The 72089-nt window shown below is 37.5% G+C and overlaps 5 protein-coding genes across 5 annotated transcripts; all 5 read left to right on the top strand.

Annotated features, from left to right (window-relative positions):
- The first annotated feature begins 6923 nt into the window (after window positions 1-6923).
- Window positions 6924-8029, top strand: LOC135128780 (protein zerknuellt 2-like). The gene is made up of 4 exons (XM_064055860.1): window positions 6924-7040; window positions 7126-7210; window positions 7291-7817; window positions 7940-8029. The coding sequence occupies exons 1-4, from the start codon at window positions 6924-6926 to the stop codon at window positions 8027-8029; spliced, it is 819 nt and encodes a 272-aa protein (XP_063911930.1).
- Window positions 8030-27553: 19524 nt separating this feature from the next.
- On the top strand, window positions 27554-32776 carry LOC135128781 (homeobox protein Hox-A4a-like). The gene is made up of 6 exons (XM_064055861.1): window positions 27554-27623; window positions 29410-29619; window positions 29921-29948; window positions 32163-32304; window positions 32391-32475; window positions 32532-32776. The coding sequence occupies exons 1-6, from the start codon at window positions 27554-27556 to the stop codon at window positions 32774-32776; spliced, it is 780 nt and encodes a 259-aa protein (XP_063911931.1).
- A 40-nt stretch (window positions 32777-32816) lies between these two features.
- Window positions 32817-33405, top strand: LOC135128783 (homeobox protein Hox-B3-like). The gene is made up of 3 exons (XM_064055862.1): window positions 32817-32933; window positions 33020-33104; window positions 33161-33405. The coding sequence occupies exons 1-3, from the start codon at window positions 32817-32819 to the stop codon at window positions 33403-33405; spliced, it is 447 nt and encodes a 148-aa protein (XP_063911932.1).
- Window positions 33406-33445: 40 nt separating this feature from the next.
- On the top strand, window positions 33446-34024 carry LOC135128784 (homeobox protein Hox-D4a-like). Its single transcript, XM_064055863.1, has 3 exons — window positions 33446-33562; window positions 33663-33729; window positions 33786-34024. The coding sequence occupies exons 1-3, from the start codon at window positions 33446-33448 to the stop codon at window positions 34022-34024; spliced, it is 423 nt and encodes a 140-aa protein (XP_063911933.1).
- A 7404-nt stretch (window positions 34025-41428) lies between these two features.
- Window positions 41429-55993, top strand: LOC135128785 (uncharacterized). The gene is made up of 43 exons (XM_064055865.1): window positions 41429-41467; window positions 41575-41599; window positions 41656-41760; window positions 42027-42131; window positions 42403-42507; window positions 42709-42722; window positions 42779-42883; window positions 43068-43092; window positions 43149-43253; window positions 43519-43623; window positions 43904-44008; window positions 44280-44384; window positions 44665-44769; window positions 45041-45258; window positions 45330-45354; window positions 45411-45515; window positions 45796-45900; window positions 46172-46276; window positions 46919-47136; window positions 47208-47232; window positions 47289-47393; window positions 47699-47803; window positions 48451-48555; window positions 48836-49054; window positions 49212-49316; window positions 49597-49701; window positions 49973-50077; window positions 50349-50453; window positions 51096-51200; window positions 52224-52441; window positions 52513-52537; window positions 52594-52698; window positions 53004-53108; window positions 53380-53484; window positions 53765-53869; window positions 54141-54245; window positions 54517-54621; window positions 54807-54831; window positions 54888-54991; window positions 55263-55480; window positions 55552-55576; window positions 55633-55737; window positions 55923-55993. The coding sequence occupies exons 1-43, from the start codon at window positions 41429-41431 to the stop codon at window positions 55991-55993; spliced, it is 4329 nt and encodes a 1442-aa protein (XP_063911935.1).
- The last annotated feature ends 16096 nt before the right edge of the window (window positions 55994-72089 follow it).

Below are 72089 nucleotides of genomic sequence, written 5' to 3' on the forward strand. Positions count from 1 at the left end.
TACGACCCCCACGTTTAGCACTGTGGATCGTGCACTTGTTTTTACATTTTTCGTTTTTTAACATCTTATTGATTTTGACTAGCCTTTTGCTCCCTTAAAAATTCCAGCTCTTTTGTCAAAAATTCTGAAAATAGGTTTCAACTCAGTGGGTCAGTTGCGACAGAAATTGTAAACCATCGATAAGGTGTATTTCAGTAAAAGTTGATATAGATCATAATTTGAAGTCTGTTAATGAGACTTAGCGGACAAATAAAAACTTGGATGATATTTAGAAAAAAAAAAAAAAAAATGTGTATCAATTCCATCAAGAAACACTTTCGTGTTTTTTAGGATCGACAGGCACTGTCGAATAATGATTTTTTCAGTAATGAGTATCATTTTTTGCTTAAGGAATATCATTTAAAGTTTTTCTTACAGAACTTTAAATGATTTACCTGAAATAAACCATTCAAACAAATTCATCCAACATCTTGTCCACGGGGCCATCATTCGCTTGTTGTGTGCGTAAGTCTGATATCGGCTGTGTGAAATATGTAGTAAATATTGCGCAGAAATTTTTGTAAATCACTTGTGATAAAAACCAAGACGAGTTCATAAAACTAGAAAACAGGAAGATGTTATTTAATAAAATTTAATTATACAAAATTATGAAGTGGCATTATCAAATTGTTGATAGGAATGATTAAAAAATTACTTTTTTGTTAGCGTTGTAACGCTATTCCAAATATACTTACGAGTTTTGCTAAAATTGACAAGAACTAATTACTTTTTAATAAATTATTACATTTACAATTGTCATGAAGTTAATATAGAAACATGCTTTGGATCTAATGTGTGAATTTTGACAACAAAATATTCTCACTTTTTTCACAGTTGTACAAAAAAATCTGTATTGGTTTTCAACTATAAATACTTATAAACAAGTATTTTATTTTTTACAATCGTCTGTTTGGAATTTTATACACGTATCAAAATTATATTTATTTATGTTTGGAGAATTACTTATCAGTAGCTTTTGTTACGTTAACATTAATTATAACCAGAGCTCGGACTGCGCGGAGTAATCTATTAGCGTGCAGGCATTGGGCTGCGAATATTAAGGTCGCGAATTTACGTTGGCGAAGTCTGACCCTCGCAAGTATATGGAAACGAAAGAAGGCCTACAGTTTTTGAACTTTTGTTTCGGAAAAAATGAAGTGAAAACGCTGAAGCATTCTGTCAGACAACTAATGCGAATGACCTCGGTTAGTTACGTTGATTAAAAGGTGCGCCCTCCAAGAATTTACTCTCTTAGCCCTGATCGTTAATCAAATTTTGTTAATTTTCTTTGCCTTGATTATAAAAGAACGTAACAGTAGGTACTTCTGATTATCGAGAATATGAAATCAACGATTTAATTATAAATTTATTTTATAATTTCTGTGCATTTGATCTAGTAGACTCACAATTGGCAGATGCTTTATTTTAAATACATACGTAAAATGACCATACGAACAAATCAAATTTATTTTCTTAATTTTACTTAAAATAATATTTAGCTTAGTAGATCTGGTTTATTCCCCTTTATGAAAATATAGTCAGCTATAATCCAATATTTTAGAAAATTTTTGCAAACAGTTGCCCAAACTTATTAGTCACCTCGTTTTTGATTGCACATAAACGGTACACACAACAAGGATAAAAATTTATCTTGTCTTTAACATCCATATTTCCAGTTGAAACAAATTTCTAGAATTGTGACGTCATTACATTATTGATGGGGATGGTTAGCGTTTTACTATCTGAAGACAGACGGAAACGGGAGACTTATTTCTTCGTACTCTAGGGGTCATGAAAGGTCGAGAAAACGTAAAAGTCGGGCGACAGACTCGATTACAATACTTCCTTCGCTTACGCTCGGGAAATAAAAATTAGAAAACATTTTTCATCAGAGCAATGAATTAATGAAAATATTCAAAATTTCGTTGGATCGGATACCAGGAAGGTTGATTAGGATTGATAATTATCAATTATTTGATCAACAATTATAATTGCTGATCAAATAATCAAATAAATTCTAGGTGAAACGAAGTTCACCGGGTCAGCTAGTTAGTTAATAAAAATCTCACCAAATTGAAAGAGAGTTTAGTCCTCCAGAGTTGCTGGAATCTGCAGATAAATTATCAGCCGTCACACTGTATATGAATTTTACTTGCATTTGTCCTTTATTCTCATTGTAAGACAATTTAAAATACTGGTCAAATAGTAATAAATTATTATAAAAAAATCTTGTTGTTGGGACATAAATAAGAGATTTCTTCGGAGTTAATAAACAAAACTAAACAAAACTAACAAAATTGCTCCGCAATTTTTCTAATGCACGGAATATGTGTCGTTGTTCTTCGGCTGTTAAAATGAAAGCGCAGTATGTGTTGGTGTTTTGCATTATCGCGGCTAGCTTTAAAGACGGCCAGGAAAAGACGCAAGACAGATTGCCTAGTTTCGTCGAATAAGAGAAGAATTAAATCAGAGAATCGCAAGTGGAGAGGCTAATCTTCGTATCAAGTTTTTCAATGGTATTCCTAGTACTGCAAAGGTCAATAATTTAAACTAGTGTCTTCCTACGTTCCAAGTGTCTCAATATATTATCAAAATGTGCGCAGTATTCGGAATAAAGTAAATTATTTTTTAATGGTGCTAGTGACATGGGCTTTGACATCATTTGTATTTCTGAAACATGGCTAAATGATTCTGTGTCTAATTCAGAAATAATATCCCCTCACTGATATAATATGCATAGGTGTGATCGTAATTATAATCAGTTAAATACTTCAAGAGGTGGGGGTGTTCTTTTGGCATTAAAATGTTCTATCAATGTAGAAAATATTGATTTAACTAATCTACTTAATGAACTGATCAATGTTGAGACTGTAGGGTGTAAATGCTTTCTAAACAGACTACCATTCTATATATTTGTTGTCTATTTTCCAAGAACATCTTCTCATAATGATTTACTTATATTCTGTAATTATTTTGAAGATAACTTTAGTGGTGATGATAGGAGACTTTAATATTCCCCAATACACTACTGATATAAATAACACTCTTGTTCTTACACTTAACAACTTTAGTAGCTTTCTGAATCTATCTCAGTATAACACCATCAGAAATTCTAGTGATAGATTGCTGGATCTTGCTTTCTCAAACACCAATTGTAAGGTCATACGTGATTTAGTTTCTATCGTTGTAGAAGACTGTTACCATCCAGCTCTCTCAGTTTTAGTTGATTTGATAAGTGATAGCACAAACTCTTTTCCAAATAATAATGTAAGTCAACCAAAGTCTTTTAATTTTCGTAAAGCTAATTTTCCTTTACTTTATCAGGAACTTTGTAATGTGGATTGATCTTTTTTAAGTCATTTCAAGTACACTGATACCATGGTAGAACATTTTTACAGCTATTTATATAATATATTAAGCAAACATGTACCAACATATAGAGTTATTTCCAAAAAACTAGATTCCCACCAATCGTATTATCATAAGAAATATAAAAAATATAAAAATGCATTTTATTACGCAAAGTTCAAATTTTACTGCTAAAAAACCAAATAGCTGCTTCACATAAAAAATATCTTGCGGATATAGAAACTGAACTTAGGAACGACCCCAAAAAATTGTGGTCCTACGTACAATCCAAAAAAGGTCTGACAACAATTCCTGGTCGAATGATTTATAATGATGTAACGAAGTGAATTTTCGCGGGCCGGAAACCGTGACGCGTACCGCGAGACCCGGGGGTAAATTCGCGATCGCCGCGTCACCGCGGCGGAAGAGGAGAACTCTTGCCTGAAGTCTTCGGCCGTGAAGAAGTGCTGTGGCTATTGTGGGAATTTTTGAGAAGTGAGAAGCGAGCAGTTCGACCCTCCGACCACCGTAAGTACCTTTTTGGGTCGCCTGCCTGTTTTGTACCGGTTTTGGAATCGCCGCCCCACAGCGAAAAACCGTGTCACCGTCACCGCGTTTTTTTTGTCACCGTCGAAAGTCGAAACCGTCGTGCACGCGTCGTTCCCGTCACCGCGCTCCCCTCCCGAGTCGCCGCGCCGTCTTCGCGCGATTTCCAGGTCCAAGGTCGCCGCCCCCAGAGTCCGGAGGAGCCCGGCCTGAAGGAAGTCGCCGTCCAGAAGGAACGACCGTGCCGGACATTTAATTTAATTTTGTTTATAAATCGAATTGTTAGTTATTTAAGTTGTTTAGCCGTAAGATTTATTATTTTAGACCGTGTAGCTGGTGATAGGGAATAAACCCTATTTATTGGTATAACATTTCCTTGCCGTTTTATTTATTATTCTCGAGTTTTCGCGGCGGCTCACTACCTGAATTCCGTGCCTCCGGCTTTAGAGCACCCCGGCGCTCCCTCCCCCGGAGAGGGAGCTGGCGCCCGAGCGACCGCCGCTCCTGATCGAAGGCGCCACCCCCGGCAGCGTGAAGGTAGCCGCATAAGCTTGGTCGACCAGACGTGTTTCTGACATCAGCGATACTAGTCGACCCAAAGCTTGGCACCCAAGTACGCCGCCATCCCATACGTTATCGGCGAGATTCCGGACCGTCCGTCCCTCTCCGGAATTTCGTCGCAATGATAATTAAAATTAAATTAGTAAACAGTTACACAAACATATTAGTCACCTTATTTTTCAATGCGGATAAGCGGCACACACAAACAAGTATAGAAACTTAACTTTTCTTCAACATGCATATTCCTAGCGGAAACAAATTTCTAACATTTTTTTCCCACATTTTGATAAAAAATATTGGAAAATAAATTGCTTTCGCGATTACATATAGATTGACTATACTTTTAGTCAATTAGCTCTAAGGCAACTAATATTATTATGTGTTAATTAAATTTAAATTATAGCTTACATTAAAAATCGCGCATATAAACCCGGTTTGTAGAAGTTCGATTAAATATTAGATTATGATTAAATTTTTAACACGCCCTTAACGTAACCAGGTGACGACTCTACGCCAATCAGACGTCGCTAAATGCCTCGTTAAATGCCCAATTACGTTAATCTCAGTTAAATTACTAGGTATATATACTAGTCTTTGGATGTCGTATTTATAAACAAAAGCCATAATTTCATTTATAAATTGGAATTATTAGAATATTCACGCACAGTAAGCTTTTGCGAAAAGAGAATTCATACTATAAAAAAAAACTAATTCTTTTTGGCGGGTCAGACTATAGTCAATTGACACTACGAAATATGGGAAAATGAAATATACATTGTATTGGATTTGATATGAAAACAAAAAAAATGTTTTTTTATGTGTGGGAGAGGAAATGCCTTTACCAGACTACCGTGTTCGTTATCGGCGTCCTGGTGGATTACAATAAATTCCCTACCACCCTAAAACCCCTCCACCTTCTGCTCATGCATCAGATCTTTTCTCTTCAACTGGATCCTCACTTCTGAGTGGTCAAAAAACGGCTTTTGGCTCCACATTTTATTTTTATTTGTGCGTGCAAACAAACATTGTTATCTTAACCAATAGAGTTGAAGCGACCGATTACTAATCTTTGGAAGAGGGTGGGAAAACCTATATAATCCCTGCAATTTGCAGAGAAGCTCAGTTATCATCAGTCATCATCTACCTTCGTGTACCTTCTTCACCATGGCCATGTTAGGATCCTCGAACGGCGGAGACTTCGCCAACAATTCAATTATTCCAAATTTCAACGCTTTGAACAACCTGGGTGGTGCTACTCCTGGCGTCGGAAACTACAATTTTTACCCCCAGCAAACCAATCAAATGGTAAATACTAAATAGATATTGATTTTTAAATTAACCATTGCTAAACCATTCTTTCCATATTTACGTGTTTCTTTTAAAAGTTACAGGTACGTGCTCCTGACTGGAATTATCCAGTTCCATATTACAACATGTGGATCTACCAACAGCTGGGCAGCAGTCAACCCACCACAAGTAAGTTTACAATTAAGATTTCCCTAGATTGTTAATTTTAACACAAACTTGCTCAGGTGCTGTCCAACAGGAAACGCAACAACCCAATTTGACTCCGAAAAGGACTCGCACGGTATATACCTCTCAGCAACTTTCAGAACTCGAAGGAGAATTCAGTAGAGATAAATATCTCACGACGTCGCGGAGGACTCATCTGGCGGGGAGACTGAAATTGTCCGAACGACAAGTAAAAGTCTGCTTCCAAAAAAAGGGGTGGGAAAACGTATATAATCCCCGCAATTTGTAGAGAAGTTCAGTTATCATCAGTACCTTGGCGTATCTTCACCATGGCCATGTCAGGAGACTTCACCAGCAGTTCACTTATTCCAAATTTCAACGCTTTGGGTGCTGGTACTCCTGGCGTCGTAAACTATAATTTTGACTTCCAACAAACCAATCAAATGGTAAATAATAAACAGATATTGATTTCTAAATTAACCATTGCTAAACCATTTTTCCATATTTACGTGCTTGTTTCAAAAATTACAGGTACCCCCTCCTGCTTGGAATTATCCATCTCAATATTACAACCTGCCCATCTACCGACAACTGAGCAACAGTCAACCCACTACAAGTAAGTTTACAATTAAGATTTCCCTAGATTGTCAATTTTAACACAAACTTGCTCAGGTGCTGTCCAACAGGAAATCCAAGAAACCAACTTAACCACGAAAAGGACTCGCACGGCATATACCTCTCAGCAATTTTTGAACTCGAACGAGAATACAACAGACGAGAATTCAATAGAGATAAATGTCTCACGAGGTCGCTGAGGATTCATCTGGCGGGGAGACTGAAATTGTCCGAACAACAAGTAAAAGTCTGCTTCCAAAAAAAGGGGTGGGAAAACATATATAATCCCCGCAATTTGTAGAGTAGCTCAGTTATCATTAGCACCTTCGCGTATCTTCACCATGGCCATGTCAGGAGACTTCACCAGCAGTTCACTTATTCCAGATTTCAACGCTTTGGGTGCTGGTACTCCTGGCGTCGTAAACTATAATTTTGACTTCCAACAAACCAATCAAATGGTAAATAATAAACAGATATTGATTTCTAAATTAACCATTGCTAAACCATTTTTCCATATTTACGTGCTTATTTCAAAAATTACAGGTACCCTCTCCTGCTTGGAATTATCCATCTCAATATTACAACCTGCCCATCTACCGACAACTGAGCAACAGTCAACCCACTACAAGTAAGTTTACAATTAAGATTTCCCTAGATTGTCAATTTTAACACAAACTTGCTCAGGTGCTGTCCAATAGGAAATCCAAGAAACCAACTTAACCACGAAAAGGACTCGCACGGCATATACCTCTCAGCAACTTTTTGAACTCGAACGAGAATTCAATAGACGAGAATTCAATAGAGATAAATGTCTCACGAGGTCGCTGAGGATTCATCTGGCGGAGAGACTGAAATTGTCCGAACAACAAGTAAAAGTCTGGTTCCAAAATAGACGGATGAAATATAAAAAAGAATGTGGTCGAGCTGCGTCGCCTCAAATTGTGAACAATGATATGGCGGGAGAAACAACACAATCCGAGAACTTGAGGACCTTACCGGCACAGCTTAACCCCAATGATATTTCACCAGCTACTAATACCGTACAAGTGCTTCAAGTTCCTCGACATTTGATTCAACCTTCAGTGCAGTACTCACTTCCCAGTGCAAATGGTCAAAACACAATCAAACGAGAAGATCAACAGTACCAGTTTCCGATCACTCCAGAGCCGTCCCCAGAGCAAATTTCGTTCAATAACCTTAATGGCACTGGAGACCAGATTCTACCGACCAATGAAGTATACCCTTATAATAACCTAATGAACACCCAGTTAAATGATTTTTCATCTTATCCTTACACGCAATTGATTACGTCTACTGATGATGTGTAAACGGTCAATTGTATGAACGGTATAACCAGGTTCCGCAGATGCTGGAACAACACCAGAATCCAGTGTGGCATGGTCAGCAGGATATGGCCAATGGATCAGCATCGTTCACTAGTTTATGATTTATAATATTTTTATGTAACGACAGTGTATAGTACGGTATATAATTTGTAAATATTCAGCATGGATATGGTTCTTGAAATAAAAGTGTAAATTATAAAATTTGAGCTTTCGAGATTTATTTATTTTTCTTGTATCAACCCTTAAGTTAAAATAATATGCAGTTTGTTATTTATTAGCCACAGTAGTCATAAATATGCATAATAAATAATGACCATAATAGTTTAAGGCATTACCGCAGTAATGAAATGTGTCCTTATGGTAATTGTATGAACACTCAATTAAATGATTTTTCGTCTTATTCGGACACACAGTTGAGAACATCTACTGATGGTAGTGTAAACGTTCAACTAAACGAACAAATTAACCAAATTCTGCAGATGCTGGAACAACATCAGGATTCAGTGTGGCACAGTCAGCAGGATGTGGCCAGTGGATCAGCATCGTAAAATAGGTTATGATTTATATAGTATTTTATATGTGGCGATAGTGTACAGTACGGTCTAAATATGTAAATAATAAAATTGAACCCCCTGAATTTTATTTATTTTTCTTATACCAACCCTTAAGTTAAAATAATATGAGTTTGTTACTTATTAGCCACAGCAGTCATAAATATGCATAATAAGTAATGACCATAGTTGTTTAAGGGTCCCCAGTCGTCGCCCGCAAAATTGGTTTCAGTGAGAAGAATTATTTTTTGTGACTATGCAACCCGAAGTACCGATCCACGGCAGGTAGCGACCCAAGAGAGGAGAGATTATGGTCACTGTAGGGAGTCCGTCATAAAATGCAAATCGGTAAACAACACCAGATAAGCTTATTTATTTTCTAATGAAGGGTACAGGGAAATAAGCATGGAAATCCATTTGTATGTATTTTGAAAGAAATTGAGTTGAAAGTTTAAAATGCTGCGGAAAATAAATTGAGAAACCCACAAGGTTCACTCTAACACAACTTTTTATTTTCTTTATAATGTTTTAAAAATATATAAAATAAACTGTTTATGTTCAAATATAACAGCAAAAAAAAATTGGTGGAAAGTTGTTTCGACAGAACTTCCCTCGCACCTAAAATACAATGAAACATATCCAGCATTTTCGAGTTAAATTTTTACTTTAGGTACACAATTTTGTGATGAAATCATCAACATTTTCAAGGACACGTAAATCAATGTGGATTAGACTAAAAATAACAGTATTCGAAAAATTTCTGGGAGAATGGAGTGAGTCGAGACTGATTTAATCAATAGAATAAATTGACTCATTCATTAATTTTTTTGAGCCACCAAGGTATATAAGCAAATCTAAAAAAATATAAAAAAAATATAAATGCAATGATAAATTACAAGTAAACACTCATCATATTTTGCACAATTTTAGTAGAATTTATTCAGCAAAATTTTGAGATGACGTTATCAATTTTTTAGTAGCATAATCCTGCACTTGTGGTTTATAAATACATTATTGAGATTTTTCCATTCTTTAAATTTTCGATTTCACCATTTTTTTGTTTTTCGATTTCTCAATTGTCCGATGTTTCACTGATACGATTTCGCAATTTTTCAACTTTTCGATATTTATATTTTTCAATTTTTAAAATTCTAGATTTTTCGATTTCTCGAGTTTTCAGTTCTTCTATGCATATTTCAGTTTTTCAATTTTCGAAATTCATTAAATTTCTGATTTTTCATTTTTTTTTTATTTTTCGATTTTCCAGTTTTTCGATGTTTCGATTTTTCAATTATACGATTGTTCAATTTCTCGATTTCTAAATTTTAGATTATCCAATTTTAATTTTTTTTATTTTTTCATGTTTAAGTAAAAAATAACTACCAAAATTGTGACTAAAAATATGTAAAAATTAATAGAAAATAGAACACATTGCTGCTAAAACATAAAAATAACTGTATTTTCCCCAAAAATCTATTGCATGATTACTGTTCCACTAGTATTGCTAATTTAGAACGTTAGTATCAAACGCAATGAAAGTATTAATTCTTAGTTAAACAAAAAAATTGTTGAGTGTCAAAATCGAGTGAAACATGTGAGACGTGTGTAAACAAAAGCATCTAAATAATAACTATTTCCCGCAGAATTTCTGGAGGCTTATAGAGTCGACATTGACCTGAGCGCGCTTCAGTCTGTGGATCATACAAGTTCTCGGGCGACGATGTATCTAACGGGGCAGTTGAAATACCTGATATGCAACGCGCGGAATTGTGTTTCATACGCTAGATCCAGTGCTGTCGCGGCGATAGTTTGATTACAAATATATTTTTCTTTTGGACTATATCAACATAATATAACATTTCAAGATCACAAATCTGTGGTCCTGTGTATGAAAAATTAAAAAGGGCATCGAGTATTTTTATTTGAAGTAATATAGTAATATACAAGTAGTTTTTTAACAAGCCGTAAACACTCCTAGCGAACTCTTAGCGACGCACTGGCTACGACCTTGTGGACCAGATCAAAGCGTCCCCACTACTCGCCGTAAAACACACCTTGCTTCAACTGGGGAATTGCATCCGTAAGATACTTTTCCGCCCAATGCTGATATGTCACAGCGCAAAAAGTATTTCTCAAAAAATTTTCAAACGTTGATGTCTTTTTAATCGAACAAAACACAATTGGCGAACGCAACAATCCAGAATGGTGCGCAGAAAAATCCTTTAGACTAACCGAACGTTATTTTGGTAAAATTTGCAAAATAAGAGAACAAGTAACACGGCTAATCCTACTGTACTATGAAAAACATTTTGCATCCCTGCAAATCTAGTTCAGCATGTACTCTTCCAAAATCTTTGCATAGAAAATGAAGCAAGGGCAACTGAAGCATTTTGCAGTAACACCAAACTGACAATAAGACAATGCGGTTTGTACATTTTTAGCGGCATCACCAGACGGATTAATAAACAAAAACGCTATCGTAGAAATATATAAAATGTCCAATTTAAATAATGCTTAATTCACCGAGATGACAAATTTTGGGAAAATAATATGATAGAGCTCTAGAAAAATTTTATTTATATGCCTTACTTCCGGAGAGAGTAGATTCTCGTTATTAAACAAGTCATCCCATTAGACAAATTGTAAAGAAAAAATTGTACAATTAAAATTTTTTATTTGCATTCGCGTCACGTGTAGTTCATATAAATCTTTTGCCCTTCTAGTATAAATACACACAGGAATAAATAGTAATATAGGAATAGGTTTACTGGAGATATCACGTAAAAACATGCCTGTAATACTCTACCTCATAGGTGGTGCGGAAAAGAGTATAAAAAAATTAAATTTAAATAAATATGATTGTTCAGGTAAATAAGTGGTTAGTGAAGTGATGAAAATCTAAATCTTGTCAGTTTTGTGTATTGATTAATATATAATATGACAGATTAATAAAAAATATTTGAATAATTTTTTCAAAGAAAATATTTTAGTAAAATATATAAAATTATAAAAATTTGCATACTTTTAAATCAAATTATGTCAGCAATGAAAGAAGTCGACTTGTAAAAGAGTTTCAACAATGTTGGTCAGCTAAGAGTATTTATGAGTTTTATGACCTAAAGTACCTGGACTGATTACCTGAAAGGGTCGGTCGGCAAGGCTCCCTGCTGTGTAAAACTCAGCCATTTATTGAAACGGAAAACTTTGTAAATAGGGTTGCCCAGTTTCACTTTATTTTCATTAGTAAGTATTTTTTTTAAAATGCAAATAGTTTGATAAATATAAATTTTAAACAAAAATGACCGGGTCTTCCCCATAGAGCTCAATATTGTCTTTGCACTGATATAAAAGTTGAAGCGAAAAATGCTCTCTCCTCATCTAAAAACGCAATTTCCTTCGAAGAATGAACGATTAATTCAACACTAAACAATCACTTATTTTAAAAAATATTGTGTCTTCCCCAGAGATTTAGACATAATCTATCAATTGAAATGTCGATCTTTTTCTCAAAGTTGAAATTACGCCCGTAAAATGAAAATCTATTTAGCTCATTTTTCGGGCTGCTACTGGGCACCCTTAAAAGTTAGGTCTCTCACTTTTGCTTGCCTTGAGTATACCTAGTAAATCTTTGCAGCCTCGTTAACGAACGATAGCGAACAAGTGACTTTACTATACGGTCATATATTTCAAAGACAGAGGTCCAAGTAAGTAGACAGATTTACAACGATGGGTGGTTAAACGTCATTAAAATTAGTGAAAGTCAATAGACACTTGGTGCACACTGCGCCCTATATATCTGTTCAACTAATACCGTGTAAGAATTTTACCTACATTATCCTTTATGTCTGAGGTATTTAAAAGACCCTACTGTGTGGGCCATAAATAATAAATTTCTATGGGAACTAATAAGTATTTTGTGATGTTTACCTAGCAAAAATGCTCCCTTAATACTCCTTCTGATATTGTTGATGCATTTGCCTCTTATTTTCAGTCTTTTTATACTCAATTTTCTGACAATAACTCCAATATAGGTACTTACAATTTAAACACACCAACGCTCTATATTAAAGAAATTACTGAGCATGATATACTTACTGCCATAAATTATCTCAATAACTCATTTACAGCTGGTCTAGATGAATTACCTAGTTTCTTGGTACGTGACTGCAAATATTTGTTTATTGAGCCTTCATTAGCAATATATAATACCGCCCTCAAGAGTGGTGTCTTTGCATCGAAATGAAAGCTGTCTAAAGTCATACCTGTTTTTAAATCTGGAGACAAAGCTGATTTTTCAAAATATCGTCCTATCTGTATCTTATGCAATTTCTCCAAAGGTCTTGAATTTATTTTATACACTTACATATTTCCTCATGTGAGAAACTTTATTTCACCACAACAACATGGTTTTATTGACAAACGCTCAACTGTCACAAACCTGGCATGTATATCTCAATTTATTGCTGGAGCGATTGATAACCAATCGCAAGTGGATGTAATATATACAGACTTTTCAAAAGCTTTTGACCGTATTGATCACAAAATTTTAACATCTAGGATTTGGTATAACAGGTTTGGTTTTACATCTTTTAAAATCATATGTTTCTCATAGGTCTCAGTATGTCTTCTACAATGGTTTCTCTTCTTTTACACATGGAATACTTACATTATTATTTTCTTACTTAGGACTTGATTTATGTTTTTGTTTTTAATTAATATTTAAATCATCGGTTCAATCTTATTTTTTTTTTGCTTATTTTATAAATATTAATATTGCTCTGTAATAGGCTCTAAGAAATGTAGGGCAATAAAGGTTATTATTATTATTATTATTAAGACCCACCACTGACCCGGAAATGGCCGACATTCAGGCAAGACTTCTATCATTACGGGTACTAAGACCAAGTAATGATATGCATTGATTAACAAAACAACTTTCGAGATTCTAGAACTACAGCATACAAATTAGACTGCTATTATTCTCTAATCTCACCCCATCCCCAAAAGTCTAGCGTAACTACCGACCATTTATCCGCGCATCACTTGGAAAGTGACCTACACTACTCTGACCTACTGGTGCTAATATAATCTGACTGACATGATCAGACTGTTCGAGAAACTTACGAACAATATGACATGTTCCTAACAAAACAGCTTTTTGAATTTTGACAATTATTGAATCATTCAAATGCAAAGACTTTTAATTCTCAACTAAGTTATTTGGGACTACACCTACATTTGAGATAACTAAGGGTAGAATTGAAATTTTTTTAAGATTCAACATGGATTTCATTTCTATCGATAATTGTAGATATTTTGAAATCTTGGTGTGGTATGTTTGAATAATGTTGTTTGTGTTAGGAATAGAAATGTCAATCAGAATGGCTTCGTTCGTGTGTTTTTTGATAAGTATGATGTCTGGTCTGTTAGCTGTAATGTTTAAGTCTGTAAGTATTGTGCAATCCCCGTATAATTTGTATTTGTTATTTTCAAGGAATGGAGATGGAATGTAAGTGTAATAAATAAAGGTGTCGTATCATCGATTAAGTTCATAAGTGTTGCTAATTCTTTGTGAATGATTTTGGCTGCATTGTCGTGTCTAGCTTTGTAGTCAGTTTGTGCCAGGATGCTGCAGGAGGAGATTATGTGCTGGATCGTTTCAGGTTTTGCTTTTTTTTTTAATTATAAAACTCGAAGGCTCAAATTTTATAATTTACACTTTTATTTCAAGAACCATGTCCATGCTGAATATTTACAAATTATATACCGTACTATCGTTACATAAAAATTTTATAAATCATAAACTAGTGAACGATGCTGATAAATTGGCCATATCCTGCTGACCATGCCACACTGGATTCTGGTGTTGTTCCAGCATCTGCGGAATCTGGTTATACCGTCCATACAATTGACCGTTTACACTATCATCAGTAGACGTAATCAATTGCGTGTAAGGATAATATGAAAAATCATTTAACTGGGTGTTCATTAGGTTACCATGAGGGTACATTTCATTGGTCGGTAGAATCTGGTATCCAGTGCCATTAAAGTTATTGAACGAAATTTGCTCTGGGGACGGCTCTGGAGTTATTGGAAACTGGTACTGTTGATCTTCTTGTCTGATTAGGTTTTGACCATTTGCATTGGGAAGGGAGTACTGCACTGATGGTTGAATTAAATGTCGAGGAACTTGAAGCACTTGTACGGTATTATTAGCTGGTGAAAAATCATGGGGCTTCAGCTGTGCCGGTAAGGTCCCCAAATTCTCCGCCATATCATGCTCATAATTTAAGGCGACGCAGCTCGACCACATTCTTTCTTATATTTCATTCGTCTATTTTGGAACCAGACTTTTACTTGTTGTTCGGACAATTTCAGTCTTTCCGCCAGATGAATCCTCATCGACCTCGTGAGATATTTATCTCTATTGAATTCTCCTTTCGAGTTCTGAAAGTTGCTGAGAGGTATGTGTCGCGCGAGCCCTTCTCGGAGTCAACTTGGTTTCTTGGCTTTCCTGTTGGACAGCACCTGAGCAAGTTTGTGTTAAAATTAACAATCTAGGGAAATCTTAATTGCAAACTTACTTGCAGTAGCTTGACTGCTGCCCAGCTGTTGGTAGATCGACATGTTGGATTTATAATTCCAGTCAGGGGCGGGTATCTGTAACTTTTGAAAGAAGCACGTAAATATGGAAAAAATGGTTTAGCAATGGTTAATTTAAAAATCAATATCTATTTAGTATTTACCGCTTGACTGGTTTGTTGGGAGTCAAAATTATAGTTTCCTTCGCCAGAAGTACCAGCACGCAAAGCGTTGACATTTGGTATAACTGGGGAAGTCTCCGCCGTTCGAGAATCTTAACATGGCCATGGTGAACATACACGAAGGTACTGATGATAACTGAGCTTCTCTACAAATTGCGGGGATTATAAAGGTTTTCCCACCCCTTCCTAAAGATTAGTAATCGGTCGCTTCAACTCTATTGGTTAAGATAACAACGTTTCTTTGCACGCACAAATGTGGAGCTAAAAGCCGTTTTTTGACGTAGTCTGACCCGTCGAAAAAATTAAGTTTTTTTTGACTATGAACTCTCTTCTCGCAAAAACATGCGTGAATATTCTAAATAATTCTAATTTATAAATGAAATTATGGCTTTCGTTTATAAATACGACATTAAAGGACCAGTAGATATAGTATTTTAACTGAGATTAAATTAATTCCACATTTAACGAGGCATTTAGCGACGTCTGATTTGCGTAAAGTCGTCACGTGGTTACGTTAAAGGCGTGTTGAAAATTTAATCGCAATCCAATATTTAATCGAACTTCTACAAACCAGGTCTATATGTGCGATATTTGATGTAAACTAAAATTTAAATTTAATTAACACATAATAATATCAGTTGCTTTAGCGTTAATTGACTAAAATTATAGTTAATCTATACGTAATCGTGGAAGCAATTTATTTTCCCATATTTTTTATAAAAATGTAGTAAAAAAATGTTACAAATTTGTTTCCACTAGGAATATGCATGTTGAAGGAAAGCTAAGTTTGTTTACTTGTTTGTGCGTACCGTTTGTCCTCATTCAAAAACAAGGTGACTAATATGTTTGTGTAACGGTTTACAAATTTTTCTAAAATGTTGGACTACTGTTGATATTTTCATAATACCAGTTTTTTTAGACTAAATGTTTCAAGTATATTTTAAGAAAAAATATATTTTTTTGTCTATATGATCATGTTACGTACATACTTAAGATGACTAATTGCTTTGTGTATACACTTTATAACGTTTAGGGCCACCACGAATAACATTTTGTACAAACGATGTTCACTTATTTCTAATGTTCTTTATTTTATAATGCAACGTTACAATTACAGATTTATATGCCAACGTAGATTGTCTAGGTAAGCTTGACATTGAATTTATTTCTACAAAATTATTAATTTGGTTACAGCAAACATGTACGAAAAAGAAAAACTGTGATATCTATTGTATGTACTCCTTTTCCCCTTTATTCACGCATTAAAATTTAATTAATCTTTATCGAAATGTTTTGCGTTTTTCACCCATATTAAGTCTGAGGGAAAAATAGAAAAATAATCATTAATTTTCCCCAAACACACGTTAAACTAGAATATCAATTTTTTAATAACTAAAATAAATAATTAATAAAAAATAAAATTTATATTTCTACAAACTAACACCATGTCAAAAACTAAATATTTTGAAACTCAGACGTTCTTACAAATTTTTGAACAAAAACTTAAACCTTACGGAGACTCGCTAGACGAGGTATAACATTTGTTTGGTTTTTTGTATGAAAAAATGATATTAATATAGATCTATCATACATCAAACTGCAGCTTTTTTTATATTCTAGAGCGCAGAGACCAGTTCAATCAATTAAAAAAATATGGGTGAAAAATTTTGTAAAAAACGCACCATTGTATGTTTTCTTTTCAAGTTTTTTGAGTCAAAACCATCATAGAATCGCTTGAAAATTCGCACATGGATAGAACATCACTTTTTACAGGGCGCAGAGTCATTAAATGTTCGTTAGTGGTATAATTTGTTTAAATAATAATGTGTTTATAAAAATCAAAATATACCACAAATTAATGCAAAATACGTAGAATAATTTTAACAGGAATATCAGAGGAAAATTAATGATCTATTGGTTAGCAGAGTTTTTAACAAAAACTAACAATTATTGAAAAAAATGGGTATCAATTCGACAGATTTTGAGCCGTTAGTTCAGTACTTTGCCAATAGGAGCGCCGCTAAAATTTACGGAAGCGACTTTCTAGGTAAAACCCTTATCGCCTGCTCTACCATAAGCTGATTGTTAGCGTTCTCGACTGATTTTTCTAATTTATGGCAAGGAATTCAGTTTTATAACAAACCGCCAGGACCGGCCGTAGTAATCTATTGTTAAGGAAATTAACTTTTACGCAATGAGGTACTATCATAAAACCGAATTAAAACTGGGGAACTATAATACTTTTACTCCAATCAATATTCTGAATTCAATACACATGATTACTAAAAATTCATTGTAATATTATTGTTAATATATATTTTGCTTTGTTAACTAATAAAACTAATAAGCATATTTATAATAATAATAAAAAATATATAAAATACAGCTTTTGTTTAACACGTATAAGTAGCTAAGTGTATCTACTACTTATCCCAGAAAGGAGGTGTTTTAAAAAAGCCCTACGCCCAGTAACTTCTCCCTTCATTGTTTACTCGAAAAAAGTGCTCGTATGTTTTCATTTGCCGAGAGATCATTTTCAAAATATATTTATGATAAAAATATGCAAGTCTTGGTGATGAAAAATGTACTCCTAATAAATTATTAAAGTACATAAAAAAATAGAAACAAATTTAATTTATTTAAAAAAAATCTCTCGCAAAGGCAGGTTCCTCTTTCTTCTTAAATCAATTATTTCGGGCAATAGTGCGCCAAAGTAAGATCTGCCAAGTTTATCTGCCATCTTTTTGCATATTTCTTCGTTTTTTTCTATATTAATTCCTTTGAGACTCAACCATCCTGAAAAATTTTAGAATAAAAACTTCACGTATGATCGAACAAATAAGTATTAACATACTTATTTGTAGAAGAAGTCAGTAACATCACGGACATAATAGTAAGTACATTTCAAAACAGTGGTGCCAGTGGAGCATGTCACTGCGACTTGAGACTATACCTGGTGACAAATCCGTAAGTATTAAAAAAAACTTACTGTTATTGTTAATATTACACTGCAAAAGTATATACTCATACCATTTAGATTATTTTAGATAAGATGTATTGAGTTGCCGTTAATTTATGAGAAGAGCAAATGGATAAATGTTAAATGTAAAATGTTGATATATTTTTTTTTGACATTAATTTGTGAAATTTTTGTCAAAAATTTGGAGATCTGTGTCGAATAGTCAATTTGGATTGATAATAATCTACAGGTGTAGAAGTACAGTACTAGGCAGAATATTTATACATATATACAATATATTTCAGTAATAATTACTAAGCACAGTTTTGAGATAACGTCTCATACTTCAGCATTTTAGCACTTACATGATATTCTTGAGACACGTATAAAAGTTGACAACAATTATTTTTAAAATGGCAAAAAATGGATGATGGCAACTTTTGGTAATCCACATATTTGTTAAAATAATAATAATCATATTGAAAATTCTGTACTTTGAAGTGATCTTAGGACCCGCTTTACAGAAGCTCAATTAAATATTTGTTTTCGATTAAATTTTTAACACAACGCTAAAGTATTACGTGACCGACTCTACGCCAATCCGACGTCGCTGAATGCCTCGTTAGATACATGATTAACATAGTATTGTATAAACTGATCCTAAAGATATAAGTTTGTCACCATATTTATAAACGTTTGTAGGTCAAGTGGGTCATGCAAAAATTTTAAAAATTATCGTGCTCAAAATTTGCCGCAAAAAAATACAGGGAACGTTATTTCTAAAAACTGAATCACTGGTTGTCTCTCACCCAGGTGCTTCTTAATAAAATTGACAGGAATGACGAATTTTGTTTACGACTACCAAAACAAGTACCTACATACTTCTTATCATTCAAAATTTGTCGATGTTTACAAGAAACTTTGAAAAACAAATTTTATTATTATCCCAGTTTTGTTTTTCTGCAAGACAAGAGGTGCAGATGTTTTCAAAAGCAAATAACATTTTGCAGTGCAGTTTTTTCAGCTGTGTAAGAATTAATTATTAATTATCATTTGACTACTGCTGTTTAATGATATTTGCATATTTGATAGTTTTATTAATTAATTTTATTATTTTATTTTTTATATTCTTTGATAGATCTACCTATATAATGAAAATCCGAACATTTTACTTAAACGGTGCTTAATGTAGATATTTGTTTTCACCAAAAACATGTATGCTAAGCATTAATTTTCAGTTCCAGTGTTTTAAAATTTGACTACCGATGCCAGTAGATGTCCGGTCTCTGTAAACTTGGAAACAAGCCAACATCTGAAGAGTTGAAATTGTAAAAGGGAACGTTTATTTACTAAGATTTGCAGCAGATCGACAATGTATAGTCATTGTAGGCATAAAATATGAAAATCCGATTTGATCTTTCCGATTTTTCGAAAAAAGAAAATTAGCTTCCGGCAGGGTTTTTTGAACAAGTTTCTAGTTCCCTGTCGTACTAATAAATATTTAATACGTAATATTATTAACCCTCTAAATGCACAAAGAATCAAATCATTTTCGATGGTTTTTTATGTATCTCGTCAACTCTTCTGGCTTATGTACAAATTAAAACCAAGTGTTCAAAAAATATACATATATATCGTGTGCCTTTTCATCTAAATAACTGATGAAGCGTATTAATTTATTTTTAATAAATGCCTCCAATTACTAGATTTAGTTAAAATTACGTTTGTGTTAGAAGATATACTGATTATTATCAACTATGTTTTGAAGGTGATGGAGATTATTTATTTTTATTTATTTATTTATTAACGAAAAACTTCATTTTAATAACTTAAAATTATACCAAAAATTCACAGAAAATTATACATTAATTAGATAAAAATAAAAATAACTTAAATTCCTTGTTGGAAGTACTACAACATAACTTAATCTAATATAACTAAAAATTAAACTTATATATAAAAAGCAACTACAAACCAAAATAATTTCTAACATCCGATTTTAAACTTTAATCTTGCCGAATCAAAGATTGATATTTATTCATCATTCTAGTTAGAGGGTGGTTTTGAGCAAAATTTGGTATTCTTGTCGCAATTCTGAAAATGGTCTTGCTCTTTGTCACACGACTACTCACTGCAGGCACACAGAACGAAAGCTTAGTGAACAAATTCGGACAGTCTATAAGTCCGTTAATTATGCCATATTAAATCATTGTCCATATAATAATCGAAATTAATGTGTGACTTTGTATTAAAAAAAGATATTATATGGCACTTTTTAATATCTAAAGGAAGCCAGTTTTCATCACACCAACTATACAATTTATCCACATCCAGCTGCAGTTGTTTCGAATCTTGAACAGAACGTATCATTGCAAATAATTTCAAGTCATCCGCATACAACAAATAATTGCAATATTGAAAACACCATGTAAAATCATTAATAAATAGTGTAAAAAGAACTGGCCCACAATGTGTACATTGAGGAACACCAGACGAAGCCCAAAACGAATCTGAAATAAAATTATTAATACAAACCTGTTGCCATCTATCATAAAGAAATGAAGATAACCACTGCACTGTCAAATCTTTAAAACCCAGTTTTTGAAGTTTTATAATCAGTAACCGATGACACGATCAAATGCCTTCGCAAAGTCAGTATAAATAGTATCTACCTGAATGCGGTTAGATAATGCATCGTTTAGAAATGACTGTTATTCTACCAAATTAGACATTGCGGATCTCTTAGGATAAAAACCATGCTCCTGACAAGAAATGAGCTGCGACGCTGCCCATTGAAGTTGACTTGATACTAGTGAATTCAACAATTTAGAAATTGCGGACTGATTACATACAACCCTGTAGTTTTCAATTTTATCATGTTAGCCCGATTTAAAAATAGGAATGATGTAACTATTCTTCCATAGTTTAGGAAAAATACCTTTTTTGTATGGAATGCATTACTCAAAGCCAGCAAATATTATATCATAGAAAAGTGCAATCATTTCATCTAAATCCTTGCCCACCAAATAAGAATCCCAACATATGGAAGCATAAAAGTCATCTAAAAGAGTATAGTTTCCATTAGAATTATTAAAATCATAAAAACGACTATCCAAACGTACTGCAAGAGCAAGGAACATGATGAATACTTTCGGGAAAAATAGGAGCTAAGACAGAAGAAATTCCAATATTGATAATGTTGAAAAAATAAGGTCTAAAAATGCATTTCTACTATTAGGAATTGTATTTACTTCTTTTAGATTTAAAAATGGGCAAGTCGTGCTGACAACATTATGCAACTCCTGCGATGCAGATGATTGATAAGTTTCATTACCGTCCTTAACAAAATTCGGCAAATTGAAATCACCAGCGATAATAAATGAAGAATCGGGAAACCGTTTAAAAATTGTTTCTAAATCAGAGCAAAAGTCCTCATAAATATTTAAGGCAGAAGCAGGTGGAATATACACTCCCCCAACAATCAGGTCTAAGTCATTATATTTTAAGTGTACAAACCTACTTTCAACCGACTGACCCCGTAGAACAACGTAAGAATCCAAAACTTTTTTTACTGTTATTAACACTCCACCACCACGATATTTAGCTTAACTTCAACATCACGATCTGTACGAAAAATGTTATAATTATTTAAACACAATTCACCATTAGAAATACTACTGCACAACCATGATTCTGGAATAACAAGAACATCATAAACACAAGAACTGACGTTGAAAGAAAAATCTTTTAACTTAGTCCTAATACCGCCTACATTTTGATAATTAAAATTAATTAATTTTTTTGAAGATTGTTACTGGAAGTGCTCTTACTAGTAATATATGCCAGATTGTTTTTATACTTAACAGTTAGATCGGATTCACCTTTGGACAACCTATCTCTAAAATCGTTCAAAACAGATTAGTTAAAATCACGTTGAACCCTGGTCAGATCAGGACGAAAATGATTATTTCGATTGGAGTTGTTTTTATTAGAGCGAAGAATTTCTTTAGCCACCCCTTCATTATTACACACAATCTTCAAAGGACGAATGCTGTCAGGTTTGTAAGAGCCAATATGAATAACTTTTTTGGGTTTAGGGAATGACCCTAACGGAGACAATATATCCATAACTCGATTAATATCATCATCGATTTTTTACTGAGTTGACAATGCTGCAGATTCAGGTATATTATAAATTAATACATTAGAACTACAACGTTTCCGATCCTCCATTTCTGAGATAATAACATTTATGTCACCAGCAGCACCAGTGGTGTTTTGGACTGTATTTGGTAATGATTTTTTAAATACATTCCATTCCTCTTGAATTGTACAAACCTTATTTTCTACCGCTGTTAGTCTGTCATTGATATTCTTAAAATGATCATCTATAGTTGCTTGAATCTCTAGTTTCATAATAGTTAATTGTTTCTTGATAATATCTTCAATTAATTCAGCGGATATCACATTAGCAGAACTGGAAGCAGAACAACATTTAGAACATATCCATGGAGATCTTTTATTAATGATTTTGGCAATTTCGTCCTCACTAAGTTTTAAACATTTAACATGTGAATGTTTTTTGCATGTTCCACACTTAGTACAGCGTGTTGTAGGTGTAACAGGATCCTCACAGTTCATACAGATGACAGTCATTATAAAAAAAGAATAAAATAAACGGGATAAACAAGGATGCAATTCTTTGCACCTACGCGGTCCGTCGTGGTGACTAACAATAAGACATACAAACTGGACCACGGAAGGGAAAAATTAGAGGAAACACAGGAAACAATTTGTAAGCCACACTCTTATGGATGTGTGTACAAAACTAATTGAAATAGCAGCGATAATTTTTATCGTGTAGGTGAACTTACACAAAAAAGAAGAAGTCATCAAATATCCCCACTATCTCAAAACTCATTCAGTTTAACCGCATCAATCTTAGTTCATGAGATACACAATTCTAGTCATCAACCACCTTCCAAAATTCTCGGAAAATTTCCCACTTTTTACCACTTAGAACCTTGAAAAGACAAGAGCACAAACCTCGAAGTACATACCGGTAAAACTTCTAGTCTGCAATAACATTGGTTAAAAAAACTACTTTTTATGCATCTGAATGTGGTAAATTGAAATCAGTCAAGAGAATTCCTCTATCACATCCCATTTTTGAAATATACATAAATATAAAACAAGATTTTTTTCAAAATATTTAAAATGTTTTTATTTCTTGACATCCGATTGACATTGACAGGCCTTTTACTACTAAATTATATGCCCCTAAAAAAGTTGATCTGTTCGAGCTTTTTTTTTTTAAATTCTGGAAATAGATTTGAACGTAATGATTCAATTACTAGAAACTACATCATTTAATCCAGAACTCCTTTTTTTATAGAAAAGTGCAATCAATAAGGCGTACTTCAGTTAAAGTTGATGGTGATGATAATTTGAATTTTGTTAATGAGACTTAGCTGAATTAAAAGATTAGTCGAGGGGGCTAAAAACGTTCTGCAAACGACATTTAAAAATAAAATAATTTTTTCGGATCGATCTATGTCTGTTGACTAATGACTGCATTTCTTTAGTATCTCATATGGTTGTTCGCTTAAAAAAAATCGTCCAAAGTTATTTATACAGAACTTTCTTCGCAATTGAAGTTGAACATTTAAAATTGTTAAAATAAAAATAAAAATTGTCGCAGAGAAAAAATGAAGACGAGGATGGGAGTCGAATGCACGCGGATGGGAGTTTAAGTCCTTATCCACTGAGCAATCATGCGCTTGTTATGTGTGATAAGCAAATATCATGATATAAAAACTTCCCAATTATTGTATCATGGTCAGGTCAGGTCAGGTCAGGTCAGGTCAAATACGGGTTACGTGAAATTCGCGGCAAATATTGTACAAGAGTTTTTGTAAACTAATTGCGATATAAATCAAGATGAATTCATAAACAACAGAACGCCCTGAAATCTTGCAAACGTTTTAAAGTTATCGTAATCCTGGTAAATCGTTAATCAAAATTTATTCGTTTATCTTCTCCCAAAAAATTGATGGTCATTTCAAATTTTTTCAGAAAAAATAATATTTAAAATGTGCAAAATATTATGACTGTGTGCTTGTAGTTTACTAATGGACGCATAGTTTTTAGAATTACTTATACTGGATGATCCAAAAAAATTAATGAGTGAGACATTTTTATTGTATTGATTAAATTAAGGACGACTCACTCCATTTTCCCGAAAATTTGGCAATACAGTACTGTTGTTATTAGTATTACACTGCATCTATCCAAACTGATATTCGGTTCTTGCAAAAATGTTGATGACGTGATCACAAAATTTTGTATTGGAAAAACTCACTTTAAACAAGTGCGTAGCCTTTGCCTTTACTTTAACACTACATACACATTTTTATTTTCACTTATAAAGGTCAACATAAGAAAATTAAATTCTTAAAATCAAATGATTTTCGAAAAAGCTGGAGTTGTATCCAAGGGAGGAAAGTTCTGTCGAAATAACCTTCGACTTATTTTTTTTATGGTAACCCTTGGGTTAAAATAATACGTTGTTGATACGTATCATGTTAGCCACAACAATCATAAACATGTAATATAAATATCAACCAAAAATTCTTTAAGCTTTCTGCTGGCCATCGGTAAATGTATTTTTATTATTTTATTTTGAAAGTCGTTGAGCAATGTACGTTTCGACAAAAATGGAGCATTTTTGCTAGATTAAGCATCCCAAAATACTTTTTAGTTCCCATGGAAATTTATTATTCATGGCCCACACAGTAGGGTCTTTTAAATACCTCAGACATAAAGGATGATGTAGGTAAAATTCTTACACGGTATTAGTTGAACAGATATGTAGGGCGCAGTGTGCACTTTCACTAATTTCAATGACGTTTAACCACCCATCGTTGTAAATCTGTCTACTTACTTGGACCTCTGTCTTTGAAATATATGACCGTATAGTAAACTCAGTTGTTCGCTATTGTTCGTTAATGACGCTGCAAAGATTTACTAAGTATACTCAAGGCAAGCAAAAGTGACAGGCTTAACTTTTAAGGCACCTTAGGATCTCCCATACTCAGATACTGAGAATTTGTAATCAAATATCCCACCCAATTTTTTTTTACAAAGAAAAACAATATATTTGCCAACGATAAATGAACAAATGTAAAACTGGTTAATGTTCGCGGCACATAGGCCGTTATTTAGCATGATCAACAATTTTCTAAAACCTTTATTTTATTCCCTCGTGTTTTAAATACTGGCAATAGCATTTTCATTTTTGATTTTTCATGTAAGACCCTGCAGCTGTATCTATTTATAAAAATATTTATTAAAATTTTGAAAAATAAATATTAATTAGAAGTTATATAAAACGACGTACAGGGTGTCTTCCTTATACATAGTTTTAAGTCTACAGTGTATGATCAATAATTGCGAATTTACTGGTCCCTAAAATTTAATCCGTCAAATTTTGTCCTTTGGAGCGACCTTAAAGGGGCCGTGAAGTGGTTCAGACACATTAACTTAAAAAAATGTTCAAAAAATCTAGTTTTCCAAAATGCAAACCATTTGTTTATAGGTTTATAAATAACGTTGTAATAAAACATTGAACTGAAAAAGCGAACGAGGCGTGACGTCATTCGTGCTTGCATCTCGAGCGTTCTTATAGTGGGCCAGTTCCAACAGGAATTGCATTGTTTAAATTTTTTGTAGACCATCGATAAGGGAATAAGTGGACTAACTACCAATCATCACATAAGTGTAACATTTAGTTGAAATTAGTGTTATAGTCTATTTCAGAACTCCGTTCGCATAAGCCATAAACCAGGGTGATTGTAAATCAACAATTATCACCCAGTAAGTAGGCTTTTACCGAGCTTCTTTTGTTAAAGAACAAGCTATTCCCTTTTTTTCGCCGGTAAGCGTTGAACTTAAGGGTGTCTTTCAGTATAGGGCAAACGAGTTGGAACAAGAAAATCATAGTACACTTTCAGGATGGTTGTATGATGTAGCGATTTATTCAATGCTTAAAGCAGTGACGTTAAAACCTTCGAGACACTGCATTTACATGTAAAAGAGAAACTTAAATAGCATTTTTTTAAAGGTAACCTAATGCTTTATTAAGTATTTACAATTAATAAAACAAAACGAAACGTTTGCTCCTTTGTGGCAGTGATTTTTGAGAATTATCATCTGTCAAGCGACCGACGTTTGAGAAAGCCTGGAATCTGTCAATGTTTGGGGCAGTTTATGACTTAAGGTCGATTTATAAACTTGACGCTGACGTTGCTGTTCGCCGTTGACGTTGCCGTTGGAAGTTGGCACGCCGTTGGGATGACGTTCGAGATGACCAACTTTTATTTTTCGCCGTTACGTTGCCGTTGAGGTTGGGTTTTCAACTAATCAAATTGAGGTGGTGCAGTGTTGTCAACTTGAAAGAAAATTCCCTGGAGTAGGCGGAACATTTTTCTGGTTGACAGCACTAATTCCACGAAAATCAAATTTTGGTAGTGATAGTGAGGCCCACTAATGTTGAACCACCTAATCACCTCTTCATCGAAACCGTCATATTTTAAATACCTGCCATCATTGTAGCTTTCTGTCGGTGCTTGTGCATTGTTAAGGCTCCTCCACACAGTCATTAAAAGATGCCAAAATAAGCAAATCGCCAACCCATTTTGCGCCTTCATTTTAACAGTTGAAGAGTAGGGCGCTACATCTGCGTGCTTATGACAAAAATTTGTAAGGAAGAGTATTGTATTTTTTAAAAAACGTAGCAGTTTTTAAAATAAAAAAACCGAGCGGATTTTTTGCGAAAACTATAACTCGGTGTGCTTTTAAAAACTATCGAGGTGAGGGAGAATTTTTTTCTACTTTAGGCGCCATTTTCCTTTTTGTGTTAAAATTTTATTTTTTTTAGGGATTGTAAAAAAACTGCAAAGCCTTTGGGGCAAATTTTGGTAAGTTAGGCAACCCAAAATATTAGCTGAGGCGATAAGTTGTAATTTATGGCCCACACAATACAGCACCTTTTAAACACCTTAAGATTATTTGACCATCCTTTGAAGTACCTGACAATAGCATTAAGAAGGATAAAGGCGAATAAAATTTTTACAGAAATATGATGACATTTCTACGTTGTTGTTTTGATATGATTCCCCCTTTTAATTAAATGAATGATATTAATTAATTGGAATTTTATCATTGGAATACATTTATTCAAGCTATATTAGGGATGTAGGATGTGTCTATGACAATATGTGCAGTAAAGCAAATAAAATTGCAGCTATAAATTACTACAATTCCTAAGAGAGGAGTACTTATACTGCACAAATGGAAACGGGTACATATAAACTGGCTGACGCGGTTGGTTTTTTAATCCGGCGCCGAATATTGAGTATTGGTACGTTGGCTCCGACAGTACGAAAGGGAGAGATAGATTTTATGATACCAAAGAATTTTCAAGCAGAAATTTATAGATAGCAAAAAGGTGTAATCGTTTTGCGTTTTGTGACTTTTGTAAACAGAGTTCTGACATCCCTGCCTCTATACACTGCATTTAAATATTAAATATTCACAGGAAAATATCATCATCAATAAAATCATATTAATAAAATAAAAATAATAACAAAAAAGCAACCAAAAACCAAAAAAAAAACTTAACATTTGTGTATAAATCTTTTTTCGATATATTTCGGAGTTGCTGATTTCGACTCCACCACGAGTCAACAATTTCTGGTAGCATGGCATTTACATAAAAATTTTCTAATGGATTTACCATATGTTTATTCCAGAAATCATCATCTCTTTCAATCAAAAAATATTCTAAATCTACGTTAGTGTAGATGATAAAATAACACCATTTTCTTTTATTTATATGCAGTGGACCCTGTTATACCTGATACATATAGTTGTGGTTAGGGTTCAAACTAATTGTATTATCTGCATTTATTGAACAATAATTAATGATTTTATTTTTAATAGCTTCTTTAATATTTTTACTGCAAACCGCATATAAACATTTAATCTCTGCAACTGAATTAGAATTTATTAACCCATCTGGAGAAGCTCCTAAAAATTTCTTTCAAATTTGTTAGAGCTTCAAATTTTTCTTTGGCATTTTCTTCATTGTCAGTACCAAATTGTATAGACTTGGACAATTTTTTTATTAAAGTTTTATCGGAATGCACAATACTTTTAACGGTATTTGCGGTGTTAATTCCATCTCTCATTTTGTCCTTTCTTTACTCCATTCACTACACAGTCGCTGGCCACAAGTACCTTTTTCAATAGCGTTTACGTTACTCTGTGACAGCTTTATTAATAAATCCGATTTTTTTCTTTCATACAGTTCAGGTAATATATCTGCAGTTTTCGTTTGTTCATCGTCGACGCTATTGTTTTTGCCGGAATCCGCACTTCGGATACGCAATTTTTAATAGAGGTTTTAGTTTGATTAATCGTTTTTATTATTTCAATTTTTTTCCGCAAACGCCTTCATATACTTAACATTGGCCTCCCCAAAATTTTTTTTGAATAATGGGATTAGGAACGTACCCTTATTATTATCGTGCAGAAAAATTTCCTCCCACAAATTTATTAACGACAGAATTGTAGCATTCCACAGTATTGTTCTCAAAATCAAAAAGTAAACTAAACGACAAAGTTGCAACTCTATTTAAAACTTGTTTGTTAGATTCGTATAAAACACCATTTGCGAAAGTAGAAAATAAAATATCATTTGACTGTCCACTTTTATAACAAAAATAGCTTGCACATTGTTCGTGATTGCCAAATATATGCTGGAAAAAAAAAAGGAAGAGGCTCATTTTTGCTAAATTTGATAGCACTTATAATAGCTGTTCTAAATTTTAGAATACTATTTTTAAGGACATTTTTAATAGTGATATCTGCTTTCGCTGTTTTAACTATTTCTCTAATTTTGGAACATAATTACGAAGTACGTGATTTCTACATTCCATTTTTTCTATAAAATAATATGCACCATTTGGTTTTGCAGCCCGAACTTTTTTTAATACGCTACTATCCTCGTCGCCTACTTTTTTCCTATAAAGTATCTAAAGTAAATCCCTCTAAGATAATTGAAGCTTCTATGGACATACATAGATGTTTGCTCCCAGTTTTTAAAACAGTTATGTGTTGGAATTTCTTTTTTCTGTTTCATATAGATTTTACAGAAACTACAAAGTTTGTTTTTTACTCCAACATAAAGTATTTTTTTAGTTCTGGAACCAATTATGCGTCCTACCCCAGACAGTGCATTGTAATTGGATTTATAAGAGCGTTTGCTCCAAGCTCCATCGACAATAACGGTAATACATGTGACGCATATCCCTTGCCTCCACAGCTAATCGGTACTCTTCTTTACCTGCGTTTTGGTTTGTTCTTCAAAAAATGCTTCGATGCTCTTTAGAACTCTAGCCTCGGCTTTACGACATGTCGCCTGGGGTATTTGAAGGATATCTATGGCTCAGTACAAAAATTACCGAATATTCCGTACATATTACATTTGCAGTAGAAAACACTTTTTAAACCATAACAGTTTTCATGAGTTGTTTCAATATTATCTAAAGTGCAACCCAACATATTATGACTAACTGATTTCAGTGTTGTTAATAAGTGGTCTATGTCAACAATTCTACGTCCAGTACTAATTTCTTGACGTGTCATGACCTCTAGAGTACGAAAAAAGTGGTCTCCCGTTTCCGTATGTCCGTCTGTCTGTCTGGTGTCTGTATCCATTTTTTATTAGATAAGTGTTCTCCGAAACTACTGGATCGATTATTGCTATATTTTATATGTATATTAAAAATATCATGTAGATGGTTAAACGCTAACTAAAATTTGGCAAATCATCTCCACCATCAATGGGATGACGTCATCTCCAAAATTTATAATACAAAGTTTTTTTAAATTCTATAAAATAAGATACTCCTGCACTGTTCTCATAAAAAATAAAATTCGCATAATCAAATTTTATAATTTTTCGAAAAAGCTGGGTTTGTTTTATTGTATTTCAGAGGCGAGAGAAGTTCTGTCGAAATAACCTTCGACCAATTTGCTTCATTCAAAATACATTCCGAGAGGTAACTAGGTACCTTAATTTCTAAGATTTTGGGTTGAAAAATTCCAAGATTACTAAGAAATACTCACAGTAACGTATAATAAAATATTCTTGGAAATTTAATTTTACTTTCCTACCTACTTACAGAATATGCCCAACACGTACGAATTTGTATGGAAACAGGAATTTAAAAATGAGAGTAAGAATTATGGTCGGAATTATATATATATGATCAAGCATTTTTTTGTTATGTGTATTGCGAGTAAAGATCTCAACAGTCTCTGACAATGATTTTATTAATTTATTTTAAAACACACACTTGGTTTTGTTCATTTCTTATGACAGTAAATTAGGTTAAACCACATATCAAAAATTCTCTTTCAAGGGACTTTATGCTAAAAAAAAGTACTATTTAAAAAATTATCGATGACGTCATCCACCTGTCAAATATCGCTCAAAACTTTTGAAACTAATATTACAAAATGGCAATTTTTATATACCAATCGACGTGTTTTTGCATTTTTACTACCCGAGCGTAAGCTGAGAAATAGTGTTTTCTTTCGTAGTAGATACATATTTTAGTTCCTTGTCCCAGCTGACAATACCAGTAATAAAACTATTGTAAACGAAGCGAACGATTTTAATCCTCAGAGATGAGTGACAGCTGTCAAAACGAGGTAGCATGGGTTGTTTAACAAGTTGCATATCTTTTAAAATAGAAATTTTCTTAAGGTGTGGTGGAGCCTTAAAGATAATAATTCTCGACATTCAAACCAATGACATTCCACGAAAATCAAATTTAAAATTTAAATCCCCAACTTTAGTTTTTATATTCTTCAGTTAATTTAATTTTAATTGCTCCGTAAACACACAAAAGAACTGGTGCCCTTTATGAAAATATCGTCAACAGTATTCCAATGTTTTAGAAAAATTTGTAAATCGTTACACAAACATATTAGTCACCTTGTTTTTGAATGCGGATAAACAGCACACACAAACAAGTATAGAAACTTAACTTTTCTTCAACATGCATATTCCTAGTGGAACCAGATTTCTAACATTTTTTTCCTACATTTTTGTAAAAAAAATAGGAGAAAATAAATTGCTTTCATGATTACGTATAGACTGACTATAATTTTAGTCAATTAACACTAAAGCAACTGATATTATTATGTGTGTTAATTAATTTTAAATTATAGCTTAGATCAAAAATGGCAAATATACTTAGACCCGGTTTGTAGGAGTTTGATTAAATATTGGATTGAGATTAAATTTTTAATACGCGTTTAACGTAACCACGTGACCACTCTACGCCAATCAGACACAGCTAAACGCCTCGTTAAATGCGCAATTAAGTTAATCTCAGTTAAAATACTATATATACTGGTCCTTTAATGTTGTATTTATACACAAAAGCCATAATTTCTTTTATAAATTAGAATCATTAGAATATTCACGCATATTAACGCTATAGTAAGCTTTTGCGAGAATTGAATTGATACTTATAAAAAAACTAATTTTTTCGACGGGTCAGACTCTAGTCAATTAACACTCTGAAATATGGAAACATGAAATATACATTGTATTGGATTTGATATGAAAACAAGAAAAATGTTTTTTTATGTGTGGGAGGGGAAATGCCTTTGCCAGACCACCGTGTTGGTTATCGGCGTCGTGGTGGATTACAATAAATAAACCCCTCCACCTTCTGCTCATGCACCAGAACTTTGTTCTCTTCAACTGGACCCTCACTTCTGAGTGGTCAAACGTTGTTATCTTAACCAATAGAGTTGAAGCGACCGATTACTAATCTTTGGAAAGGGGTGGGTAAACGTATATAATCCCCGCAATTTGTAGAGAAGTTCAGTTAACATTAAAACCTTCGTGTAACGGCGGAGACTTCGCCAACAGTTCAGTTATTCCAAATTTCAACGCTTTGGGTGCTGGTACTCCTGGCGTCGTAAACTATAATTTTGACTTCCAACAAACTAATCAAATGGTAAATAATAAACAGATATTGATTTCTAAATTAACCATTGCTAAACCATTTTTTCCATATTTACGTGCTTGTTTCAAAAATTACAGGTACCCGCTCCTGCTTGGAATTATCCATCTCAATATTACAACCTGCTCATCTACCGACAACTGAGCAACAGTCAACCCACTACAAGTAAGTTTACAATTAAGATTTCCCTAGATTGTTAATTTTAACACAAACTGGCTCAGGTGCTGTCCAACAGGAAACCCAAGAAACCAACTTAACCACGAAAAGGACTCGCACGGCATATACCTCTCAGCAACTTGTTGAACTCGAACGAGAATACAACAGACGAGAATTCAGTAGAGATAAATGTCTCACGAGGTCGCTGAGGATTCATCTGGCGGGGAGACTGAAATTGTCCGAACAACAAGTAAAAGTCTGCTTCCAAAAAAAGGGGTGGGAAAACGTATATAATCCCCGCAATTTGTAGAGAAGCTCAGTTATCATTAGCACCTTCGCGTATCTTCACCATGGCCATGTCAGGAGACTTCACCAGCAGTTCACTTATTCCAAATTTCAACGCTTTGGGTGCTGGTACTCCTGGCGTCGTAAACTATAATTTTGACTTCCAACAAACCAATCAAATGGTAAATAATAAACAGATATTGATTTCTAAATTAACCATTGCTAAACCATTTTTTCCATATTTACGTGCTTGTTTCAAAAATTACAGGTACCCGCTCCTGCTTGGAATTATCCATCTCAATATTACAACCTGCTCATCCACCGACAACTGAGCAACAGTCAACCCACTACAAGTAAGTTTACAATTAAGATTTTCCTAGATTGTTAATTTTAACACAAACTTGCTCAGGTGCTGTCCAACAGGAAACCCAAGAAACCAACTTAACCACGAAAAGGACTCGCACGGCATATACCTCTCAGCAACTTTTTGAACTCGAACGAGAATTCAATAGACGAGAATTCAATAGAGATAAATGTCTCACGAGGTCGCTGAGGATTCATCTGGCGGGGAGACTGAAATTGTCCAAACAACAAGTAAAAGTCTGCTTCCAAAAAAAGGGGTGGGAAAACGTATATAATCCCCGCAATTTGTAGAGAAGCTCAGTTATCATTAGCACCTTCGCGTATCTTCACCATGGCCATGTCAGGAGACTTCACCTGCAGTTCACTTATTCCAAATTTCAACGCTTTGGGTGCTGGTACTCCTGGCGTCGTAAACTATAATTTTGACTTTCAACAAACCAATCAAATGGTAAATAATAAACAGATATTGATTTCTAAATTAACCATTGCTAAACCATTTTTTCCATATTTACGTGTTTCAAAAGTTACAGGTACCCGCACCTGACTAGAGTTATGCATCTCAGCAATACAATCTGCCCATTTACCAACAGCCGAGCACCAGCCAAGTCACTACAAGTAAGTTTACAATTAAGATTTGCATAGTTTATAAATTTTAACACAAACTTGTTCAGGTGCTGTCCAACAGGAAACTCAGCAACCTAAGTTTACTCCGAAAATGGCTCGCACGGCATATACGTCCCAACAACTTTTAGAACTCGACCGAGAATTCAGTAGAGGTAAATATCTTACGAGACCCCGAAGGATTCATCTGGCGGAGAGATTAAAATTATCTGAAAGACAAATAAAAATCTGGTTCCAAAATAGAAGGATGAAATATAAGAAAGAATCTGGTCGACCTGACCTGGCCTGAACTTTTTTTTTTTTATTTTTTTTATAAACGAGGAGAAATGCTTTACGCACGCCTCCAGGTACGGGGGTGGTGTGGGACTCCAATCTCTCTAGAGATTGTATACCCACTAAAACTCCTCTCTCCTCCTGGCGTTACTGTGGTGTCCCCGTCGTTTGGACCTTACACCAACAGGCGCCTTGTCTTTCATCCTACTTCTTTTTCTTTCCTAACTTCGTCTTCTTCCTTTTGCCGCATTATTGTCACTATTATGTTGTTAATATTTTTCCAAGTGTTCTCGTCTCCCAGCATGGCTTCAATCACTTTCTCCAACTCTAAATCACCTTCTACCCATCTTATAAGCTCCTCTCGCTGTTGTTGCCATCTTCTACAGTGTACTATTGTGTGTTTCGGATTATCTTCTTCCTCCTCGCAATACACGCATCTGCTGTTATCTTGTTTACTGATCCTTTTCCTGTATGTTGCAAACACCCCGTGGCCTGTTAGTATCTGAGTTAGATAAAAGGTAATTTCGCCGTGTTTTCTCTTCACCCAATTGCTGATGTTTGGAATTAGCTTGTAAGTCCACCTGCCTGCCCCTGATGCATCCCACTCTGCTTGCCACATACCGATTGTCCTATCTCTCTCCTCTTGCCTGTTTATTTCCTCCCCTTTTTGTTTCCTTTCATAAATCCTCTTACGTTCTTGTGCGAGAAGGTGTACGGGTACCAGGCTCGAGATCACCATAGCGGCGTCTGTTGAGACCGTCCTATATGCCGATGCTACTCTGAGTGCCATTATTCTTTGAGCTCTTAATATAATATTCCGATGTACAACTTTATTTGTGACTTCTGCCCATATAGGTGCACCATACAGCAGGACTGATTGCATCGAGAGAGCCAGTACCCTTCGTTTCGTACCCCTGGGACCTCGAATATTAGGAAGTATGGCAGAGACTGCGTTTGCCGTCCTACTCGCTTTGCCACAAACATGTCTGAGATGTGGACCAAAGGTAAGACCTCTGTCTAATATTACGCCCAAATATGTTACTTTTTTAACAGTTGTAATTGTCGTATCGTCTAACTCAAAATATATGTCTTTGTCATTTCTATTATTCAGGACTATTGCCATAACCTTATCCTTCGCTACTTCCAGTTTATTCGTAGTAGCCACAGTCTAATTGAATGCAACACTTCATCTCCTTTGATCATTAAGTTTTCTTTTGTGGTTGCAGTAACCAGAGCGGCTAAATCATCCGCATACCCTAGCATACTCGTTCCTTCTACCGTTGTGCATTCGAATATGTCGTCGTACAGGACGTTCCACATGGTCGGTCCGAGAACCGAACCCTGTGGAACGCCACCCCCTATGTGTTCTTTTTGTTTTGGGGAAATTTGAATTTTCCTTTCGGATAAATACGACGCTATCGTGTTGACCAAGTACTCGCTCACCCCGCGGTTCTCTAATTTAGTTGTTATCTTCTCCCAAGAGGCCTGATTAAATGCATTTTTGATATCGATTGTTATAAGGGCACACCACATGTTTTTATTTTTAGCTTCTCTGGCTGTTTGTACCACCTTAGTAATGGCATCTACTGTCGTCCTACCTTGTCGAAACCCAAATTGATATTCACTGAATCTTTGTATCTCCGTTATTAGTCGCGTATTTATTATATTTTCATAAACCTTCGCCAATGCGTATATCAAGCAAATAGGCCTGTACTTGGTTTGGTCCTGAGGATTCTTTTTCGGTTTTTCTAGCAGTATCAACTTCGTAATTTTCCAGATATCCGGAAAAATATTGTCGTTCAGCATCTGGTTAAAGATTCGAAGAAAATATTCTGAGTTTGCGTTAACTATATGTTTAATCACCTCTGGTGGAAGTCCATCTGGTCCGGGTGCTTTTCTTGATTTGATTTTCCTCGTTGCCGCTTGTAGTTCTTCCGCCGTTATTAATTGTTTATTTTCTTCAATTTCTTTTTGTTGTTTCGGAAATGTGTCGATATCGGTCACAAAGAGTTTGTTAAACTGAGTGACGCGTTCTTTGGGAGTTAGTGCAATTTTTGGTGCCGTATATCGTAATTGTGCCATCACTATTTTGTAGCCATCTCCGTATACATCTTCATCTAGCCGATCGCAGAGTTCTTTCCATCCCTTTTTCTTTTCAGCAGCTATTTCTTTGCACAGTTTCCTCTTTGCGATTTTATACATGTTTTTCTTTATTGTTCGTTGCTCTTCCGATCTTATCTCCTTTTGGAATTCTTTTCTTTTCTTGTGCACTTCAGGAATCAATCTTTGTATGGAGTCAGTCTACCAGTACGGCATGCCACCTCCTTTATCTACTCTTACGCGAGGAGTGCTCTGTTCATAAGCTTTAATTAGTTCTTCCCTGCATGTTCCCAATTCCGCGTAGTTTGATATATTATCTCGAAATATTCTCTCCATCTTTTCTAAGTTAGTATTGCCGTATCTATATGTATTTATTCGTGTTTGCGTTGTCGTAATGTCTAGTTTTATGGCTTGATGATCGCTCAGTGACAATTCATTTTTCAACACACACCATCTCGGGTTCTTATCCATTATATTGTTATCAACTATAGTCAGATCTACATATGAAATTCCATTAGGTCGTATGAGTGTTGGTTCTTTTCCATCATTGAGTATATTCAAGTCCAGAGTAAATGTCCATTCCAATACTGTTTCTCCCCTACGATCTGTTACTTTGCCTCCCCAGTACATATGTTTAGCATTGAAGTCTCCGGCCACTATCAATTTCTTATCTAACTTCTTCGTTACCAACACCGCATTTTGTAATTCTTTCAAATTTTCCAAAAAGGTTTCAAAAGAGCTATTAGGACTTATGTATACACTAAACATCACATACTCTCTGGTTTCTACACATACGTAACAGTTCCCCATCTGGATATTGATGACTTGCTGATTTAAGCTAATCTTGATTATGGCCGTGGTTTTTTCTCTATTCATATAGATATTAGTTTTCCTGCTGCACATAGATATATTGGGTTCGAGACAATCATAAAGTCGTAGCTGTCTCTTTTGACCGTTGCATAGGCAACATCGTGTGCTGCCTTGCTACGGTTCACATTTAGCTGTAACAGCTTGAATTTTATTTTTTCCTTTTGTCTTTGGCAGCGGCCAAGGCCCTTATAAAGGACCTGCACTTACCGCTTCCAGCCTGATGTCCTTGTTCGTTGCACAATGGGCAATAAGGTATCTCTTGGCAGTCTCTGGCTTTGTGCCCCTCTTTCGTGCACCGCTGGCATATGTCCTTTCTGTCTTCACCCGTGCATTCCTTGGCTTGATGGTCGTATTGCCAACACTTGTAGCATCTTCTCAGTGTTATTCTTTCTTCTATTCAACAGATCTCAAAGCCTATCTTGACTTTGCTCATTTTTAATAGTTTATTGGCGTCTTCTTCTGCTACTAATAACGTTGCAATTTTATTCTCATTTTTAGTAGGTCGAACTGATTTAACAATAAATTTTTCGGGTGTACTAATATATCCTGCGTCTTTCAATGCTTCCTCTATCTCCCCCGTCTCTATTGTAATGTCTAGGTCTCTTACATGGAGTACTTTTATTCTGACTCCTCCTAACGAGATTGCTTTCCGTCCTTCGAATATCTCTTTAATCTTGTCATTTGTCTTTGTGTCCTCTTTTGCTATCTTGATAAGAAGTTCCCCGTTTTTTGTTTTCCGTACTCCTTTTATATTTTCCTTAACTAGCTGTTCCTCTTTCAGCCCTTCTTTTAGTTTCCTTACTGTATCAGCATATGACACGGAGTCATCTTTTCGTATGAGGATTGCTTCTCCTCTTTTTTTCCTTTGTCTCTCTTCTTCTTTATCATTTCGTCTACTCAATATTATATTGATTTTGTATCCCATATTGTGATAATTCACTTCTACCATTTTTCTAAATTTCTCACCGAGTATACCTACCGGGCAGACTATCGTCGCCATCTTTTCCTCCGCCGTGTTTATTATTTTTGTCATTCCCTTTAGTATATGGAAAACATCTTGTTCCGTCCTACCGTCTTGCTTGGTTGGGTCGTAATATACAGTCGTTAGTCTTCTTGTCATCTTCTTTTGTGTTTTTTGTATTAGGTAAGATACAGTCTGTTCAATTGCGACATAGCTTCCTCCTTGACATTCGATTTTTTCTCCATGTAAAAGTTCTGGATATCTGTTCAGAAACATTTTACTTACTCTTGTCCTTCGTTTAGGTTCTATGTCCATGAAAAGGATCATATTTCCATCATTACACTTTGCCGGGTCTTTCGTCTTAATTTCTGTACATACAAAACTAGATGGGGTCCAATTTTTGTCCTGTACATTAATGAACTCTTCATACGTAGATATTTCTATTTCGTTTAAATCGAACTGTGGTTCTATTGTTCCTCCATTCTGCCCCTCTTTACTCACTTGTCTGGAGAGCTCTTTCTCTAACTTTTTTATTTGTTCCAGATGCCGGATTTGCTCTTCTTTCATATAAATAATATCATGTTTAAGTGTCCTTATTATTTCTTCTTGGTTCTTTATGCGTTCCTCTGCTTTCTGCCGTCTTTCTGATATCACTTCCTTTTCATTCTTATACTCATTAGTCACCCTATTAACTATACTATTTATTTCTGTCGCCCATACTTTAATCTCCTTATGTACGTTTTTGTTCTCCTTGACAAATTTATTAAGGTCATCTGTCTTAGACCTCAGTTTCGAGATAAGTTTGTGTTCTACCTTGTAGCATGCTACTTTTACGTGCCGGTGTGTGGGGCGTATTTTAAAGGGCCACACAAATGCTTGGGTACTTAACATCTGTCTTGAACACCATAAAAGACAACTAAAAAAAAAGAGAAAAGGGCCTAAAAGAATGTATAATAGAGTTGCGGTAGTCAAATTAAGTAATTAAGTATAACTGGTTGCATATGTTTGTTTTTCTCCGGATTTTCAGGTTGTCTTACCGTTTTCATTTCTGTTTTTGGCGCCAGCCGATATGGGACGGCTGGAGCTACGCCTGTTACCCCTTCCATTTTAGCGGGTGGCTGCTATAAGCCACAGGGGGTGTCACTCTGCACTCCTGGGTGCCATACCACTCAAATCTCTTCTTTACACTTTTATCTTTCCTCTCGTCTTCTCTCTTCTATTTCCCAGAGTACTGTTGTACTGTTTTGGGGAAGGTCTTCCCTTCCTTTTCACTCTTTGTCGACACCCCAAACAGTGCAACCCTTCTTCTATCTTTCCATTCTTACTTTACTATCACTTTTCCTTCACGCTTCTTCTCTTCACTCTAATTCTTTTGCGACTAGTACTAACAACATCTCATTAACCACGATAATTATAAGCCTACGCGAACCTAAAATATCTTCCTTAAGAGGGGATGGTGGAGGAAGTCTTCCATTTTGAAGGGATTCGGTCGTGGTGATTCGGCGAGTGAAGTTGTGTTCTGCGGTTCAGGAGGAGTCCTGAAATCTTAGTGCCGATTACCGTTACCTATCGTTTTTCGTACCGTTTAAGGTTGTGTAACTCAACCAAGTATCGTTGTTGAACCTCTTAACTCCAGAGAATATCGTTTGAGGCCTTCTCAAAGTAATTATCGTTGTTTTTTTTGCGTCGCCATATTGGAATTGAGAGATTTTCCAAAATCTAAGTCAAGAAAGACGCTGAATTTCGCTTTCCGAACAACTCCAGATCGCTGCTATCAACTTCCCGGGGCAGATCGCAGTTGCTTCGCCTGTGAGAACGTTGCTAGTTCACCAGCTACAGACGTCCTTGGATCTACAACCAGCTAAGTCCTTTACCGTTCTTGTCGCCTTAGAACTATTGTAAAATTCTAGTTTCGCTTTAATTGAAATTTCTAATTCTATCTCTTTGCGTACAATAATTAGTAGTCAGATAAGTTTTTTTTTACATCTTAAAGCGCCAATCAGTACTGAGTGGTCAAAATAATATTTAATAACATCCTTAAGGGCCGTCATGTTATAACGGCACGTGTTAGCGCTATTTTGTAGATTCGTTATATTATAATTCCATCTTATTCCATATTATTTCTCCACATGGTAATTTTCCATGTTAAGTTTTTTTAGTTTTTTTATCGCTTCAATATCTTAGACTTATCGCTATCGCTTACTATCAGCATTAGTAAGAATTGTTTTTATATATGCTTTCAACTTTATAAATTTCACTTAGAATTTAACTTTATTTTGTATAATATTCATCTAAGTTACTTCAGTTAATTTAATTAAGGTTACTAACTTTATTAATTTTAAGCTGCTTCGCAAGTTCTATAACTTTTTTTACAACTTTTGCACAATAATTAATTATTATAATTCTTTCATTTTTTTTGTGATCATTTTATAATTACTTTGAAGTCAATTTTTAATTTTCATTAAACTTAGTAAATCAAATCTGACCGAATTTAATTTGACCCTCTTCCAGTGCACAGAGTGTAAATAAAAAAAAAGACTTTCAGTAACTTAAGTCGGCGTGACACGGCATAGGTAAGTTACTTGGCACCCAAATAATAATATATATATATATGAACCCATCACCAACACCTAACTGAGCTGCCAGTGTTACAACCTCTGTCATGCTCGTAACTTGCGTCTTTGGTGGGCTATCCTCAGCATATTTCCTTTTCTTGGCATATTCGCCTTCCATCTGGGCGACAGCTGCTCTCACGCTACATCCCCATGTTGCGGCCCTAACCCTTGTAGGTGTTAAGAGAACGGATTCTTCTGTGGTTTCTCTTGTTATCTCCTTAGCCGGAGACCTTACTACTCTGGGTTTCCTTGCGAAAATCTCTTTTTCTGTGTCGATAACGAGCGTCTCACTAATCATTTTCTCTTCTCTTCCAGTTTCACTAGTAGACGCTGTGGCCTGGTCACCCACCACAAACGCCTCGCAGTCTCTGGATGACGACCCGGGATCGGCCTGCTCGACCACCTCCCCGTGCCGGGACTGTCAGTTCCGAGTTCCGACTGCGCGTTAGTTTCTTTCATTTTATTAAGATCCATTATTGCTTCTTAAGCATTTTAGAGCTCCTGCCAGCGTTTCTTCAGCCGCCCGCTCCGGGTCAGACGCTGACCAGGGGAGCCGCCCATTATGGGACAGACGCTTCCTGGTTTTAATAGAGGTCTGGTAGATAAGAAAAGGAAAGGAGAGACCCCTAGCCCTCGGAAACCTAATGGCGTCGGGGTCTGAATACAAGTATGGTGGCCAAGAGAGGCCGAGAGTAAAAACTTAAAGCCTACCACCCGCATAGAAGAAGGAGAGTGGGAGAGAAGATGAAAGAAACCAGCCATCTAGTGTGATGACTGAGGGTGGTCCGCGGTGTTGGTTTTCACACGGATATTGGGGGGTTTTAATACCTCTCACCGTGCTTATAGCCGACACTAACCATTTTCCTTACGCAAAATGGCCACTCCCCTATCCGCCACCCGGGGGACGCGCCTGGTAGTTAGCCACCCCAGGTGACCTGACCTGACCTGACCTGACCTGACCTGACCTGACCTGACTGGAGTTATGCATCTCAGCAATACAATCTGCCCATTTACCAACAGCCGAGCACCAGCCAAGTCACTACAAGTAAGTTTACAATTTAGATTTTCATGGTTTATAAATTTTAACACAAACTTGTTCAGGTGCCGTCCAACAGGAAACTCAGCAACCTAAGTTTACTCCGAAAAGGGCTCGCACGGCATATACGTCCCAACAACTTTTAGAACTCGACCGAGAATTCAGTAGAGGTAAATATCTTACGAGACCCCGAAGGATTCATCTGGCGCAGAGATTAAAATTATCTGAAAGACAAATAAAAATCTGGTTCCAAAATAGAAGGATGAAATATAAGAAAGAATCTGGTCGACCTGACCTGACCTGACCTGACTGGAGTTATGCATCTCAGCAATACAATCTGCCCATTTACCAACAGCCGAGCACCAGCCAAGTCACTACAAGTAACTTTACAATTAAGATTTTCATAGTTTATAAATTTTAACACAAACTTGTTCAGGTGCCGTCCAACAGGAAAATCAGCAACCTAAGTTTACTCCGAAAATGGCTCGCACGGTATATACGTCCCAACAACTTTTAGAACTCGACCGAGAATTCAGTAGAGGTAAATATCTTACGAGACCCCGAAGGATTCATCTGGCGGAGAGATTAAAATTATCTGAAAGACAAATAAAAATCTGGTTCCAAAATAGAAGGATGAAATATAAGAAAGAATCTGGTCGACTTGACCTGACCTGACCTGACCTGACTGGAGTTATGCATCTCAGCAATACAATCTGCCCATTTACCAACAGCCGAGCACCAGCCAAGTCACTACAAGTAACTTTACAATTAAGGTTTTCATAGTTTATAAATTTTAACACAAACTTGTTCAGGTGCCGTCCAACAGGAAACTCAGCAACCTAAGTTTACTCCGAAAAGGGCTCGCACGGCATATACGTCCCAACAAATTTTAGAACTCGACCGAGAATTCAGTAGAGGTAAATATCTTACGAGACCCCGAAGGATTCATCTGGCGGAGAGATTAAAATTATCTGAAAGACAAATAAAAATCTGGTTCCAAAATAGAAGGATGAAATATAAGAAAGAATCTGGTCGACCTGACCTGACCTGACCTGACCTGACTGGAGTTATGCATCTCAGCAATACAATCTGCCCATTTAACAACAGCCGAGCACCAGCCAAGTCACTACAAGTAAGTTTACAATTAAGATTTTCATAGTTTATAAATTTTAACACAAACTTGTTCAGGTGCCGTCCAACAGGAAACTCAGCAACCTAAGTTTACTCCGAAAAGGGCTCGCACGGCATCTACGTCCTAACAAATTTTTGAACTCGACCGAGAATTCAGTAGAGGTAAATATCTTACGAGACCCCGAAGGATTCATCTGGCGGAGAGATTAAAATTATCTGAAAGACAAATAAAAATCTGGTTCCAAAATAGAAGGATGAATATAAGAAAGAATCTGGTCGACCTGACCTGACCTGACCTGACTGGAGTTATGCATCTCAGCAATACAATCTGCCCATTTACCAACAGCCGAGCACCAGCCAAGTCACTACAAGTAAGTTTACAATTAAGGTTTTCATAGTTTATAAATTTTAACACAAACTTGTTCAGGTGCCGTCCAACAGGAAACTCAGCAACCTAAGTTTACTCCGAAAAGGGCTCGCACGGCATATACGTCCCAACAAATTTTAGAACTCGACCGAGAATTCAGTAGAGGTAAATATCTTCCGAGACCCCGAAGGATTCATCTGGCGGAGAGATTAAAATTATCTGAAAGACAAATAAAAATCTGGTTCCAAAATAGAAGGATGAATATAAGAAAGAATCTGGTCGACCTGACCTGACCTGACCTGACTGGAGTTATGCATCTCAGCAATACAATCTGCCCATTTACCAACAGCCGAGCACCAGCCAAGTCACTACAAGTAAGTTTACAATTAAGGTTTTCATAGATTATAAATTTTAACACAAACTTGTTCAGGTGCCGTCCAACAGGAAACTCAGCAACCTAAGTTTACTCCGAAAAGGGCTCGCACGGCATATACGTCCCAACAAATTTTAGAACTCGACCGAGAATTCAGTAGAGGTAAATATCTTACGAGACCCCGAAGGATTCATCTGGCGGAGAGATTAAAATTATCTGAAAGACAAATAAAAATCTGGTTCCAAAATAGAAGGATGAGTATAAGAAAGAATCTGGTCGACCTGACCTGACCTGACCTGACCTGACCTGACCTGACTGGAGTTATGCATCTCAGCAATACAATCTGCCCATTTACCAACAGCCGAGCACCAGCCAAGTCACTACAAGTAAGTTTACAATTAAGATTTTCACGGTTTATAAATTTTAACACAAACTTGTTCAGGTGCCGTCCAACAGGAAACTCAGCAACCTAAGTTTACTCCGAAAAGGGCTCGCACGGCATATACGTCCCAACAACTTTTAGAACTCGACCGAGAATTCAGTAGAGGTAAATATCTTACGAGACCCCGAAGGATTCATCTGGCGGAGAGATTAAAATTATCTGAAAGACAAATAAAAATCTGGTTCCAAAATAGAAGGATGAAATATAAGAAAGAATCTGGTCGACCTGACCTGACCTGACCTGACCTGACTGGAGTTATGCATCTCAGCAATACAATCTGCCCATTTACCAACAGTCGAGCACCAGCCAAGTCACTACAAGTAAGTTTACAATTAAGATTTTCGTAGTTTATAAATTTTAACACAAACTTGTTCAGGTGCCGTCCAACAGGAAACTCAGCAACCTAAGTTTACTCCGAAAAGGGCTCGCACGGCATATACGTCCCAACAAATTTTAGAACTCGACCGAGAATTCAGTAGAGGTAAATATCTTACGAGACCCCGAAGGATTCATCTGGCGGAGAGATTAAAATTATCTGAAAGACAAATAAAAATCTGGTTCCAAAATAGAAGGATGAATATAAGAAAGAATCTGGTCGACCTGACCTGACCTGACCTGACCTGACCTGACCTGACTGGAGTTATGCATCTCAGCAATACAATCTGCCCATTTACCAACAGCCGAGCACCAGCCAAGTCACTACAAGTAACTTTACAATTAAGATTTTCATAGTTTATAAGTTTTAACACAAACTTTTTCAGATGCCGTCCAACAGGAGACTCAGCAACCTAAGTTTACTCCGAAAAGGGCTCGCACGGCATATACGTCCCAACAACTTTCAGAACTCGACCGAGAATTCAGTAGAGGTAAATATCTTACGAGACCCCGAAGGATTCATCTGGCGGAGAGATTAAAATTATCTGAAAGACAAATAAAAATCTGGTTCCAAAATAGAAGGATGAAATATAAGAAAGAATCTGGTCGACCTGACCTAACCTGACCTGACCTGACTGGAGTTATGCATCTCAGCAATACAATCTGCCCATTTACCAACAGCCGAGCACCAGCCAAGTCACTACAAGTAACTTTACAATTAAGATTTTCATAGTTTATAAATTTTAATACAAACTTGTTCAGGTGCCGTCCAACAGGAAACTCAGCAACCCAAGTTTACTCCGAAAAGGGCTCGCACGGCATATACGTCCCAACAACTTTTAGAACTCGACCGAGAATTCAGTAGAGGTAAATATCTTACGAGACCCCGAAGGATTCATCTGGCGGAGAGATTAAAATTACCTGAAAGACAAATAAAAATCTGGTTCAAAAATAGAAGGATGAATATAAGAAAGAATCTGGTCGACCTGACCTGACCTGACCTGACTGGAGTTATGCATCTCAGCAATACAATCTGCCCATTTACCAACAGCCGAGCACCAGCCAAGTCACTACAAGTAAGTTTACAATTAAGGTTTTCATAGTTTATAAATTTTAACACAAACTTGTTCAGGTGCCGTCCAACAGGAAACTCAGCAACCTAAGTTTACTCCGAAAAGGGCTCGCACGGCATATACGTCCCAACAAATTTTAGAACTCGACCGAGAATTCAGTAGAGGTAAATATCTTACGAGACCCCGAAGGATTCATCTGGCGGAGAGATTAAAATTATCTGAAAGACAAATAAAAATCTGGTTCCAAAATAGAAGGATGAATATAAGAAAGAATCTGGTCGACCTGACCTGACCTGACCTGACCTGACCTGACCTGACTGGAGTTATGCATCTCAGCAATACAATCTGCCCATTTACCAACAGCCGAGCACCAGCCAAGTCACTACAAGTAACTTTACAATTAAGATTTTCATAGTTTATAAGTTTTAACACAAACTTTTTCAGGTGCCGTCCAACAGGAGACTCAGCAACCTAAGTTTACTCCGAAAAGGGCTCGCACGGCATATACGTCCCAACAACTTTCAGAACTCGACCGAGAATTCAGTAGAGGTAAATATCTTACGAGATCCCGAAGGATTCATCTGGCCGAGAGATTAAAATTATCTGAAAGACAAATAAAAATCTGGTTCCAAAATAGAAGGATGAAATATAAGAAAGAATCTGGTCGACCTGACCGGACCTGACCTGACCTGACTGGAGTTATGCATCTCAGCAATACAATCTGCCCATTTACCAACAGCCGAGCACCAGCCAAGTCACTACAAGTAACTTTACAATTAAGATTTTCATAGTTTATAAATTTTAACACAAACTTGTTCAGGTGCCGTCCAACAGGAAACTCAGCAACCTAAGTTTACTCCGAAAAGGGCTCGCACGGCATATACGTCCCAACAACTTTTAGAACTCGACCGAGAATTCAGTAGAGGTAAATATCTTACGAGACCCCGAAGGATTCATCTGGCGGAGAGATTAAAATTATCTGAAAGACAAATAAAAATCTGGTTCCAAAATAGAAGGATGAAAAATAGGAAAGAATCTGGTCGACTTGACCTGACCTGACCTGACTGGAGTTATGCATCTCAGCAATACAATCTGCCCATTTACCAACAGCCGAGCACCAGCCAAGTCACTACAAGTAAGTTTACAATTAAGATTTTCATAGTTTATAAATTTTAACACAAACTTGTTCAGGTGCCGTCCAACAGGAAACTCAGCAACTTTAGTTTACCCCTAAAAGGGCTCGCACGGCATATACGTCCCAACAACTTTTAGAACTCGACCGAGAATTCAGTAGAGGTAAATATCTTACGAGATCCCGAAGGATTCATCTGGCGGAGAGATTAAAATTATCTTAAAGACAAATAAAAATCTGGTTCCAAAATAGAAGGATGAAATATAAGAAAGAATCTGGTCGACCTGACCTGACCTGACCTGACCTGACTGGAGTTATGCATCTCAGCAATACAATCTGCCCATTTACCAACAGCCGAGCACCAGCCAAGTCACTACAAGTAACTTTACAATTAAGATTTTCATAGTTTATAAATTTTAACACAAACTTGTTCAGGTGCCGTCCAACAGGAAACTCAGCAACCTAAGTTTACTCCGAAAAGGGCTCGCACGGCATATACGTCCCAACAAATTTTAGAACTCGACCGAGAATTCAGTAGAGGTAAATATCTTACGAGACCCCGAAGGATTCCTCTGGCGGAGAGATTAAAATTATCTGAAAGACAAATAAAAATCTGGTTCCAAAATAGAAGGATGAATATAAGAAAGAATCTGGTCGACCTGACCTGACCTGACCTGACTGGAGTTATGCATCTCAGCAATACAATCTGCCCATTTACCAACAGCCGAGCACCAGCCAAGTCACTACAAGTAAGTTTACAATTAAGGTTTTCATAGTTTATAAATTTTAACACAAACTTGTTCAGGTGCCGTCCAACAGGAAACTCAGCAACCTAAGTTTACTCCGAAAAGGGCTCGCACGGCATATACGTCCCAACAAATTTTAGAACTCGACCGAGAATTCAGTAGAGGTAAATATCTTACGAGACCCCGAAGGATTCATCTGGCGGAGAGATTAAAATTATCTGAAAGACAAATAAAAATCTGGTTCCAAAATAGAAGGATGAGTATAAGAAAGAATCTGGTCGACCTGACCTGACCTGACCTGACCTGACCTGACCTGACCTGACCGGACCTGACCTGACCTGACTGGAGTTATGCATCTCAGCAATACAATCTGCCCATTTACCAACAGCCGAGCACCAGCCGAGTCACTACAAGTAAGTTTACAATTAAGATTTTCACGGTTTATAAATTTTAACACAAACTTGTTCAGGTGCCGTCCAACAGGAAACTCAGCAACCTAAGTTTACTCCGAAAAGGGCTCGCACGGCATATACGTCCCAACAACTTTTAGAACTCGACCGAGAATTCAGTAGAGGTAAATATCTTACGAGACCCCGAAGGATTCATCTGGCGGAGAGATTAAAATTATCTGAAAGACAAATAAAAATCTGGTTCCAAAATAGAAGGATGAAATATAAGAAAGAATCTGGTCGACCTGACCTGACCTGACCTGACCTGACTGGAGTTATGCATCTCAGCAATACAATCTGCCCATTTACCAACAGCCGAGCACCAGCCAAGTCACTACAAGTAACTTTACAATTAAGATTTTCATAGTTTATAAATTTTAACACAAACTTGTTCAGGTGCCGTCCAACAGGAAACTCAGCAACTTTAGTTTACCCCTAAAAGGGCTCGCACGGCATATACGTCCCAACAACTTTTAGAACTCGACCGAGAATTCAGTAGAGGTAAATATCTTACGAGATCCCGAAGGATTCATCTGGCGGAGAGATTAAAATTATCTTAAAGACAAATAAAAATCTGGTTCCAAAATAGAAGGATGAAATATAAGAAAGAATCTGGTCGACCTGACCTGACCTGACCTGACCTGACTGGAGTTATGCATCTCAGCAATACAATCTGCCCATTTACCAACAGCCGAGCACCAGCCAAGTCACTACAAGTAACTTTACAATTAAGATTTTCATAGTTTATAAATTTTAACACAAACTTGTTCAGGTGCCGTCCAACAGGAAACTCAGCAACCTAAGTTTACTCCGAAAAGGGCTCGCACGGCATATACGTCCCAACAAATTTTAGAACTCGACCGAGAATTCAGTAGAGGTAAATATCTTACGAGACCCCGAAGGATTCATCTGGCGGAGAGATTAAAATTATCTGAAAGACAAATAAAAATCTGGTTCCAAAATAGAAGGATGAATATAAGAAAGAATCTGGTCGACCTGACCTGACCTGACCTGACCTGACCTGACCTGACTGGAGTTATGCATCTCAGCAATACAATCTGCCCATTTACCAACAGCCGAGCACCAGCCAAGTCACTACAAGTAACTTTACAGTTAAGATTTTCATAGTTTATAAGTTTTAACACAAACTTTTTCAGATGCCGTCCAACAGGAGACTCAGCAACCTAAGTTTACTCCGAAAAGGGCTCGCACGGCATATACGTCCCAACAACTTTCAGAACTCGACCGAGAATTCAGTAGAGGTCAATATCTTACGAGACCCCGAAGGATTCATCTGGCGGAGAGATTAAAATTATCTGAAAGACAAATAAAAATCTGGTTCCAAAATAGAAGGATGAAATATAAGAAAGAATCTGGTCGACCTGACCTAACCTGACCTGACCTGACTGGAGTTATGCATCTCAGCAATACAATCTGCCCATTTACCAACAGCCGAGCACCAGCCAAGTCACTACAAGTAACTTTACAATTAAGATTTTCATAGTTTATAAATTTTAACACAAACTTGTTCAGGTGCCGTCCAACAGGAAACTCAGCAACCTAAGTTTACTCCGAAAAGGGCTCGCACGGCATATACGTCCCAACAAATTTTAGAACTCGACCGAGAATTCAGTAGAGGTAAATATCTTACGAGACCCCGAAGGATTCATCTGGCGGAGAGATTAAAATAATCTGAAAGACAAATAAAAATCTGGTTCCAAAATAGAAGGATGAATATAAGAAAGAATCTGGTCGACCTGACCTGACCTGACCTGACCTGACCTGACCTGACTGGAGTTATGCATCTCAGCAATACAATCTGCCCGTTTACCAACAGCCGAGCACCAGCCAAGTCACTACAAGTAACTGTACAATTAAGATTTTCATAGTTTATAAATTTTAACACAAACTTGTTCAGGTGCCGTCCAACAGGAAACTCAGCAACCTAAGTTTACTCCGAAAAGGGCTCGCACGGCATATACGTCCCAACAACTTTCAGAACTCGACCGAGAATTCAGTAGAGGTAAATATCTTACGAGACCCCGAAGGATTCATCTGGCGGAGAGATTAAAATTATCTGAAAGACAAATAAAAATCTGGTTCCAAAATAGAAGGATGAAATATAAGAAAGAATCTGGTCGACCTGACCTGACCTGACCTGACCTGACTGGAGTTATGCATCTCAGCAATACAATCTGCCCATTTACCAACAGCCGAGCACCAGCCAAGTCACTACAAGTAACTTTACAATTAAGATTTTCATAGTTTATAAGTTTTAACACAAACTTTTTCAGGTGCCGTCCAACAGGAGACTCAGCAACCTAAGTTTACTCCGAAAAGGGCTCGCACGGCATATACGTCCCAACAACTTTCAGAACTCGACCGAGAATTCAGTAGAGGTAAATATCTTACGAGATCCCGAAGGATTCATCTGGCCGAGAGATTAAAATTATCTGAAAGACAAATAAAAATCTGGTTCCAAAATAGAAGGATGAAATATAAGAAAGAATCTGGTCGACCTGACCTGACCTGACCTGACCTGACTGGAGTTATGCATCTCAGCAATACAATCTGCCCATTTACCAACAGCCGAGCACCAGCCAAGTCACTACAAGTAACTTTACAATTAAGATTTTCATAGTTTATAAATTTTAACACAAACTTGTTCAGGTGCCGTCCAACAGGAAACTCAGCAACCTAAGTTTACTCCGAAAAGGGCTCGCACGGCATATACGTCCCAACAACTTTTAGAACTCGACCGAGAATTCAGTAGAGGTAAATATCTTACGAGACCCCGAAGGATTCATCTGGCGGAGAGATTAAAATTATCTGAAAGACAAATAAAAATCTGGTTCCAAAATAGAAGGATGAAAAATAGGAAAGAATCTGGTCGACTTGACCTGACCTGACCTGACTGGAGTTATGCATCTCAGCAATACAATCTGCCCATTTACCAACAGCCGAGCACCAGCCAAGTCACTACAAGTAAGTTTACAATTAAGATTTTCATAGTTTATAAATTTTAACACAAACTTGTTCAGGTGCCGTCCAACAGGAAACTCAGCAACTTTAGTTTACCCCTAAAAGGGCTCGCACGGCATATACGTCCCAACAACTTTTAGAACTCGACCGAGAATTCAGTAGAGGTAAATATCTTACGAGATCCCGAAGGATTCATCTGGCGGAGAGATTAAAATTATCTTAAAGACAAATAAAAATCTGGTTCCAAAATAGAAGGATGAAATATAAGAAAGAATCTGGTCGACCTGACCTGACCTGACCTGACCTGACTGGAGTTATGCATCTCAGCAATACAATCTGCCCGTTTACCAACAGCCGAGCACCAGCCAAGTCACTACAAGTAACTGTACAATTAAGATTTTCATAGTTTATAAGTTTTAACACAAACTTTTTCAGGTGCCGTCCAACAGGAGACTCAGCAACCTAAGTTTACTCCGAAAAGGGCTCGCACGGCATATACGTCCCAACAACTTTCAGAACTCGACCGAGAATTCAGTAGAGGTAAATATCTTACGAGACCCCGAAGGATTCATCTGGCGGAGAGATTAAAATTATCTGAAAGACAAATAAAAATCTGGTTCCAAAATAGAAGGATGAAATATAAGAAAGAATCTGGTCGACCTGACCTGACCTGACCTGACCTGACTGGAGTTATGCATCTCAGCAATACAATCTGCCCATTTACCAACAGCCGAGCACCAGCCAAGTCACTACAAGTAACTTTACAATTAAGATTTTCATAGTTTATAAGTTTTAACACAAACTTTTTCCGGTGCCGTCCAACAGGAGACTCAGCAACCTAAGTTTACTCCGAAAAGGGCTCGCACGGCATATACGTCCCAACAACTTTCAGAACTCGACCGAGAATTCAGTAGAGGTAAATATCTTACGAGATCCCGAAGGATTCATCTGGCCGAGAGATTAAAATTATCTGAAAGACAAATAAAAATCTGGTTCCAAAATAGAAGGATGAAATATAAGAAAGAATCTGGTCGACCTGACCTGACCTGACCTGACCTGACTGGAGTTATGCATCTCAGCAATACAATCTGCCCATTTACCAACAGCCGAGCACCAGCCAAGTCACTACAAGTAACTTTACAATTAAGATTTTCATAGTTTATAAATTTTAACACAAACTTGTTCAGGTGCCGTCCAACAGGAAACTCAGCAACTTTAGTTTACCCCTAAAAGGGCTCGCACGGCATATACGTCCCAACAACTTTTAGAACTCGACCGAGAATTCAGTAGAGGTAAATATCTTTCGAGATCCCGAAGGATTCATCTGGGGGAGAGATTAAAATTATCTTAAAGACAAATAAAAATCTGGTTCCAAAATAGAAGGATGAAATATAAGAAAGAATCTGGTCGACCTGACCTGACCTGACCTGACCTGACTGGAGTTATGCATCTCAGCAATACAATCTGCCCATTTACCAACAGCCGAGCACCAGCCGAGTCACTACAAGTAAGTTTACAATTAAGATTTTCACGGTTTATAAATTTTAACACAAACTTGTTCAGGTGCCGTCCAACAGGAAACTCAGCAACCTAAGTTTACTCCGAAAAGGGCTCGCACGGCATATACGTCCCAACAAATTTTAGAACTCGACCGAGAATTCAGTAGAGGTAAATATCTTACGAGACCCCGAAGGATTCCTCTGGCGGAGAGATTAAAATTATCTGAAAGACAAATAAAAATCTGGTTCCAAAATAGAAGGATGAATATAAGAAAGAATCTGGTCGACCTGACCTGACCTGACCTGACTGGAGTTATGCATCTCAGCAATACAATCTGCCCATTTACCAACAGCCGAGCACCAGCCAAGTCACTACAAGTAAGTTTACAATTAAGGTTTTCATAGTTTATAAATTTTAACACAAACTTGTTCAGGTGCCGTCCAACAGGAAACTCAGCAACCTAAGTTTACTCCGAAAAGGGCTCGCACGGCATATACGTCCCAACAAATTTTAGAACTCGACCGAGAATTCAGTAGAGGTAAATATCTTACGAGACCCCGAAGGATTCATCTGGCGGAGAGATTAAAATTATCTGAAAGACAAATAAAAATCTGGTTCCAAAATAGAAGGATGAGTATAAGAAAGAATCTGGTCGACCTGACCTGACCTGACCTGACCTGACCTGACCTGACCTGACCGGACCTGACCTGACCTGACTGGAGTTATGCATCTCAGCAATACAATCTGCCCATTTACCAACAGCCGAGCACCAGCCGAGTCACTACAAGTAAGTTTACAATTAAGATTTTCACGGTTTATAAATTTTAACACAAACTTGTTCAGGTGCCGTCCAACAGGAAACTCAGCAACCTAAGTTTACTCCGAAAAGGGCTCGCACGGCATATACGTCCCAACAACTTTTAGAACTCGACCGAGAATTCAGTAGAGGTAAATATCTTACGAGACCCCGAAGGATTCATCTGGCGGAGAGATTAAAATTATCTGAAAGACAAATAAAAATCTGGTTCCAAAATAGAAGGATGAAATATAAGAAAGAATCTGGTCGACCTGACCTGACCTGACCTGACCTGCCTGGAGTTATGCATCTCAGCAATACAATCTGCCCATTTACCAACAGTCGAGCACCAGCCAAGTCACTACAAGTAAGTTTACAATTAAGATTTTCATAGTTTATAAATTTTAACACAAACTTGTTCAGGTGCCGTCCAACAGGAAACTCAGCAACCTAAGTTTACTCCGAAAAGGGCTCGCACGGCATATACGTCCCAACAAATTTTAGAACTCGACCGAGAATTCAGTAGAGGTAAATATCTTACGAGACCCCGAAGGATTCATCTGGCGGAGAGATTAAAATAATCTGAAAGACAAATAAAAATCTGGTTCCAAAATAGAAGGATGAATATAAGAAAGAATCTGGTCGACCTGACCTGACCTGACCTGACCTGACCTGACCTGACTGGAGTTATGCATCTCAGCAATACAATCTGCCCGTTTACCAACAGCCGAGCACCAGCCAAGTCACTACAAGTAACTGTACAATTAAGATTTTCATAGTTTATAAGTTTTAACACAAACTTTTTCAGGTGCCGTCCAACAGGAGACTCAGCAACCTAAGTTTACTCCGAAAAGGGCTCGCACGGCATATACGTCCCAACAACTTTCAGAACTCGACCGAGAATTCAGTAGAGGTAAATATCTTACGAGACCCCGAAGGATTCATCTGGCGGAGAGATTAAAATTATCTGAAAGACAAATAAAAATCTGGTTCCAAAATAGAAGGATGAAATATAAGAAAGAATCTGGTCGACCTGACCTGACCTGACCTGACCTGACTGGAGTTATGCATCTCAGCAATACAATCTGCCCATTTACCAACAGCCGAGCACCAGCCAAGTCACTACAAGTAACTTTACAATTAAGATTTTCATAGTTTATAAGTTTTAACACAAACTTTTTCAGGTGCCGTCCAACAGGAAACTCAGCAACCTAAGTTTACTCCGAAAAGGGCTCGCACGGCATATACGTCCCAACAACTTTCAGAACTCGACCGAGAATTCAGTAGAGGTAAATATCTTACGAGATCCCGAAGGATTCATCTGGCCGAGAGATTAAAATTATCTGAAAGACAAATAAAAATCTGGTTCCAAAATAGAAGGATGAAATATAAGAAAGAATCTGGTCGACCTGACCTGACCTGACCTGACCTGACTGGAGTTATGCATCTCAGCAATACAATCTGCCCATTTACCAACAGCCGAGCACCAGCCAAGTCACTACAAGTAACTTTACAATTAAGATTTTCATAGTTTATAAATTTTAACACAAACTTGTTCAGGTGCCGTCCAACAGGAAACTCAGCAACCTAAGTTTACTCCGAAAAGGGCTCGCACGGCATATACGTCCCAACAACTTTTAGAACTCGACCGAGAATTCAGTAGAGGTAAATATCTTACGAGACCCCGAAGGATTCATCTGGCGGAGAGATTAAAATTATCTGAAAGACAAATAAAAATCTGGTTCCAAAATAGAAGGATGAAAAATAGGAAAGAATCTGGTCGACTTGACCTGACCTGACCTGACTGGAGTTATGCATCTCAGCAATACAATCTGCCCATTTACCAACAGCCGAGCACCAGCCAAGTCACTACAAGTAAGTTTACAATTAAGATTTTCATAGTTTATAAATTTTAACACAAACTTGTTCAGGTGCCGTCCAACAGGAAACTCAGCAACTTTAGTTTACCCTAAAAGGGCTCGCACGGCATATACGTCCCAACAACTTTTAGAACTCGACCGAGAATTCAGTAGAGGTAAATATCTTACGAGATCCCGAAGGATTCATCTGGCGGAGAGATTAAAATTATCTTAAAGACAAATAAAAATCTGGTTCCAAAATAGAAGGATGAAATATAAGAAAGAATCTGGTCGACCTGACCTGACCTGACCTGACCTGACTGGAGTTATGCATCTCAGCAATATAATCTGCCCATTTACCAACAGCCGAGCACCAGCCAAGTCACTACAAGTAACTTTACAATTAAGATTTTCATAGTTTATAAATTTTAACACAAACTTGTTCAGGTGCCGTCCAACAGGAAACTCAGCAACCTAAGTTTACTCCGAAAAGGGCTCGCACGGCATATACGTCCCAACAAATTTTAGAACTCGACCGAGAATTCAGTAGAGGTAAATATCTTACGAGACCCCGAAAGATTCCTCTGGCGGAGAGATTAAAATTATCTGAAAGACAAATAAAAATCTGGTTCCAAAATAGAAGGATGAATATAAGAAAGAATCTGGTCGACCTGACCTGACCTGACCTGACTGGAGTTATGCATCTCAGCAATACAATCTGCCCATTTACCAACAGCCGAGCACCAGCCAAGTCACTACAAGTAAGTTTACAATTAAGGTTTTCATAGTTTATAAATTTTAACACAAACTTGTTCAGGTGCCGTCCAACAGGAAACTCAGCAACCTAAGTTTACTCCGAAAAGGGCTCGCACGGCATATACGTCCCAACAAATTTTAGAACTCGACCGAGAATTCAGTAGAGGTAAATATCTTACGAGACCCCGAAGGATTCATCTGGCGGAGAGATTAAAATTATCTGAAAGACAAATAAAAATCTGGTTCCAAAATAGAAGGATGAGTATAAGAAAGAATCTGGTCGACCTGACCTGACCTGACCTGACCTGACCTGACCTTTTTTTTTTTTTTTTTTTTTTTTTTCTATGGAAGGGGAAACCCTCATGGGCACCAGAGACTTAGGTTCGATCGCCTCTGGTAGTGCCTGGACTCTTACCGGCTAAAACCCCTTCCTCGACCAGGTGTTCTCCAACCCCCCTGGAACCGCGTTAGCATTACTTCTTCTCGGGTGCAAGTGAGAGACCGTTGTCCCCCATCCATGCACCCACGAGCCGCAGTGCTTCTTCGGTCCTTTCTCTCAGGTCCTCTTCATTCTTACCTATCACAATCACAGCTAAATCATCCGCGTACCCGATGAGCTTTACCCCATCGGGTACCTCCATTCTTAAAACCTCGTCATAAAATATGTTCCACAGGAGCGGCCCCAAGACCGACCCCTGTGGAACCCCGGCAGTCATTTCAAATTCACCCATCCCCGTTTGAACCACTCTATCGCTCAGGTAGGACCGCACCACGTTCACGAGATACGGCTCCACCCCCATACTTACCAGACGTTCCAGAATCCCCCTCCACGATACCGTGTTGAAGGCATTCCGGACGTCCACTGTCACCATCACACAAAACCGCCGGGTACCCCATGAACCTACGTTTGCTCCTCTAGCGTACTCGCGTGCATCCATCATGGCGTCGATCGTCGATCGTCCCGCCCTGAATCCATACTGCGTCTCCGCCAGACCACCGAGCCTCCGAACGTCGTTCCTCAGTCTCGCGGCCAACATTCCCTCGTACAGCTTGCCCATCCCGTTCAGCAGACAGATGGGCCTATATTTCGCATTCTCTCCTTCCTTTCTTTCTTTCTCTATCAGCACCAATTTCGCCACCTTCCATTCTTTGGGAACAACCCCTTCCTCCAGACATCTATTCATGACCTCCAGACATTCTTTTCCACATTCTTTGGCATATGTCTTGCATACCTCTGGTGGTATCTTGTCCGGACCCGGCGCCTTGCCCTTCCTTAACCTCCCGGCCGCCTCCTGCAGCTCTTCGGAGGTGAAGGCTGGCACCAGTCCGTCCACCACCAGATCCGTCCACTCTAGAGGCCCGTGCTCGGGGAAGAGCTTACGGGCTTCCTCCATTACATTCTCACCACACGCAGTACCGCTCATTCCTCTTCCCATCCATTTAGTTACTATCTTGTATCCTTCTCCCCACACATTCCTATCTACTTCCTCACATACTCTCTTCCATTCCTTTTCTTTTGATCTTTTGATCATCATCGTAAGTTCCTTTTTGTTTTGTCTGTACTCCTTGCCTTTTTCGGTTTCTATTTCTGTGTCTCTTTCCTTTTTTTTGCACCTCATCCACTCCCTTCTCTTTCTCAAGCATTCCTTCCTTTTATTCGCAATCTCTTCCGTCCACCAATACACTCCTTTTCTTTTCCCCATGCATCCCTTTTTTTTTAAGACCCTATCGCACGTTTCCTCTAGTACTCTCTTCGTCTCACACACCAGGTCCTTGCATTTATCCATCGTCTTCACCCTCTCCTTCATCACCTCAACCAGTCTTTCCATCTTCTCTTCTGCAACACTCCATCCCCGTTCCTTCATTCTGTCCTCTCCTCTCTCGCACTCTCCTGTCGTACCCAGCACCCATACTATGTCCTGGTGATCGCTCAAATTCTCCTGTTCTAGCACTCTCCACTCTTTCATTCTTCTAGCCACCCCTTCCGTGCTGAGGGTCAGGTCGATGTGCGACTTCTGAGCTCCTCGCAGGAAGGTGGGGGCATTTCCGCAATTGTGACATACCATGCACCTCTCAGCCATCCAGTCCTCAAGCAAACTACCTCGCAAATCATTCGTTATGGGGGAGCCCCACAGGGGTGACTTCGCATTGAAGTCCCCTGCGACCACCACCTCCCCCTCCCATTTGTTCACACTTTCACCTAGATCACCCAGGAACTTTGTATATCTCTCAATACCAGTATTGGGAGATATATAGCATCCATACAATACCCATTCATTAAACTTGATCCATACAAAACCTTCGCCCTTCCCAAACCTCTCTCCCCTTTCATGTCGTCCAAACACTCTCACCGCTACATCCTCTCTCACATCCGTCATCCACTCCACCCCTTTCACTCTCTTTTTGTTCGGTTCAGACACAACCAGTACATTCACTCCTTCCTCTTGCACCGTCTTCCACATCACGTCCATTGCCACTCCCTTTCTTTGCACATTCACCTGCAACACGATCGTCTCCTTGCTCTCCCTTCCATTCATACTGTGCTTGTTTTGGTTTTTTTTTTTTTTTTTTTTTTGTTAGGTTTTTAAAGCTTTAAACTAGGGACGTCCCTACGATTTCACCACTTTCCTTTTGTCTCCCAACTTTTAACGCATTTCTGAATGCATCACATGCGCCGCTCCCGACTTTGTGTCCTACTTTTCCACACAGCGGGCACTGTGCTTCTTCTCTGCATGTTTTTTCGAAGTGTCCTTCTCCTGCACATCTACGGCATTTTTGCGATCTGTCTTCTCCTTTACAGTCTTTAATTTTATGGTCATATGCCCAGCATCGGTAACAGTGTGTCACTACTACCCTTTCTTGGATTTTGCAGTTGCCTAATCCAATCCTGATACGGTCAGCTTGTATTAGTCTTTCCGCGTCTTTTTCTTCTGCTTGGATGGTTACCGTCTGGTTCCCAGTCCTGTCGGGTCTTCTTGATTTTATTACTAGCGCATCATTAGTTTGTATCATTCCTGTGTATACTATTGCGTCCCTAATTTCTGCTTCTTCTGCGGACGGTTCTACATACCTCAGGTGTAATATCTTGGTCCTGTAAGCCTTTAGCTGTCTAACATTTTGCCCTTGTAGTATCCCTTGTATCTTTTCTGTCAGCTTTCCACTACCTTCTTTTGTCGAGACTATCAGATCGCCTTTAGCGGTTTTGCGTACACTCTTAATTTCTTTTAGAAGCATGTCGTCTTTTATGTTACTTTTAATTTTCTTCAGCGTTTCCGCATAGTCGTTAGTTTGATTTTCTGTTTTTCCAAGGGTCACTAATATGGCCTCTCCTCTGTTTAAGGGATGACTTGTCAGATTTTTTCCTCCCCATTTTGTCTTTGCTATTAGTGTCGCCTTGATGTTTGTTTCTTTAAGTATTGCCTCTATCATTTTCCTCATTTTTGTTATAGATTCTTCCTGCGGGAGTACAATTTCTAAATTTTGTCGCTTTTCACTAATTGATAATCTTTTGATTTCGGTCAATATATCGAACATGTCCCTCTCCTTCTGCATTTCTTCTAAAGTTGAGTCATAGAAGATTGTCACTATACTTCTGCCTTTTGTTCTTATGCCATTTGCGGTCCTGTACGTTATGCACTGTTTAATTTCTGCATATTCTCCTCCTTGGCTAGTAACTTTTTCAGTCTCTAGGACTTCCGGGTAGCTTTTTATGACTTCTTTACATCTATTGCTTCGATTTTTCTCCACCTGGTCCCAAAATATGATTAGATTATCTCCCCAGACTTTTGTGGTATTTTCTGTCTCCATAGTTGTTGCGCGATAGCTTGATTCAGTCCATCTCTCGTCTTTTATACGAACAAAATCTTCGTATGTCTCAGTTATTGTTTCTGACAGATCTATTTCCTTATTTACTCCGTTTTTGCATTTCTGACACAGGTTGTCTGTTGCAGTCATTTTTAGTTCAGCGATGATTTTCTCTTGTTCTGTTATTCTGTTGTTATATTCTTCTTCCATCTGGGCCATCTTCTGCTTTATCTCCTCTAGTTGCGTTTCTATTTCTGTGGTCTCTTGGTCTTTTCCGTATCTGTCAGTAAGTTGTCGGCACACCTCACCTCCCTTTCTTTCTCTTGTGATGTCATATATGGTTTTGCTTAGTTTCTTGACTGTTTTATGTACATTTTTGTTTTCATTGTTGAAATTGACTAGTTCTTTTGCTACCTTACGTAGTCTCTCCATTGTCTCATCTGTGCAGTTTTCCAACTGGGGACTTTCTATTGCTCTTCTTTTTTTTTTGTTGGCCTGTTGCTTGGTAATTCGTCTTCTGATATTAAAACACTCTCTACACTTCCTGAGGGTGTTCCCACTGGGGATCTTATTATTGAGTTTCTTCTTTGTTTTGCCTCAAATTCTTTAATCAGTTCTTCTTCTGCCTCTCTAATTTCTTCTTCACTTAGCGACTTTACTAACGTGTCTTCTTTTACATGTTTAACCTCTTCTAGAGAGGCCACATTTTGTTGGTCAGCGCTGATTCGGCTTATTTCCTTTCCATTATCTTCATTAGTATTACTAGTTATTGTGCTCATATTAGTCCCACGAGTAGGGTCGAAATGAAGGTCACCTCCCGGCAGTGCGCCCGTACCGAGAGGAAGGCTTGTCCGAAGACTCCGATGGGGTGCGCCAGGTGCCCCAAAGGGTTTCGAGTTTTCCTTCTCCTTCTTTTATAGAGGATTTGTCCTCGCGGGCCGGCCGATTAAGGCAAGCCCCCCGGCCAAGGGTCCCCACAGACGTACCGCCGCCGCGCTCAACGGCGGTTGTTGAATGTGGGCCTTGGTTACGGTGTGTGTCCGGGTGGCTACGCTCCACCACCCGCCTTCGGGTCGTGAGGCTAAGTCAAGTCCGTGTCCATGCCATATCCGTTACGCTAGTCCCCCCTCGATGTGCCGCCACCTTGTCGTGGTGAGGGGGCTTTTTACAAAGAGCGGCACATACTTACTAGCTAAAAACCGAAATCATGTCCGTGATCATGGCTGGGGTCTTCGTCTGTGTTTTTTATTCCTGGAGGTTGTCTCCTCCGCTGCTCTATTTGGTCCGCGACGGCTATTTTATTTCACCGTAACCCGCCGGCAAAGCCGGTGAGGGCTTCCCCTATCCGCCACCCGGGGGACGCGCCCAGTAGGAGTTTGGCTTCTCCCCTGGGACCTGACCTGACCTGACCTGACCGGACCTGACCTGACCTGACTGGAGTTATGCATCTCAGCAATACAATCTGCCCATTTACCAACAGCCGAGCACCAGCCGAGTCACTACAAGTAAGTTTACAATTAAGATTTTCACGGTTTATAAATTTTAACACAAACTTGTTCAGGTGCCGTCCAACAGGAAACTCAGCAACCTAAGTTTACTCTGAAAAGGGCTCGCACGGCATATACGTCCCAACAACTTTCAGAACTCGACCGAGAATTCAGTAGAGGTAAATATCTTACGAGATCCCGAAGGATTCATCTGGCCGAGAGATTAAAATTATCTGAAAGACAAATAAAAATCTGGTTCCAAAATAGAAGGATGAAATATAAGAAAGAATCTGGTCGACCTGACCTGACCTGACCTGACCTGACTGGAGTTATGCATCTCAGCAATACAATCTGCCCATTTACCAACAGCCGAGCACCAGCCAAGTCACTACAAGTAACTTTACAATTAAGATTTTCATAGTTTATAAATTTTAACACAAACTTGTTCAGGTGCCGTCCAACAGGAAACTCAGCAACCTAAGTTTACTCCGAAAAGGGCTCGCACGGCATATACGTCCCAACAACTTTTAGAACTCGACCGAGAATTCAGTAGAGGTAAATATCTTACGAGACCCCGAAGGATTCATCTGGCGGAGAGATTAAAATTATCTGAAAGACAAATAAAAATCTGGTTCCAAAATAGAAGGATGAAAAATAGGAAAGAATCTGGTCGACTTGACCTGACCTGACCTGACTGGAGTTATGCATCTCAGCAATACAATCTGCCCATTTACCAACAGCCGAGCACCAGCCAAGTCACTACAAGTAAGTTTACAATTAAGATTTTCATAGTTTATAAATTTTAACACAAACTTGTTCAGGTGCCGTCCAACAGGAATCTCAGCAACTTTAGTTTACCCCTAAAAGGGCTCGCACGGCATATACGTCCCAACAACTTTTAGAACTCGACCGAGAATTCAGTAGAGGTAAATATCTTACGAGATCCCGAAGGATTCATCTGGCGGAGAGATTAAAATTATCTTAAAGACAAATAAAAATCTGGTTCCAAAATAGAAGGATGAAATATAAGAAAGAATCTGGTCGACCTGACCTGACCTGACCTGACCTGACTGGAGTTATGCATCTCAGCAATACAATCTGCCCATTTACCAACAGCCGAGCACCAGCCAAGTCACTACAAGTAACTTTACAATTAAGATTTTCATAGTTTATAAATTTTAACACAAACTTGTTCAGGTGCCGTCCAACAGGAAACTCAGCAACCTAAGTTTACTCCGAAAAGGGCTCGCACGGCATATACGTCCCAACAAATTTTAGAACTCGACCGAGAATTCAGTAGAGGTAAATATCTTACGAGACCCCGAAGGATTCCTCTGGCGGAGAGATTAAAATTATCTGAAAGACAAATAAAAATCTGGTTCCAAAATAGAAGGATGAATATAAGAAAGAATCTGGTCGACCTGACCTGACCTGACCTGACTGGAGTTATGCATCTCAGCAATACAATCTGCCCATTTACCAACAGCCGAGCACCAGCCAAGTCACTACAAGTAAGTTTACAATTAAGGTTTTCATAGTTTATAAATTTTAACACAAACTTGTTCAGGTGCCGTCCAACAGGAAACTCAGCAACCTAAGTTTACTCCGAAAAGGGCTCGCACGGCATATACGTCCCAACAAATTTTAGAACTCGACCGAGAATTCAGTAGAGGTAAATATCTTACGAGACCCCGAAGGATTCATCTGGCGGAGAGATTAAAATTATCTGAAAGACAAATAAAAATCTGGTTCCAAAATAGAAGGATGAGTATAAGAAAGAATCTGGTCGACCTGACCTGACCTGACCTGACCTGACCTGACCTGACCTGACCGGACCTGACCTGACCTGACTGGAGTTATGCATCTCAGCAATACAATCTGCCCATTTACCAACAGCCGAGCACCAGCCGAGTCACTACAAGTAAGTTTACAATTAAGATTTTCACGGTTTATAAATTTTAACACAAACTTGTTCAGGTGCCGTCCAACAGGAAACTCAGCAACCTAAGTTTACTCCGAAAAGGGCTCGCACGGCATATACGTCCCAACAAATTTTAGAACTCGACCGAGAATTCAGTAGAGGTAAATATCTTACGAGACCCCGAAGGATTCATCTGGCGGAGAGATTAAAATTATCTGAAAGACAAATAAAAATCTGGTTCCAAAATAGAAGGATGAATATAAGAAAGAATCTGGTCGACCTGACCTGACCTGACCTGACCTGACCTGACCTGACTGGAGTTATGCATCTCAGCAATTCAATCTGCCCATTTACCAACAGCCGAGCACCAGCCAAGTCACTACAAGTAACTTTACAATTAAGATTTTCATAGTTTAAAAGTTTTAACACAAACTTTTTCAGGTGCCGTCCAACAGGAGACTCAGCAACCTAAGTTTACTCCGAAAAGGGCTCGCACGGCATATACGTCCCAACAACTTTCAGAACTCGACCGAGAATTCAGTAGAGGTAAATATCTTACGAGATCCCGAAGGATTCATCTGGCCGAGAGATTAAAATTATCTGAAAGACAAATAAAAATCTGGTTCCAAAATAGAAGGATGAAATATAAGAAAGAATCTGGTCGACCTGACCTGACCTGACCTGACCTGACTGGAGTTATGCATCTCAGCAATACAATCTGCCCATTTACCAACAGTCGAGCACCAGCCAAGTCACTACAAGTAAGTTTACAATTAAGATTTTCATAGTTTATAAATTTTAACACAAACTTGTTCAGGTGCCGTCCAACAGGAAACTCAGCAACCTAAGTTTACTCCGAAAAGGGCTCGCACGGCATATACGTCCCAACAAATTTTAGAACTCGACCGAGAATTCAGTAGAGGTAAATATCTTACGAGACCCCGAAGGATTCATCTGGCGGAGAGATTAAAATTATCTGAAAGACAAATAAAAATCTGGTTCCAAAATAGAAGGATGAATATAAGAAAGAATCTGGTCGACCTGACCTGACCTGACCTGACCTGACCTGACCTGACTGGAGTTATGCATCTCAGCAATTCAATCTGCCCATTTACCAACAGCCGAGCACCAGCCAAGTCACTACAAGTAACTTTACAATTAAGATTTTCATAGTTTAAAAGTTTTAACACAAACTTTTTCAGGTGCCGTCCAACAGGAGACTCAGCAACCTAAGTTTACTCCGAAAAGGGCTCGCACGGCATATACGTCCCAACAACTTTCAGAACTCGACCGAGAATTCAGTAGAGGTAAATATCTTACGAGATCCCGAAGGATTCATCTGGCCGAGAGATTAAAATTATCTGAAAGACAAATAAAAATCTGGTTCCAAAATAGAAGGATGAAATATAAGAAAGAATCTGGTCGACCTGACCTGACCTGACCTGACCTGACTGGAGTTATGCATCTCAGCAATACAATCTGCCCATTTACCAACAGCCGAGCACCAGCCAAGTCACTACAAGTAACTTTACAATTAAGATTTTCATAGTTTATAAATTTTAACACAAACTTGTTCAGGTGCCGTCCAACAGGAAACTCAGCAACCTAAGTTTACTCCGAAAAGGGCTCGCACGGCATATACGTCCCAACAACTTTTAGAACTCGACCGAGAATTCAGTAGAGGTAAATATCTTACGAGACCCCGAAGGATTCATCTGGCGGAGAGATTAAAATTATCTGAAAGACAAATAAAAATCTGGTTCCAAAATAGAAGGATGAAAAATAGGAAAGAATCTGGTCGACTTGACCTGACCTGACCTGACTGGAGTTATGCATCTCAGCAATACAATCTGCCCATTTACCAACAGCCGAGCACCAGCCAAGTCACTACAAGTAAGTTTACAATTAAGGTTTTCATAGTTTATAAATTTTAACACAAACTTGTTCAGATGCCGTCCAACAGGAAACTCAGCAACCTAAGTTTACTCCGAAAAGGGCTCGCACGGCATATACGTCCCAACAAATTTTAGAACTCGACCGAGAATTCAGTAGAGGTAAATATCTTACGAGACCCCGAAGGATTCATCTGGCGGAGAGATTAAAATTATCTGAAAGACAAATAAAAATCTGGTTCCAAAATAGAAGGATGAGTATAAGAAAGAATCTGGTCGACCTGACCTGACCTGACCTGACCTGACCTGACCTGACCTGACCGGACCTGACCTGACCTGACTGGAGTTATGCATCTCAGCAATACAATCTGCCCATTTACCAACAGCCGAGCACCAGCCGAGTCACTACAAGTAAGTTTACAATTAAGATTTTCACGGTTTATAAATTTTAACACAAACTTGTTCAGGTGCCGTCCAACAGGAAACTCAGCAACCTAAGTTTACTCCGAAAAGGGCTCGCACGGCATATACGTCCCACAGTGGCGGCTCGTGACTGTCTGATGTGGTGAGGCGATGATAGAAATTTGACAATAATAATATTAATAATCAAATTAATTAAATTAATGTGATTAGTGCATATTACTTGGTCTTACTAGTTAGTAATGATAGAAGTCTTGCCCGAATACCGGTCATTTCCGGGTCAGTGGTAGGTCTTAATAATTATAATATTAATAATAACACCCATAACACATTTAATCAACAATGTTTTTACAAGTAAAAATTTTGTTTAAACTAGCACTTTCTTGGAGGGATTCGGGAATAGTTGTTGTGTTCCTTTCTAAAGGCCCATGAAATTTTTAATGTGTACTTTGGAACTTTCATGTAAGTTTGCACTTCGGATGAAATTATTTAAATCGTACAAATATTACGGCAGAGCCATTTATATGTTTCGTACCAAGTTGATTTAAAAGACTTGGAGTACTTCTGACGATTCTGTCTCTTATCAATGGAAGTTAAATGAATTAACGGTTTTGACTGCTCGATATTTAGTAAAATTTGCCGACGTTCTAGCTCGGTTCGCCGTGAAAACGGCGTTTCAAGAAAGAACCTGACGATATGGTACTCGAGATTCATTTTTCACTCACCTGTACCTATGAAACAGATAAAAACACGAAACATCAACACGTGGGATTTTACTCACATTCATGCTAATTACCCACGCACCCCGCAGCCCTTCCGTTTTGTAAAATAAATGGGAAAATGGTTTAATGAGTACGCCGAAAATGGTCGAGAAGCACCGAAGATATCGCCTCAGTTCCGAGCGAACGCATGTATAGGAGTGTAGGAGCTGAGCCATGGAAATCCGTGTCTGTGATTGGGCTTCGTTGGTTCAAGTGAACCGACGTTGTGGCCGCTTCAGTTAAAGAACTAGGGGTATAAATCGTACGGTATTCAACCGAAAATGTCAGCAGAAAGCGTGAAAAACAAAAAATCATCAACAGATTTGCCATTTCAACATATTTTTGTAACTAAAAATGCATTGAAAGCTCTTTTTTAATTATAAATTAAGTCAATCCGTTCTTAAGATATATGCTGTGAGGCGCCGCCTCACTTGCCTCATCTGACGAGCCGCCACTGACGTCCCAACAACTTTTAGAACTCGACCGAGAATTCAGTAGAGGTAAATATCTTACGAGACCCCGAAGGATTCATCTGGCGGAGAGATTAAAATTATCTGAAAGACAAATAAAAATCTGGTTCCAAAATAGAAGGATGAAATATAAGAAAGAATCTGGTCGACCTGACCTGACCTGACCTGACCTGACTGGAGTTATGCATCTCAGCAATACAATCTGCCCATTTACCAACAGTCGAGCACCAGCCAAGTCACTACAAGTAAGTTTACAATTAAGATTTTCATAGTTTATAAATTTTAACACAAACTTGTTCAGGTGCCGTCCAACAGGAAACTCAGCAACCTAAGTTTACTCCGAAAAGGGCTCGCACGGCATATACGTCCCAACAAATTTTAGAACTCGACCGAGAATTCAGTAGAGGTAAATATCTTACGAGACCCCGAAGGATTCATCTGGCGGAGAGATTAAAATAATCTGAAAGACAAATAAAAATCTGGTTCCAAAATAGAAGGATGAATATAAGAAAGAATCTGGTCGACCTGGCCTGACCTGACCTGACCTGACCTGACCTGACTGGAGTTATGCATCTCAGCAATACAATCTGCCCGTTTACCAACAGCCGAGCACCAGCCAAGTCACTACAAGTAACTGTACAATTAAGATTTTCATAGTTTATAAGTTTTAACACAAACTTTTTCAGGTGCCGTCCAACAGGAGACTCAGCAACCTAAGTTTACTCCGAAAAGGGCTCGCACGGCATATACGTCCCAACAACTTTCAGAACTCGACCGAGAATTCAGTAGAGGTAAATATCTTACGAGACCCCGAAGGATTCATCTGGCGGAGAGATTAAAATTATCTGAAAGACAAATAAAAATCTGGTTCCAAAATAGAAGGATGAAATATAAGAAAGAATCTGGTCGACCTGACCTGACCTGACCTGACCTGACTGGAGTTATGCATCTCAGCAATACAATCTGCCCATTTACCAACAGCCGAGCACCAGCCAAGTCACTACAAGTAAGTTTACAATTAAGATTTTCATAGTTTATAAATTTTAACACAAACTTGTTCAGGTGCCGTCCAACAGGAAACTCAGCAACCTAAGTTTACTCCGAAAAGGGCTCGCACGGCATATACGTCCCAACAACTTTTAGAACTCGACCGAGAATTCAGTAGAGGTAAATATCTTACGAGACCCCGAAGGATTCATCTGGCGGAGAGATTAAAATTATCTGAAAGACAAATAAAAATCTGGTTCCAAAATAGAAGGATGAAAAATAGGAAAGAATCTGGTCGACTTGACCTGACCTGACCTGACTGGAGTTATGCATCTCAGCAATACAATCTGCCCATTTACCAACAGCCGAGCACCAGCCAAGTCACTACAAGTAAGTTTACAATTAAGATTTTCATAATTTATAAATTTTAACACAAACTTGTTCAGGTGCCGTCCAACAGGAAACTCAGCAACTTAAGTTTACCCCTAAAAGGGCTCGCACGGCATATACGTCCCAACAACTTTTAGAACTCGACCGAGAATTCAGTAGAGGTAAATATCTTACGAGATCCCGAAGGATTCATCTGGCAGAGAGATTAAAATTATCTGAAAGACAAATAAAAATCTGGTTCCAAAATAGAAGGATGAAATACAAGAAAGAATCTGGTCGATCTGACCTGACCTGACCTGACCTGACTGGAGTTATGCATCTCAGCAATACAATCTGCCCATCTACTAACAGCCGCCCACCAGCCAAGTCACTACAAGTAAGTTTACAATAAAGATTTTCATAGTTTATAAATTTTAACACAAACTTGTTCAGGTGCCGTCCAACAGGAAACTCAGCAACCTAAGTTTACTCCTAAAAGGGCTCGCACGGCATATACGTCCCAACAACTTTTAGAACTCGACCGAGAATTCAGTAGAGGTAAATATTTTACGAGATCCCGAAGGATTCATCTGGCGGAGAGATTAAAATTATCTTAAAGACAAATAAAAATCTGGTTCCAAAATAGAAGGATGAAATATAAGAAAGAATCTGGTCGACCTGACCTGACCTGACCTGACCTGACTGGAGTTATGCATCTCAGCAATACAATCTGCCCATTAACTAACAGCCGAGCACTAGCCAAGTCACTACAAGTAAGTTTACAATTAAGATTTTCATAGTTTATAAATTTTAACACAAACTTGTTCAGGTGCCGTCCAACAGGAAACTCAGCAACCTAAGTTTACTCCGAAAATGGCTCGCACGGCTTATACGTCCCAACAACTTTTAGAACTCGACCGAGATTTCAGTAGAGGTAAATATCTTACGAGACCCCGAAGGATTCATCTGGCGGAGAGATTAAAATTATCTAAAAGACAAATAAAAATCTGCTTCCAAAATAGAAGGATGAAATATAAGAAAGAATCTAGTCGACTTGACCTGACCTGACCTGACCTGACCTGACCTGACTGGAGTTATGCATCTCAGCAATACAATCTGCCCATTTACCAACAGCCGAGCACCAGTCAAGTCACTACAAGTAAGTTTACAATTAAGATTTTCATAGTTTATAAATTTTAACACAAACTTGTTCAGGTGCCGTCCAACAGGAAAATCAGCAACCTAAGTTTACTCCGAAAAGGGCTCGCACGGCATATACGTCCCAACAACTTTTAGAACTCGACCGAGAATTCAGTAGAGGTAAATATCTTACGGGACCCCGAAGGATTCATCTGGCGGAGAGATTAAAATTATCTTAAAGACAAATAAAAATCTGGTTCCAAAATAGAAGGATGAAATATAAGAAAGAATCTGGTCGAGCTGCGTCGCCTCAAAGTGTGAGAAATGATATGGCCGAGAGTTTGGGAACCTTACCGGCGCAACTGAACCCCAATGAAATTTCACCTGCTACTAATGAACCTCATGTTCCTCGATATTTAGTACAAGCATCAATGCAGTGCTCACTTCCCGGTGCAAATGGTCAAAACCCAATCAAACGATAAGATCAACAGTACCAGTTTCTGTGCACTCCAGAGCCGTCCCCAGAGCAAATTTCGTTCAACAACTTTAATGGCACTGGAGACCAGATTCAACCGACCAACGAAGTGTTCCCTTATGGTAACCTAATGAACACCCAGTTAAATGATTTTTCATCTTATCCTTACACGCAATTGATTACGTCTACTGATGATAATAGTGTAAACGGTCAATTGTATGAACGGTATAACCAGGTTCCGCAGATGCTGGAACAACACCAGAATCCAGTGTGGCATGGTCAGCACGATGTGGCCAATGGATCGGCATCAATCACTAGTTTATGATTTATAATATTTTTATGTAACGATAGTGTATAGTACGGTATATAATTAGTAAATATTCAGCTTGGACATGGTTCTTGAAATAAAAGTGTAAATTAGCCAATAACACGTGACGTCACGCTGTGGCGGGAACTCAGCGTTTGACAAGCGCCGTGAAACTCCATAAGTGACAATGTTAACATTTTCGCATTTTATTTAAAAGTGTGGGTATTTATCTAGAAAATAAACACGTGAATAGCTTCTTTCATATCTTTTCTGTGTATCTGGGTGTTTTTTTTGGCGATTTGAATTAAAAAAAAAACATAATAAAAATAAAAATACAGAACGCTGTTTTGGTCTGAATTCCTCGTCACCCAAAATACATCCGTGTGTTTTAAGCGGTAACTCGGAAATTAATATTTTCGTTTGAGGTAAATGTGACGGGTTTAAGTGAAGGTGTGTGATTTGTTTTTAAAGTATGGAGAATTTAAGTGCTTATGCACGATGTCTTTCTGTCAAAGAGAAAAACAGATATGTACAAAAGTTAAACAATTTAAACGGCGTAGATCCTTATACAATGAGTGCAAGTGATTTTAATTTGTATTTAGACGATTTCTCTACCAAAACAATGAATACATTCTAAACTTTTTTATTTTTGGAATAAGTAAAATAACCCACAATGAAATTCGTGCATTCAAAACTCTACAGGCATTTATTCAGTTTTCTCTTTTTTAAACGACTGTGTCTTTCAACATTACAAGTATTATGAGTGGATTTATTTTGATATCCTAAATTTTGTTATAGAGCATAATCAGGATGGTCCACATCCGACAAATCTGCGGGTTTACCTAAAAGAGCACCAATGTAGTAATTTATTAGAAACTGTAAATCTAATAGGTAGTTACTGTACCTAAAATAAAATGATCCGAACAAACATAGGAATACTTTACTTTGGCTTCGTTAAATCCACTCGTTTCAAGGCTTTTAACCAAAGCTTCCGCCTTTTTTCCCCAGCAATTAGCAACAATAAAGGTAAATATATACAGGGTATATATTTACCTTTATTGTTGCTAATTGCTGGGAAAGGAAAATAAAATTTGTCCGCATTTCTGGTGCTTCGATTCGCGCAACCCATAACAGCATAAAATTTAGGCATTTTCTCCTAAAATACAAAATATTATAATATTAAGATGCTAGTGTATTTAAAAAACATTGATGTACATTAACAAAGATTTAATTTGCAAAACAAATAATATAAGATGCAGCGAAGTTAACCTGTACATCACATTGGAAAACATTATTTTTTAAGCATATTCAAACGTTATGGTGCGTTTTACAGATATCTACACAATCTAGAAACTGTAACAAAATTACCAAACTATAAAAACACAGTTAACACACTCTCAAATTTAAATGAATTCCGAAAATATTAGCATTGACTCTTATGAGAAAACCGGCTAGTTGTCAAACGCTGCCATCTTGATAACCTCGGATGACGTCAGTGTATTTGGCTAATTATAAAATTTGAGCCTTCGAGTTTTATTTATTTTTGTTGTATCAACCCTTAAGCTAAAATAATATGCAGTTTGTTATTTATTAGCCACAGCAGTCATAAATATGCATAATAAATAATGACCATAATAGTTTAAGGCATTACCGCAGTAATGAAATGTACCCTTATGGTAATTGTATGAACACTCAATTAAATGATTTTTCGTCTTATTCGGACACACAATTGAGAACATCTACTGATGGTAGTGTAAACGTTCAATTAAACGAACAAATTAACCAAATTCTGCAGATGCTGGAACAACATCAGGATTCAGTGTGGCACAGTCAGCAGGATGTGGCCAGTGGATCAGCATCGTAAAATAGGTTATGATTTATATAGTATTTTATATGTAGCGATAGTGTACAGTACGGTGTAAATGTGTAAATAATAAAATTGAACCCCTTGAACTTTATTTATTTTTCTTATACCAACCCTTAAGTTAAAATAATATGAGTTTGTTACTTATTAGCCACAGCAGTCATAAATATGCATAATAAGTAATGACCATAGTTGTTTAAGGCTCCTCCTTACAGTCATTAAAATCTGCCGAAATACGGCAAAACGCCACTTCCAATATCATCCTTACTCTCTACTTGTTCGTAATTCGAAAATCTGCATGGAAATAGTTTCTGTATTGCATTAAAGGCTTTCGGTTTTTCAATAAAAAATAAAAACAGAAAAACGTATTTTTCTTTTTGAGCCAAAGCTATAACGTATTTTGGCTTAAAAAAATCTGTCAGTGTAGATAATATTATTGCTCACCTGGGAATAAAAATTATTTTTTCGTTAAACTATCCATTTTTTAGTTATTGTTGATTAAAGCACGACCTAAAAAGGGCATTTTTTGTAAATGTAGGCAACCAAACATCCTCTTTCGTCAAGATGGAGCCAAGCAAGTGTATGATTTACGATAGGGGTTGGCCACTTGGCCACTATTGA

The sequence above is a fragment of the Zophobas morio genome, unplaced genomic scaffold (genome assembly GCF_036711695.1).
Source record: "Zophobas morio isolate AGI-343-1 ecotype UQ-CSIRO unplaced genomic scaffold, CSIRO_AGI_Zmor_V1 ptg000014l, whole genome shotgun sequence".
Taxonomy (NCBI): domain Eukaryota; kingdom Metazoa; phylum Arthropoda; class Insecta; order Coleoptera; family Tenebrionidae; genus Zophobas; species Zophobas morio.

Bases quoted from the DNA above. Each gene is read 5' to 3' on its own strand.
- LOC135128780 (XM_064055860.1), top strand. From the start codon at position 6,924: ATGGCCATGTCAGGAGACTTCACCAGCAGTTCACTTATTCCAGATTTC. The intron at 7,041-7,125 runs GTAAATAATAAA...CAAAAATTACAG, and splicing joins TCCAACAAACCAATCAAATG to GTACCCTCTCCTGCTTGGAA. The intron at 7,818-7,939 runs GTATACCCTTAT...CGGTATAACCAG, and splicing joins AGATTCTACCGACCAATGAA to GTTCCGCAGATGCTGGAACA.
- LOC135128781 (XM_064055861.1), top strand. From the start codon at position 27,554: ATGGAAACGGGTACATATAAACTGGCTGACGCGGTTGGTTTTTTAATC. The intron at 27,624-29,409 runs GTACGTTGGCTC...TGTTTCATATAG, and splicing joins GCGCCGAATATTGAGTATTG to ATTTTACAGAAACTACAAAG. The intron at 29,620-29,920 runs GTTTGTTCTTCA...CATGACCTCTAG, and splicing joins TCTTCTTTACCTGCGTTTTG to AGTACGAAAAAAGTGGTCTC.
- LOC135128783 (XM_064055862.1), top strand. From the start codon at position 32,817: ATGGCCATGTCAGGAGACTTCACCAGCAGTTCACTTATTCCAAATTTC. The intron at 32,934-33,019 runs GTAAATAATAAA...CAAAAATTACAG, and splicing joins TCCAACAAACCAATCAAATG to GTACCCGCTCCTGCTTGGAA. The intron at 33,105-33,160 runs GTAAGTTTACAA...AAACTTGCTCAG, and splicing joins CAACAGTCAACCCACTACAA to GTGCTGTCCAACAGGAAACC.
- LOC135128784 (XM_064055863.1), top strand. From the start codon at position 33,446: ATGGCCATGTCAGGAGACTTCACCTGCAGTTCACTTATTCCAAATTTC. The intron at 33,563-33,662 runs GTAAATAATAAA...GCACCTGACTAG, and splicing joins TTCAACAAACCAATCAAATG to AGTTATGCATCTCAGCAATA. The intron at 33,730-33,785 runs GTAAGTTTACAA...AAACTTGTTCAG, and splicing joins CACCAGCCAAGTCACTACAA to GTGCTGTCCAACAGGAAACT.
- LOC135128785 (XM_064055865.1), top strand. From the start codon at position 41,429: ATGGCCACTCCCCTATCCGCCACCCGGGGGACGCGCCTG. The intron at 52,442-52,512 runs GTCGACCTGACC...ATTTACCAACAG, and splicing joins TGAATATAAGAAAGAATCTG to CCGAGCACCAGCCAAGTCAC. The intron at 53,485-53,764 runs GTAAATATCTTA...AAACTTTTTCAG, and splicing joins CGACCGAGAATTCAGTAGAG to GTGCCGTCCAACAGGAGACT.